The sequence below is a fragment of the Lactuca virosa genome, chromosome 2, assembly GCF_052849685.1.
Source record: "Lactuca virosa cultivar CGN04683 chromosome 2, Lactuca_virosa_CGN04683_v6, whole genome shotgun sequence".
NCBI lineage: Eukaryota > Viridiplantae > Streptophyta > Magnoliopsida > Asterales > Asteraceae > Lactuca > Lactuca virosa.
The window spans coordinates 105,672,887-105,744,975 of NC_136427.1; the positions used below are offsets into that span (position 1 = coordinate 105,672,887).

At 38.3% G+C, this 72,089-nt stretch overlaps 1 protein-coding gene across 1 annotated transcript in view; it reads right to left on the bottom strand.

Annotated features, from left to right (window-relative positions):
• Window positions 1-71,494: 71,494 nt before the first annotated feature.
• The window catches only part of PGR3 (proton gradient regulation 3), a 3,707-nt gene continuing 3,112 nt past the window's right edge, over window positions 71,495-72,089 (bottom strand). The window contains exon 1 of the mRNA XM_079078296.1: window positions 71,495-72,089. This exon is cut by the window's right edge and continues 3,112 nt beyond it. Coding sequence (XP_078934422.1) covers window positions 71,668-72,089 — 422 coding nt within the window. The 3' untranslated portion in view covers window positions 71,495-71,667.

Consider the following 72,089-nt stretch of genomic DNA (forward strand, 5'->3'; position numbering starts at 1 on the left):
CTGAAAATTTATAGATCATCTTATTTTCTTGTTTGCATTCTGGGAAAAATCGTATTTGAACAGAAAAGAAGTTTTAGATATTTATTTGGGAATAAATCCTTTATGAACATATTTGAAAGCTTTTAACAACAAACTTTGATCATCTAGCATCTAAGCTTGAAAATCATCACATGCATGTTGGTTTGAAGATCCATTCATGAGTTTGAAATGTTCATAACTCGTTTTTGAAAGAAAAATTAGGATGCATGTGGTGTTTTTCCACCAAAACGTGTAGAAAAGTGCATTTCTTTGATTTTCACTTAGGTTTAGGTCATGGGACTTCACCATCTACAACATGCATGTTGTTTTTGGGTTAAATCCTACCACCATCATCATCAAAACTGTTAGTAGGTACAAGTGTTCATGAGTTTACAATAGAATGGAGTAGAATAAGGAGAAAGTGCAAGAAAAATAGTAAAACTTAAAGGAAAAGCGAAGTGGAAATCGATTTTACCTTCAAGAACACCACAAGATGATGAAGATTTCGAGTTTGAGGAGTGTTCTTGGGTCCTATTTTCTGTAAATTTCGTGGTTTAGAGGGTGAGGAAGGAGAGAATGAAGTTAGTGATGGAGAGTGAGAGAGAGAGAGAGAGAGAGAGAGAGAGAGAGAGAGAGAGAGAATGTATGTGTGTGTGTGTGAAGTGTGGAGAAATGGAGTGTGAGGGTGAAGTAAACGTTTTGGGAAGACAAATATTGAAGGATGAGAGAGGGTGGCTGACTTTTGAGGGTATAATGCCCTCCCTTTCTTTTAATTTTATAAAAATTTCAATTCTTTTATAAAAATATCAAACTTTTTATAATATATACACCCTAACCAAGTTTTTGTTCATGAAACCTTGATTTTTGACTTATAAATTAAGGGTAATTGTTAATGACTTAAATTTTATTTTCCTTGATTATATTTCCATGAATTTAGTTATTTTAAATTTATATTGTAAGGTTCATAATTATTTTAATTGAATTTTAGAGGTCAAATTTTATAAATTTAGGTTTTTAAGGCATTTAGGGTGTTTGAGAGTTTGTAAATCTTTAGATATCAAAATTACTTGAATTTTGGGACTTCAAACTATTTTAGAGTTTCATAACTCTTATTCAAATTAGAAATAATGTTTATAATTTATTATTGGTTTATTCGCATTCTATGTATTTATTCCGAGATTCAAGCGAAATTGAGGAATCAAGTATACTAGTCCTAGTTTTCAACTTTGACTTAAGATACTATGAGACTCTGACCTAATTTCTACTTCTAGGTCAAGTGCATGATGTGTGTATATGATTCATGAAAAGGTGTTCAAGTCAAGGAATAACCTGAATTTGAATAGTTGTTAGAGTTAAAGTAACTATAGAAGTCACATATCAATGTGAAATCTAAGTACACTATCCTTCAATTCTACTTGTTTCCAAGTTTCTAGTAGATTATAACTTAGCTTCTAGTTACAAAGTCTAGTATGTGTCGTGCCTATACGTGCAACTAGGTTTATTCAAATCTAGAACCAACTCGAATTTTGATGGTTGTCACATCTAGCATCCTAATATAATAATCATGGGCTGGCATTGGTGCCTTCGACCTGCTAAAGACAGTGAGGAAACTCACCTCAAGCTGATGAATCGCTGGAATAAATATATGGCTGCTGGTCCGATAAATCCACACGCTATCAATATTAAAAATATCGAATTTATTAACTGGATCTCAACCCATAATCAAAAATCTAAGTTACTGACTTACTGGCCCAAATCTTAGGGTAAAAGACCCTTTTACCCTCCTCCTCACTTGGTCCAATACTAAGGCCCATCCCAATAACACAAAAGCCCACTAGCGACCTATCTTCCTAAATGGGCCTAAAACCCATCATGAGCCTAAAAGTTTAATTTCCCGAATGACACCTAAGGCCCCAAATGGGACCAAACACGGTAAGGCCTAAAGACAGAAACTAGTGGCCCAATAAGGCCCAAAACAGCTCCTCACGTCGTGACCAATCCTTTGTCACGTTGTGAGACGTATCCGATCCCAAATTCGTGTCTCGCTCCTAACTCATACGACTCAGCGTGGATGGAGACCCATCCTCGCGTCATGAGACCCTTATGTCTCATGTTGTGAGCATGGTCTGAAGCCAAAATCACTATTTCAACGGGCTTAATCCATTCAGCCCTTAACCCCCACCCCTTAAGAAGCTAAAGGGGACTCTAATGGTCCATAAAAATGCTTGCTTTATGGACATGCATGCACCATGCATGCCCTTCACCATTTACGGTTAAAAATTGCAATTATGGCCTCAAGTTCTCATGCAAACTCTATTACTCCACCAAAACCCATATCTGAAGGATATAAGACTCAAAAGGCCATTTAAATCCATAAAGTTGGTAAATTTATGGATTTGCTCCACTCTAACCAAGCCAAGTCATAAGAAAATGGACCAAAACCTTAGATCTAGCCATGAAATGAAATAAAGCTTGAGTCTTGATACTTACAATGGCCCAAACAAGATGAAAGATGATGGTGATGGTGAACCCAAACAACTTCCTTCCCAATATACTTCTTCTTCCTTTCTTTCTACAAGAAAAAAGCTCTAAAACTCAAGGTGATATGAAAACTAGGGTTTCTAGAGGCTTAGAGGGTGAGAGAGCCTGAGGATGGGGAAACCCTAGCCTCTCATACCCTTAAATACCTGAAAATTAGGTTTGGGGGTCATTAAGCCACACTCACATCGTGAGACCTATGTTTCACGTCGTGAGGCTCCAAAACACTGGTCAAAGGGTCAACGACCACTCACGACGTGACCCCTAAGATATCACGTCGTGAGGACCCTCATAAAGCAATATTTGAATAAATTTAATACCTTAGGGTTCCGGATGTTACACAATGCGGGATCCTAGAATCTGGCTGGGTGGCGCGCAGCCCTCGCTGAATTAAAGGGTGAATTTGTCAAGACCGGCGAGGATCCTGAGGGGCAACGTCAAGGCGAATGAGGAGAAGAAGGGCCCATGCGATGATGACCAGGCTACGGTCCAGGCGTGTTATATAGGAATATAGTGCATGATTTTGTATAAAACAATGTTTGGTTCTTATGGAACCGATTTACTACTTTCTCCGTTTAGGTATGGTTGTTTTAGATTTCCATACATGTGGTTGTTATGATTGTAGATCTTCTGAGGATCCTTACGCAATATGATTCTAAAGAGTAATAACTCTTAAGATCTAAATACCATGACTATTTTTAGGCTCTATGACCTTTAGACTTAGGAGAAGTCCCTTAGTATGATACAGGAATACCCTTGCTTTAAGAGTTCATTAGGGAGGATCCTTGTTTGGCCCTGACTCAGTGAACTTGAGAAGGATCCCTCCTTGGGAGTCAACTGTAAATAACTTCGACTTGGAAAATACTTGAGAAAACTCTTGTGTGATAATGTTGTAACCCTTGCATATTTTTTAGGGAACATCCCAACTTTAGAAAAAATTTTGGCGTCATAACTCTTAGAAAATATCAGGGGTAAATCCCAACCTGAGATAACACGTCAGTGTTACAATCTTTAGTAAATTACTGGGGAAATCCCAATTCAAGGTAACATGTTAATGTTACAAATCTCGATAAATTACTGGAGAAAATCCTAATTCGTATGATAACATGTGAATGTTGTAAATCTTAGGAAATCTTTTAGGGAAGATCCCAACTTGATATAACATGTCAATGTTAATTAGCTTATGTGTTTTCTGGGGAAGATCCCATCTTGAGATAACATGTCAATGTTATTAACCTTAGATTCAAATTTTAGGATCTTAACTTAGGTTCAGAAATAAGAGGGTTGCCAAGTCACTGCAGCGTGAAATGATCCCCTTATTCACATCCCATAGTTAGATATCGTGTGTCCAAGCGAGGTGTAGAAACCTTAACTCGTATGAAAAAAGTAATTAACTCTTTAAACCTTAGAGGGGATTAAGTACCCTTATTCATAGGAGAGATGATCAGTCTCTATTCGTACTTAGTAGGAGACTTACGTATTGCAATCGTTGAGAGTCGTAGGATATTGTAGCTATTGGGACCCTTAAGTGGGAGGATCCTAAAATGTTAAGATCCTTGGATCTTCGAGTGTCGGGATCCTCATGTGTCAGGATCCTTGGGTATCAGGATCCTTATGTGTCAAGATCCTTGTGTTCCTACGCATAGAAAACGTTAGCTTAGGGTGGGCGTTAGCTTGGCTAACGCCCCTACGATTCTTATGTTATTAATGGTATTCAGGAGAGTAAATAATAATAATAATGAAAGTAAAGGGTAAAAGGTAAAGACTATGTATACCTTGAGTTTGTTGGAAAATGACTAATCTCACTTACATGAAATAAGCTTTAAGATGTATCGCATTCCAGTATCTTGGCAAGACATTTCCATCGAGGGTAGCAAGCCAATATGCCCATTTCCTGCTTCAGCATCTATGAGATACGGTCCTTCCCATTTAGGTGCTAATTTACCTGCACTAGGATCCTTGGTATGTTGGAATGCTTTCCTCAAGACTAGGTGTCCTATCCGAAATCTTATGACTTTGATATTCTTGTTGTATGCTTTGGTGATCCTTTGTTGATGGGAAACGATGCGGATCTTGGCAAGATCCTTGAGTTCATCGACAGTATCAAGATCCTGGGTTAGGATCCTATCGTTGTTCTCTTGATCCTGAGATAGATATCATGCCATTGGGATCACCACTTCAGTAGGGATCATCGCCTCTGCTCTGAACACCAAAGAGTATGGAGTTTGGCCTGTGGCTACTTTGGAAGTGGTCTTATCTGCCCATAGGATGAATGGAAGCTCTTCTTCCCATCTCCCTTTCTTTTCATCTAGCATTTTCTTCAAGTTATTGACTATGATTTTTGTGACAACCCGAAAATTTTTTCCTTTGAAAGCTCAGTCAACTCAACTTAGTGTCAGACTCATTGGTAATGAGTTCTAGCCTGGTTAAAAGTCATTCTAAGGAGTTTTAAGCCTAGTACACTTAAGGAATGAGTGTTAGAATGTACCTGCTAGATACACTGTTCAACGAATCGAGCCTTAACCTCTTCATTTAGAGTTCACGGCCACAACACTTGAGTTTACGGCCTTAAACTCAAGGTGGGCCGTAAACTCCCTCCTTATAGGCTCATATCCTTCAACTTTCTTCATTCTTTCATTTCCAACTCAAGAACACTCCATTTCTCTCTCAACTATCATCCCAATTTTCATCCCAGATCTTCAAAAGTTGTAAGTGTTCTTCCTTGATTTGTTGATACATCTCTTAATCTAGTATCATCTAATGATTTCATCCATGGAAATCATCTTTTCTTAGATCTTCAAGAAACACCAAGAACACACACTAGTGTTCTTGGAACTTAATCACCATTTCAAGCCTCTAGATCGTAAGTACTCTTCCCTATACTTGATATCTAGTTAAGACTCATGCTTAGAACCTTGAAAACATCAAGAATGCAAGACCAAAAGGAGTTTACGGCCAAGCCATCTCCCATGGCCGTAAACTCCTATAAGTAGGCCATTTTAGCCATAAACTCTTCCTAAGGCTTGGATTTGAGGCTAGAACACTCCCTTGTGCTTTGTAAGACCTTGAATCATCACCAAACTCATCATTTAGAGAGTTTACGGCCCAAGAGTAAACACCCTTGGCCGTAAACTCCAATTATGGTCAAGTCTTGGACCTTAAACATATCTAGGCCTTTGCTAACCTTTGGGACATTTAAGCCTTTGAAACTCCTTACCTTTAAGACCCTAAATGTGACCATTTAGAGAGTTTACGGTCGGGAGTAAACTCCCTTGGCCGTAAACACCTCAACACTCTCCATTGAGTTGGTCCTTCTCATCCTTGTGTAGAGCAAAAGTCCCTCAAGCTTCCCTAGCCTTCAAACACCCTCTTATGCATGTTTGACCATGATTTTACGGCCGTAAACTCCCTTGGCCATAAACCCATGGCAGTAAACTCATGGTAGTGCCATTCCACTTTCCTTTGATGAATCACATGTGATTCCAACACTTGGTCAAAGTGTTTCCTAGTCCCGTGAGGTGTTTCCTTGCAATGGGTTGTTTCCAAACACTATATTTATGTCAGTATATGCCAATATATGTCATTTAGGACTTGTTGTATCTCGGGACTTCATTCGTGGAACTTCTCATCCTTACACGCGTATTCGTTGAATCACCCACATCAGGTGAGTTCATACCCCGTAATGAATCTTTTAACTATTTTAAATGCTTTTAAGGGGGGGAATACAAGTTGAACACAATGATAATTGTGTAAATGTTTGTTTTATATACATCTTTCAAAAGATTGCTTATGTCTTTTATAAGTGATCAAAACATTTCAAAAACTCTTTTAAAGTTATGTTACTTCATAGTTTAACAAAACTCCGTTTATAAAGTACAAGCATAACTTAGTAAACAAATGAGTCTTTTCAATATCAGTTCAAGTAAAACATTAGTAAACTATAATAGGTATAGTTTAGAGATTCAGTTCATACTAGATACAATACACGATAACAGAACGAACATACTATATGAGAAACAGAACATACTATATGAGAAACAGAACGAACATATTAAGTTACTATAGCATGGAACTACTACAGGATCTAATTATACCAATGAATCACTAACTCATTGTTCTAAACAAAAGGTGATACTTATATTGGGTATACATGATCATAAAACTTTAATGTGAATTACATGGCGTAGCAACTGGTTTGCTAAAAAGTCGCGTTTGGCTCCCTAATTCTCCAGACAGGGAGAGCGTATAGTAGGGGTACTAGCCTTCACATTATGACCAGTATAAAACAAACATGTTTTAAGGTCATCGGTACATCCATATGTCATTTTAAACGACAACTGTGTACTTACATTTCCCATTACTTTCATAAAGTGACAGTACCACTTGAAAGTCAAATGCAAACTATTTTCGAGTTAAGATAGTTATAAACTAGGGAAAACTTACATTTTACAAACGACAAACAAAACAGTCGAGTCTAGTACATTTAGTAGAAAGGGACCATAATGCTAACCTTATGATTCCTTAATGTATACATCAAAGGATATATATATATATATATATATATATATATATATATATATATATATATATATATATATATATATATATATATATATATATATTTATAATAGGATCCGACAGATGATAGAATGTGTGCTCGCCGCTTCACTTCCTGTTCCTTGTTTGGTTGTGGACTTGGAACTGATTCACCCAGTCTATTATCTATTCGATTTTAGATATATATATATATATATATATATATATATATATATATATATATATATATATATATATGTTCAGTATACATTAAGTCATCATAAGGGTACCAGGTATGGGTCAAGTCATACGACACAAAGTCAATGCACAGTTTTCTAGTACAAAACATACTTTCCAAATCAGAACTTTTGGTATACAAAACTAGAAACTTACCAGTTAAGGGTTTAATCCATTTTATTAAACCAGTATAAACTTAAAGGACCTTAGGTGATTAACTCTATAATACCTGAGTTTATACATCATGGTTATATATCATTAATACCCATTTGGTAGTTGGATGTGTGCTTTCCGCCTTACTTCATGTTCCTTGTTTGGTTGTGGGCTTAGGGGAGATTCACCCAATTAACTATCTATTCGATATTAGATCATATATAGCCAGTATAAACTAAGTGATTATAGAAGTAATCACTGTGGTCACCATTTTATTATAAGAAATAAGGGTTTTCTTAAAGAATCTTTTCGTTTAATATAAAGGAACCATTACAACTAAATCCATGAGTAACAAGTGAATACGCCAGGGTTATATACAACAATGATCTAACAAACAATGGGATGTGTGCTATCCGCCTTACTTCCTGTTCCTTGTTTGGTTGTGGGCTTAGGGCAGATGCGCACATTCGATTGTTTGTTTACTTTGAGTTTTATATAACTTGTATCCATTTAGTACTCATAGAAAGGATTGTAGAATCATTTTTACGTATCTTTCACCAACGTATGAAATATAGGATTTTCTAGAGGAGCAGGGAAAATTTTCTAAACAGAACTTACAACTTACTACATTTCAACTACATTTTTCAACAACTTTCTACAACTTACTTACATCACTAAAATCTTATGAACTCACCAGCTTAATTGCTGATCAACTCTTTCAAATAACTTGTATTCTCAGGAGACTATTAGACAGGTACTCGTGTTGGGAATTCAGAAGATGGAGCATAATAGCTTCAAGTCTTGTTTTGTTATTTGCTTAAGTATTCTATGTTTTATGAACACACACATTGTAAACACTTTCTGTCACACCCCAAAACCGGAACGGCGGAATCGTTCGGGGGTGGAGGACGTCATGTCCAGTATCACAACAATGCAAAGTAGTAAACAAGCAACAACATCATCCATTGCATTAATAATATAATTTCATACAAGTGTGTTCTGTCAAGTTATATAGACACCAAAAATATACATCAAAATAAAAGATGAGTCTTGAACGAGCTCTATCTTCTCAAATCCTGGCACGAGTACCTGTCTACTGGTGACCTAAGAATACAAGTTATTTTGAAAGAGTTTATCAGCTTTATAGCTGGTGAGATCATAAGTATATTAGTGTCTGTATTTGTATGAAAGTGTTTGTAAGTCTGTATTTGTATGAGTTTGTAAAAGTTTGTAATTGTTTGAATTCTCCTAGAAAACCCTATGTTTCCTACTAAAAGTAGCCTTCTACCAAGGCATCTAGTATCTATGTGTGTCTCTTGTAAGAGTGTGTATTTTCCCAAATCTGACTATCATTAACCAAAAATATAGTGTTTACATTATTGTTTATTGTGTAAATATCACAAAGTAAATGTAATGGGAAAATGAAATAGTACTATAGTGTTGTATTAAGTAACTACTGCTGTACTAACTACCTTAAATCAATTGTTATTTAAAGTACCATGTGATCGGCCTGTATCCTGTTACCGACTCTAGTAAAACGACAATGTAAGACGTCGTAAGAAATGACGTTTGGCACCCGTAGACTTGCAAGTCCCACTGTAGCGAGCAGCAAGGTGTAGGATAGTCAATCCAGTATAGATCTATACACAAACTCATACGCTCCCCACTTAAGGAGATTCTGGATACAAAAACGGTCATGACAGGTAGTGCCATGCCCCGTTTAGTGGCTCACATAAATGTAATAATGTTCTAGTATATGTATATGCTAGCTGTATTGTGTGTTCTCTCCCTGTCTAGCATGTATGTTTGTTTCTCATCATAGTATTCTATTGTTTGTTTCTCATCATAATATCTATTGTTTGTTTCTCATCATAGTATTTATTGTTTGTTTGTTATGACTCATGTATGAACTGACTCATTGTATGTTTCATTGTTCTAGTAATAGTATTAGTATCTCCCTAAACTATACCTATTATAGTTTACTAGTAATGTTGTTCGAATGAATGAACATGTGTGTATACCTTTGCTACCCAAAGTTATTGAACTGAATGAAAGAAGGAACCTTTGTATCTATATACATATACATAATATATAACTAGGATACAAACGACCTTCGGACAAATAACCGGAACACCCTAAGTCCACAACCAAACAAGGAACAGGAAATAAGGTAAGCTATCAGTCCTAAGTCCTTTCAACCCTACTTATATAACTATATCTATATAGATACACTTTTAACAGAATATAAGTTTAAAAGAGTTTAAGTAAAAGTATTTAACATGTAAAAGAGTTTGATAAAAGCATTTGATATGTAAAAGAGTTTGTAAAACAGTTTAAAGTAAAACAGTTTGGTAACATAGTTTGAAAAGTAAGAAATCCATTTGTTTGGTAGTTATTAATCACATGAGATTGATATAATAATTATAATAGTTCAACTTGTATTCCCCCCCCCCCCCCCCGCCATAAAAGCATTTAAAAGGTTGATTAAGGGGTATGAACTCACCTGTAGTGAGTGGTTTGGATGAACGGAATGTATACGATGCTAAGTGTCAAGTGAAGACTTGAACACACACAAGGATCCTAGTTAACATATAATAACACATATATGTATCCAATTAGTCATTAAACAACTAATTAACCAAGTTAAGACATCCTAAGACATGTAAAACACTTGATTTAAGTGCTATAGGTCCTAAGGATTGCATCTAAGGGTGGTAGGACCTTGCATTTGAGTTTAGGGTTCAAGGGTAAACTCCCTTGGAGTTTACGTTTTTGTGACCATAACTCATTGAGTTTACGGTCGTAAACCCATGAGTTTACGGCCGTAAACTCATGGTACTTTGACCATTTTGAGTTTTGAAGCTTTACAAGTCCTAAGAAGCATTCCTACTTCAAGTATAAGCCTTTGGAAGTGATTAAGGCACCATTTCACTCCTTTGTGGAGTTTACGGTCCTTGGACCATTTGTCTTTGGGTTTACGGTCGTAAACCCAAATGGTTTATGGTAATTTTGATGTTTCAAGCCCCTAGCACATCAAGGGTGGTATCTAGACTAGTTTCCAAGGCTTTGTAAGGGACTAGGGCACACTTTGGCCCCTTTGTTAGGGTTTACGGTCCAAGAACATCTTGGACCGTAAACACCTTTGATCCTGTGTTTCTTTGGTGTTTTCTTGATGATTAGAAGTGTAACAAGTCTTATAATACACTAGGGTAGGAGTACTTACTAGATAGAAGCTTGAAAAGGTGCCAAAAGTTCAAGAACACTAGTGTGTGTTCTTGGTGTTCTTGGTGAAACTTGAAGATGTACACTTTTGGAATGATTTCACGGATGGAATCATGTAAGATCACTAGATTAAGGTAGATATCCACTTATTAGGGTAAGAAACACTTACAAGTTGAAGATCAAGAAGGAAAATTTGGATGCTACTTGAGAGGATTTGAGTTCTAGCTTGAAAATGGTGGAAAAGTGATTAAAATGGCTAAGTGCCATATATATACCCTTGGGGTTTACGGCCGTAAACACCCTGTTTAGGCCGTAAACTCCAAACTCTTGGAGTTTTGGGACATTATTACTACACAATAAACCCTAGGGCATCCTCTCTCCTGTTATTTCCTGAAGTACTAACTTTTAAAAAACTCAAACTGACTCTACACAGCTCAAAAGTTAGCAGAAACTGTTCTGACTTCTATTGAATCGAATGGTTGTACATAATAGAAATTTCGGGTTGTCACATCATCCCCCCGTTAGAAGGGATTTCGTCCTGAAATTAGAGTTTAAGCAAATAAGTAGTTACAAATAACTAAGTAAAAAGACGAGGATATTTCAGTTTCATCTGATCCTCTCGCTCCCAAGTGAATTCAGGTCCTCGCTTGGCGTTCCAGCGAACCTTCACTATCGGGATACGACTTTGTTTCGTTTGCTTGACCTCCCGGTCCATGATCTCTACAGGTTCTTCCACGAAGTTGAGTCTCTCGTTGATCTCGATCTCGTCGAGTGGGATTACAAGAGTCTCGTCGGACAGACACTTTTTCAAGTTCGAGACGTGGAAAGTAGAATGTATGTTACTGAGTTCGCGTGGTAAGTTAAGCTTGTAAGCTACAGGGCTGATTCTAGCGAGAATCTCGAAAGGCCATATGTATCTTGGATTTAGCTTTCCACGCTTTCCAAAGCGTATCAAGCCTTTCCAGGGTGAGACCTTCAATAGAACACGGTCGCCCACCTGGAAGTCCAATGGTTTCCTTCGTTTATCAGCATAGCTTTTCTGTCGGTCTCTAGAGGCTTTCAATCGTTCACGAATCTGAACGATCTTCTCTGTCGTTTCCCGTATGATTTCGGACCTGTGAGAGTGCTGTCCGGAACTCGTCCTTTAGCTAACTGGGTATCACCCACCTCAGCCCAGCACAGAGGGGATCTGCACTTTCGGCCATAGAGGGCCTCGAATGGAGCAGCCTTTATGCTCATGTGATAACTGTTGTTGTAGGAAAATTCGACAAGGGTTAAATGAGTATCCCATGCTTTTCCAAAGTCGATCACACAGGCTCGCAACATATCTTCCAAGGTTTGGATAGTCCTCTCACTTTGCCCGTCTGTCTGTGGATGGTAGGTTGTACTCATGTCCAGCCTAGTTCCTAGGGAACTTTGTAGCGACTGCCAGAACCTCAAAGTGAATCTACTATCTCGGTCCGAGATAATGGATATGGGAACACCGTGCAGTCGTACAATCTCCCGTATGTAGGTTCTTGTAAGCTTCTCCATCTTGTCTGTTTCTTTGATAGGTAGAAGAGTGCGGACTTGGTCAATCTGTCGACGATGACCCATATGGTATCAAGTCCACCCGTTGTCTTGGGCAACTTGGTTATGAAGTCCATAGTGATCCGCTCCCACTTCCATTCAGGTATCTCCGGTTGCTGGAGTAATCCTGACGGTTTCTGGTATTCGACCTTGACCTTAGCGCAAGTAAGGCATTTACTCACGAAGGTAGCAATCTCTGCTTTCATGTTAGGCCACCAGTATAGCTTTTTAAGATCCAGATACATCTTATCTGAACCCGGGTGGACAGAATAACGAGTGTTGTGCGCCTCGTTCATGACCAAGTCTCTGAAACCACCGTGTTTCGGGGTCCAGATCTGATCCATGAGATAAAAAGCTCTGCCACCCTTAACTTCCAAGTTCTTATCCATCCCTCTCAGGGATTCACCCGCCACATTTTTAGGTTTCAAAGCGTCGAGCTGAGCTTCCTTAATTTGTGTAGATAAGTGCGAATGGATAGTCATAGTCAATGATTTGACTCTACGACCAGAATATTCTTTCCGACTTAGGGCGTCAGCTACTACATTGGCTTTACCCGGATGATAACGAATTTCGCATTCGTAAACACTGAGTAGCTCGACCCACCGTCGTTGTCTCATGTTGAGCTCCTTCTGGTCGAATATGTGTTGTAGGCTTTTTTTGGTCTGTAAAGATAGTGCTTTTTGTACCATACAGGTAGTGTCTCCAGATCTTCAGAGCAAATACAACCGCTCCTAGTTCAAGATCGTGTGTGGTGTAGTTGACCTCGTGTGTCTTCAGCTGTCTCGAGTCACAGACGATGACCTTACCTCGCTGCATCAGAACACATCTTGATTTGACGCATCGCAATAGACAACGAAGTCTTCTATCCCTTCGGGGAGGGATAGTATTGGCGCGGTGCACAAGGCTCGCTTGAGCGTTTGGAACGCTCTCTCTTGCTTCTCTTCCCAGTCAAAGGCCACGCCTTTCTGGGTCAGTGTTGTAAGAGGTTTCACAATGCGGGAGAAGTTCTGAATGAACCTGCGATAGTAGCCAGCGAGGCCTAGAAATTGGCGAATTTCTATAGGCGTCTTCGGTGCTGACCAGTTCTCAATGGCCTTGATTTTGGAAGGGTCCACGTGTATTCCCTCTTCGCTAACCACGTGCCCTAAGAATTCGACTCTTCGGATCCAAAATTCGCATTTTGAGAACTTCGCATAGAGCTTCTCCGAACGCAGTGTTTCTAAGACCTGTCGAAGATGTTGACTATGCTCCTCCTTACTACGAGAGTAGATACGTATGTCATCGATGAAGACGATGACGAACTGATCCAAGTAAGGACGACACACCCTATTCATTAAATCCATGAATATCGCGGGCGCGTTTGTTAATCCGAACGGCATCACTACGAATTCGTAGTGCCCATAACGAGTTCGGAAGGCTGTCTTCGGAACATCCTCCCCTAGCACTTGTAATTGGTGATATCCGGATCTTAAGTCGATTTTTAAAAAGAAATTCGCCCCTTGAAGTTGGTCAAATAAATCGTCAATACGAGGCAAAGGATAACGATTCTTGACGGTCAGTTTGTTGAGCTCCCTGTAGTCGATGCACATACGAAACGATCCGTCTTTCTTCTTGACGAACAAGACTGGAGCTCCCCAGGGTGAGAAGCTTGGTCTTATAAAGGCCTTGCTGAGCAGTTCGTTAAGTTGACAGGACAGTTCTTGCATCTCTGCAGGTGCCAGATGATAGGGTGATTTGGCTACGGGGGTAGCCCCTGGAACTAAGTCGATTCGGAACTCGACTTGACGTTGCGGAGGTAATCCTGGGAGTTCTTCTGGAAAGATGTCGGGATAATCGCATACTACTGGAATGTTCTGGATGTCTTTCATTTCTTGGCTCACATCGACCACATGAGCAAGGAATGCGCGACATTCCTTTCGCAAGAATTTATGAGCTTGAATGCTCGAGATGATACGAAGGTTCGTGCCGGGTTTGTCGCCATATACTACTAGAGTTTCTCCAGACGACAGATTAAGGCGTACAGCCTTTTCGTAACACATGATGTCGGCACGATGAAGACTCAACCAATCCATGCCGATAATGACGTCGAAACTTTTAATTGAGACTGGCATGAGGTCGATCGAAAAAGAATGGCTATCTAGAGTTAGGGTACACCCTATGAATATACTGCTAGTGCTCTCTGTCTTTCCGTTAGCCATTTCTACAGTGAACGGCTCTTTAAGTGTTCGTGATTTTTGCTTAAGTAAATGAGCAAATTTTTGGTTCACGAAACTCCTCTCCGCTCCACTATCAAATAGTATGCATGAATAAGAGTTATCGAGGAGAAACGTACCCGTGACCACTATGGGGTCGGCAATCGCTTCCTCGTGGCCTATGGCCAGAACTCTTCCCACTCCACCGGCATTCCCTGCCTTCGGGCAGTTCCTTTTGTAGTGGCCCACCTCGCCACAACCGTAGCAAGCTTGGCCCACACCAGCGCCGGGGACTTGGGTGATTGGCCTCGCCGGAGCTTTGAAGAAACGGGCAGTGTGCCCCTTCCTATTGCAGTTCAAACACTGCATTTCCGGCAGGCTCCTGCGTGGTGGAAGTTGCACTTGTTGCACTTGGGCAAACTTCCAGCGTACTGCTTTATCGGAGTAGCAGCAATGGCAGGTGTTATCGCAACATGTACTGCCACGATCTGCTGCTTTTTGGCAGCCTTTTTCTTCTTCTTGTCATCCCAGAACTTCCGCTTGGAATCAGCAGTTCTGGCGGGTTCTGAGATGGCCAGGGTTGTTGTTGCGGCCGGGGTACGAACCCCGTGGTCTATAAGCCGTTGTTCCAATCGCTTGGCACTATCAAATGTACTGGGGTTTGAAGCCAAAACATTTCCCTGGAATGGTGGCATCAGCCCCCATATATATCTTTCTATCTTCTTCCCCTCTGTATGAACCATGTTGGGACGGAGGGCCACCGGTTCACAGAACTTGGCGGTATAAGAGACTATGTCGGAGCCCTTCATGGTCAGGCTCCATAGTTCTTCCTCCAGTTTTTGGATTTCGCCCCTCGGGCAGTACTCCTCAATCATCAGCTGTAGCCACAGGAGTTCCTCCTCCAGTGGAACCCGAAGAATGATACTGAGCCATGGCTGTAGCCACAGCCGCAGCTATAGCAGCATTCAGAGCTGCCGTATCGATTTGAGGAGCAGGTGGTGTCGGTGCGGGAGGATCGCGTCTTATTGATTTACGAGGAGGCATCTTTCAACTATAAGTTTACAAAGATGAAGATATTGATAAGAATTTAATAGGAAAATTGATGAGAATGACTCATGGACTAACTCTCCATAGTCCAACAGCACAATTGAATAGCACGATTGAAGGATGATCTAGTACTAACAGATGATAGCATTTAGATATTAATTTCCATGAGATTAGATATGTGTCATTAATACTGGGATTACAGATGTAATGAGTTCGGGAAAGATGACCTAGAAGTAGGTCTTACATCAACCAAGATGGGAAAATTTTGACAGAACTATGACCTAATCAAGACCTAACAGGTCTAAGATTTACAAAGATAGGAATTTAGACTAGAGTTTTTACACAACCTAGGTTACATCCAACAGAGAAGTCGATGAGACTCTAACAGCGACGAGAACTACTAGAGTGAGTTCTTGACTCCGACAGAAGACGTTTTTGTTGGGTAATGAGCATTCTAACACTCCTAAGTGTACATGCAACCCTAAATACCTTGGATCTATGTTTTCTCTATTATACATACAATTATGAACATCCAAGGTATTATCCTAATCTAGCATACAAAATAATAAATATAACAAGATAGAATACATACCTCTTTGATGTAGAATGTCTTCATGAAGCTTGAGTGCCTAGTGCCCCAAGTGTGACACCTCAAATGGTTCACACAACACCAAATACACTTGGAATAACTTGAGAGAAACTTGAACACTCCTTGAAATCGTCTAGCCCTCACACTCACACATTAGTGCATGATTTCTTGAGCCATGGGATTCTTTTATATGGTGGCTATTAGGGTTACACCATGTAACTCATAACTTTACCCATTCCTTATGCTCCATGGATTTTAACCTCCATGGAGTATCCATGGGTCACCCCATGGACTTAGTCCAACATAAGGAATCTTGGATCACAAGCCCACATATATAAGAATGAATGATTTACACAATCAACCCATATATTTAATTAGTCTCCTTTTGATCACTTAATTAATTCCAAATTAATTCTTGATCAATACTAATTAAATAACCTTATTAATATATTAGAACTTATAATATATTAACCAACCTTAAGTGTTATTTCTCTCATTATAGTCTATCCAAATGCATGATGCCATGCAACCCAAATGGACCATGCCGGGTCGGGTCAAGTCTTACCAATTATAGTTATGGACTTAGACATTAATCCAACAGTCTCCCACTTGGATAAGTCTAAAACTATTATTGCGTATGACTTCAGGAACCGATCAGCAATCGTAGCTCTCAAAAGCTTCTGTCGAACTCTGACCTTGTCGATGAACTCTGACCTTTGTCAATGAATTGTCCATTAGATAAGGGATCATATATTCCTCCATTCTAGATATCATATGGACTGAGACATGGATTATCAATCATTCTCTCTGTCCATTTGTTGTTTCCCGATTTCCGATTCATGATGACTGACTGATTGAACAAATCAAATCAGTCCTGGCTTGGCCAAGCACTCACATGTATCATCTTTAAATCATCGAGGGGCCCACAGATATTGTTTTTATCCCGAAGGTAAAAGGAATGGATAAACTTCGACTCATATGGCTTGTTCTACTACTTGTTGAATCATACACAAAGGCACGTTTTATAACATCGAGTTACCAATGTGTTTTCGTGCAATCAATGTATAACCAACTCATAGTAACAACTCATATCTCTAGGTTTGAAGAATATAAGATATTATCGTCTCATGATCACTCGTGATAAAATCCATGAAGTGATTCAAATGAGCGCGGGTTGAATCCAATGCTCAGAACTTATGAGCACTCATGAGTGTCGTAGCACCACTTTTGTCCACCAACTTGGACCTCTACAAACCAACCCATGACAGTCTTGATTCATATCTACTTCCAACATATGACCGACTGTGGATGGTTTGAATAACTTAATCATTCAGGAAGAACGACTTAGTTATTCTGGAAGTCAAAACATGCAAAGTGAAATACAAGAATAAATGAATCAAATATGGTATCAAACCCTATGAATATAAATAAACATTTTTATTTATCACCATACTGATTTCTCATTATTTATTGTTTCGGTTTTATCAACTTTATACTTGAATTTAAAACAATAGTTGTCCCATGCTCCAAGCATGTACACTATGTTTTCTAAACACTAGTCATACCATACACCAAGTATGCATACTATGTTTGTCTATGATCTTTACTTTGTAAAATAGATCAATTGAACATCACTCCAATGATCCTCTTTTCACAGCCCCAAATCCTTACTGCAAATGCAAGAATTCCAAATTCATGCCATTTACTGAAATCTTGTTAGATTCTAAACTTATATGCATTGATCCTCTTAATGATTATGCACGAAGTCAGAAAGACTTGACAACAATCATTACAGAGCATTCCAAAGGAGATCAGCTCCTTGGAAACATCCTTCTTTCATTAAGTTTCCTAATCTTACACAGATTGAATAATTTCTAACTTTGAAACATTTCCATATTCCATTTTGACTATCACTTCTGAACAAGAGTTGCCTCCTTACAGATTATGTCAATATGGTCCTTCCAGAATTAACATTATACTTCCAACTGTCCTTGAGCAACCAATCTTTGGTAAACCTTAGATTGTCCTCGACAATTGCTTAATCAGTTTAGTCATATCCAATTCTAGACCTTTTCCCTTCATAATGCCCCAGGCATTTGGAAAATTTTAGAAAGGATGAATATAGCACATGTAATCGATCCTATATCCGAAGCATATGGGACACGATTCATGATGTCTCACATAAAGACTAAACCAGTCTTTTGCTATAATATTTCCATTTCAATTTGTCAAGTTCTCAAAATTCAGATTATGAAAAGGGATGCCGTAATCATAATCGAATTTTAGAACGCAAATAATGGACCCATATATAAAATTTCCTTATGTTGAGCCATTCCAACATGAAATTTATATATATATCCTTGATTAAATACGATTAAAATCTCAATCTAAGCTTTTAGAGTTAAAATGAAGTATAATTTCCTCTCCCTTAATTATAGCAAAACAACCTTTTCAACCCCTGCAACCTCACGAATTGAAACTTTTGTTTTCTATAATTAACATTGCTAACTTGCAACACTAACAATAATTATCATGCTCCCACTAACATGATGATTATTAGCATAACACTTATGCTCCCACTAGCTTTGAGATGTACTCAGAAATCAGGTGGACTTCTAGAAATCAATACTTTATTGACTTTCTTACCAAAGTTCAGATTTCTGATACGAGATGCTTTGATAAAACTTTATCAAAATCATACACATTTCCTTAGATAGCATGCATGTGTGTCTAAACAATTTCAGAACTATGAAAAGGGATGTCGTAATCATAGTCTCAATTTTTTAGACCTTTGCCACTTCTCACAAGTCCATGTTAGTGTGCCGGTAAACCACACACGCTCCACTAACGACTTTGAGAATGCAAATATCACAATTGCTATCTAGCTAAAATCTACTTAGTGAAAGTGTTTCCTCACCATCATTTTCATGAATCGGAGAGAAACCTTATGAAACTTAGATTTAATAGTGTATGTGTTCTTATCCATGTGAATTTGTCAAAACCATAATCACAAGACAAGGTTAGTGACAAATCCAAACTCATATTGATTAAACTTATGCAATCTTAAATTCTTGCCATTTGGCAGCTCAGGTGCCTGCCATTGCTTCCAAGTAGTTGTGCAACCAATTGAGAACTCTCAGAACTCCTATGCAAAGCCAACTTGAATAGGCACAAAAATTTCAACACGATAGGTTATAAACCTCAAGTCGTGTGCTAGTGAAGGACTTTAGGTTTTATTCTTGATTAAGTCTTGAAACTTTCAAGAGCTTTAAGACTCCCACTGTCCTCTTGACATATAAGACTCCCTTGTCAAATATTCAAGAGATAGTGCGGATTCTTTATCAAGACTAACACTTTACACAATTGGCCTAAGTTGGTATCTGTTTTATCCAAAACATCACAACTTACCAATTTCAAATGTACAAGAGTAGATAACCTTTTACTCTTACATTTGACTAGTGTTAACAAACCCTCTTTAAGATATGTCACTCAAGTTACAATCTTGGAGTATGACTCTAAGAATTGTTTTGGAACGAAGTATGACTCATCTTTTTGATTTAACCATTTCAACAATTCATGACTCCTGTTCTTAGTCATAAGAATGCACTAAGATGACTTTAGAGGACCAATTGTGATATGGTATCTTAATCATTAAGATGATCATAAACATGATACTAAATTACTCTCCCATCTTTTCAGATTTGAGAAACTTTTATCTTTCTGCCATACTTTGATTCTTCTTATTCGTTCTGTCTCACATTGAAACTTCTCCAATGCTACAGAGTTATACTTAAACTTATAAGTATAACCATATTTACTGAATCTTAAGTAAATCATGACGAATAGTCTTCTTGATCTTTTGTGGTGGACTTGACCAGTGCACAAGAATGTGTACTCGATCCCTTAGTCCTTTCCTTATTCACATAAGGAATTAGTCTTAATTTTCCAAGCTGAAAGTTCTCATTCATCATACTATACAACTTGCATGATTCCAAGTTTCGGTCCAATTGAACCTTGGGTGATGAGAATCTTTCCTTATTTGGTAATATTAGACACTACCACAACCCAAAGAATCAAATCCATTTTTCCAATATTGCTATCAATGGAATCTTATAAGCAACAACTTTTCACAAATGCCATTGTAAGGATACTTAAAATAAATAAAATCAAAACCTTTTTCTTTTATTTTAAAACTTTGCGGAAAAACTTATCCTTACAATCCATATGAAAACCTTGTTGTTATCTATTCCTAAGCAATATAAATATCATAGCTCTTAAGTAATAGCCCAAAATTCTGATCACCGAACCATGCGATTGAAATCCATCTTCGCGATCAGAATCAACATGTACTTAATAGAGTTAGACAATGGACTTTACCTGAAGTAGAGCCAAACTTATTGACTTTAACATCCTTAGGTAAATTTGGCAGCTTCGTAACCAATGCCCCTTCCTTTGGCAATAGTTACCTATGGACCCTTGATAATGGGACTATCTCAGACTTCGCCTCTCTCTTTACCATTGGGTCAACCGAGTTGACTATGGCCGCTCCCTTTCCATTGGGAAGAGAGAGCTTTACTGGATATCGAATGTCATCATTGTCAATGTCCATAGCGTTTTAGGAAGTTGATCTTAGCAAATAGATAAGATCATTAAGGGTCTTGTCTTAGTCTGTTTCATAGGATTCCCAAAAGAACTCACTATGTGACTTAGAAAGTAGTTGAGCCACCAACTTTCTCAAGACTTTGACACCCAACTCTCCCGGCTTGTCAATATGTGACTACATCTCCAAGATGTGATCACACCTAGACCTTGCCTTGCCAATAGGGCTTGAGTGACCTTAAACTTTTTAGGAACTTGTGGGTTAGGGAGAATAATTGGAGGAGGTGAAAGAAGTATGATATCCATGGGACATCATCTTCATTTAGGAAAGCTTGTTTCAAGAGATTTGGGAAGATCATAAATGTCTAGACCAGACATCTTTTTGGGAGATATTCAAGATAGTTGATTTAAAGTCCTTAATATGACACCCAATATGAAATATTAAGGCTAGGACCCAACAAACTATTTTATAACTTAGAAGAGGGATGCCGTAATCCAAGCTATAAAATATTTGAAGGTAGGTGAATGACGATTCACCAATTTCCACCATGAAAAACGAAATAATTTATTAGGTTTTAATTGGATTTGAAAGTCCTAGATCTTTGAGATTCATTGAACTGTTCAAAGGCATGTTTCAATCTCGAGTGTGCCCTTCAGGTTTTATGACTGGGATGCCGAGGATCACAAAACAAGGTGTGAATAACCATGCAAATATACTTGGTACCCTTAATATTTACCCCTTAATCAGTGTGCCGGTTAACCACACACGCTCCACCGATACTATGATAAATATTAAGTTACCCTTTGCCTACCTTGTTAAGTCCAGGTTAGTGTGCCGGTTAACCACACACGCTCCACTAACGACTTAAGCAAAGTGCAAAGTGTAATTTCATGGGTTAGCACCAAATTCACATTTTCCTAAGTAACTAAGATTGGGTATTAATAAGAGTTTAGTTACTTAGTATTTATCATTAATACTTTTAATGAAAGGAGAATTATAGTCCTTGTCCTACCCGTTCGGCTAACGACCCTCCACCAGTCAAGGAAGCGGTGGGTGAGAGTGGACACCCATTAAACTGCCATTTTATAGGCAGTAACCTTATGCCCCCCTTATAGACCGGCTTCGTGAATGAGGCCTACTAACGGTAAGACTGACTTTACTCTTATACATATATATAAATATTATTAACTTATAATATTATAAAGTATAAGGGTTGAATTTTAACTTTTAAAATTCTAAGGGCTAACTTGGAATTAAAGTATTCATAAGTGAAAACTTTTCAAATTCCAAAACTTATAAAGTATAAGGGTTGAATTTTAACTTTTAAAATTCTAAGGGCTAACTTGGAATTAAAGTATTCATAAGTGAAAACTTTTCAAATTCCAAAACTTGAGGGCAAGTTTTGAAACTATTCAAAACTAATTAATTCCATAACTTATGATTTTAAAGTAGTTTTAATTTAAAAAAAAAAAAAAAAAAAAAAAAAAAAAAAAAAAAACTCTTCAAGTTCCATAACTTGAGGACAAGTTATGGAAGACTTTAAACTAATTAATAAAAAAAATAACTTTTTTTTATTGTAACTTATGGAACTAACTAAGGTTACACTTTTTTTTTAATTTAATGAAGATACTCTTGAACCTCCATAACTTGAGGACAAGTTATGGAGTCATAAAACCATTTAATTAGAACTAGACTCTTCATTTTGTAACCTTTGCCAACTTTTATGAGTTTTATGATTCTTAAATGTGACTTTTCATATAACTTGAGGACAAGTTACAAAAACACACTTTGGAATCAACTCTTAGATTAAAATGGATTGAAAACAACTATTTCACACAACTTTTCTATTAATCTAAGAACCTCATAAGAACAAGATAATTCAAATCATCAATCTTCAAGAAATTAGCATGAACATACAAACTAATACAAATCTTGAAATTATGATAATTATCTTAGAAATTGGATTAGCATGAACATTACCACATCAAAAACAAGTTTATAAGTCCAAAAACATCTTAGGGTAATGTTCCTAGTCCAATTCCAGCCAAAACAATCGAATATATGCATCCAACTCGATTTTTCAGCTACTTTTGCAAGTATAACAAGAAAACAAGCCTAGGCTCTGATACCACTGTTGGGTTATGAGCATTCTAACACTCCTAAGTGTACATGCAACCCTAAATACCTTGGATCTATGTTTTCTCTATTATACATACAATTATGAACATCCAAGGTATTATCCTAATCTAGCATACAAAATAATAAATATAACAAGATAGAATACATACCTCTTTGATGTAGAATGTCTTCATGAAGCTTGAGTGCCTAGTGCCCCAAGTGTGACACCTCAAATGGTTCACACAACACCAAATACACTTGGAATAACTTGAGAGAAACTTGAACACTCCTTGAAATCGTCTAGCCCTCACACTCACACATTAGTGCATGATTTCTTGAGTCATGGGATTCTTTTATATGGTGGCTATTAGGGTTACACCATGTAACTCGTAACTTTACCCATTCCTTATGCTCCATGGATTTTAACCTCTATGGAGTATCCATGGGTCATCCCATGGACTTAGTCCAACATAAGGAATCTTGGATCACAAGCCCACATATATAAGAATGAATGATTTACACAATCAACCCATATATTTAATTAGTCTCCTTTTGATCACTTAATTAATTCCAAATTAATTCTTGATCAATACTAATTAAATAACCTTATTAATATATTAGAACTTATAATATATTAACCAACCTTAAGTGTTATTTCTCTCATTATAGTCTATCCAAATGCATGATGCCATGCAACCCAAATGGACCATGCCGGGTCGGGTCAAGTCTTACCAATTATAGTTATGGACTTAGACATTAATCCAACAGTTTTATGTCCCTCACGCGCCTATCAGATCTTGCTTGCTGAGCTCGAAGTTCCCTGACTTCAGCTTGGGTTTCAGCAAGTTCCCTCTGCAGAACTGCATTGCGGACCTGAGTCCTTTCATGAGCAGACTCTAGTTGGCGAATGCAGACTGTGTTAACGCCAGAGTTGGCGTCAATCTCCACTACTCGGTCAATAGTCGCTCGACCTTGCTCGGTGTTCCGAGCAATCCTACGAACCATGATGGGTAGGACCCTGTCAGCTGAACCTCCCTCAGTGAGGTTGTAGAAGCTTCTATCTCCATTGTAGGGAATGGGTTGACCCTGTTCCTGACTCCATCTATTCAAGTTTGTGGCCCACAGAGGTGTGGGTCCTTGAAATGTTGGACGATGGTTTGGGTTTGGGTCTTGAGCAGCTGGGGGTTGGTTGTTGACTTCCGGCTCCGAATCAGAACCATCAGAAAAGCCTTCAGCTTCGTGATCATCCAATGGGATTGGGTGATCAGGTTCTGGCTCTTCTCCCAGCCATCCTGCATTGTCGTGGTTGGGATAGTACGGGTCTCCGGGGATATGGAATCCGGCCATGATATCTACGCGAGAAAAGGGATAAAGAAATAACTAAATAGACGTACTAATTAGATAATTATAAGATGATCTTTATCAGTTACTTCAAAATTTGCGTAGTGCATACCAGTCATATGTAACCAAGACAGGATAGACCTTCGAATAAGTGACCCTAACTCTAAGCCCACAACCAAACAAGGAACAGGAAGTAAAGCAAAGATCACAGATTCTAAGTCTATGATATCCTAGATACATATAACCTTAGCGTATCCACTCAGCAACTATTGATATACTAATAAAGGCCTTTAGTTCTCAGATAAGTAATTAAAGTAACACAAAATACTCCTATAGTATTTTAAGTTTATGTTATGTTCTACTGTTCTCATTGTAGTAGTGTTGGTAAGTTTTTAGACTTGTTGCAACCTCACAACCACACTTAGGCACATGCTAATCACTCCTCGGATAATGTAGTTGATCAGGCTACATCATCCCAGCTTTGACTATATGTCTCTAAGTCTACTTGTGCTGTCCAACAATCGTAATACTTTTGTTATGTCCTAGTGACACTGATTTTAGTATGAATGCAAGTATGTATACTTGGTTAAATATTTTATTATTTAAAAGTATAAACTCTTTATCAGAGTATTTTAATCCCGTTGTCTTTATAGTTCGTATATCTTTTATGGGTTGATACACTCGATTCACTATAAACAATGCTCTGATACCAATCTGTCACACCCCAAAACCGGAACGGCGAAATCGTTCGGGGGTGGAGGACGTCATGTCCAGTATCACAACAATGCAAAGTAGTAAACAAGCAACAACATCATCCATTGCATTAATAATATAATTTCATACAAGTGTGTTCTGTCAAGTTATATAGACACCAAAAATTTACATCAAAATAAAAGATGAGTCTTGAACGAGCTCTATCTTCTCAAATCCTGGCACGAGTACCTGTCTACTGGTGACCTGAGAATACAAGTTATTTTGGAAGAGTTTATCAGCTTTATAGCTGGTGAGATCATAAGTATAATAGTGTCTGTATTTGTATGAAAGTGTTTGTAAGTCTGTATTTGTATAAGTTTGTAAAAGTTTGTAATTGTTTGAACTCTCCTAGAAAACCCTATGTTTCCTACTAAAAGTAGCCTTCTACCAAGGCATCTAGTATCTGTGTGTGTCTCTTGTAAGAGTGTGTATTTTCCCAAATCTGACTATCATTAACCAAAAATATAGTTTTTACATTATTGTTTATTGTGTGAATATCACAAAGTAAATGTAATGGGAAAATGAAATACTACTATAGTGTTGTATTAAGTAACTACTGTTGTACTAACTACCTTAAATCAATTGTTATTTAAAGTACCATGTGATTGGCCTGTATCCTGCTACCGACTCTAGTAAAACGACGATGTAAGACGTCGTAAGAAATGACGTCTGGCACCCGTAGACTTGCAAGTCCCACTGTAGCGAGCAGCAAGGTGTAGGATAGTCAATCCAGTATAGATCTATACACAAACTCATACGCTCCCCACTTAAGGAGATTCTGGATACAAAAACGGTCATGACAGGTAGTGTCATGCCCCGTTTAGTGGCTCACATAAATGTAATAATGTTCTAGTATATGTATATGCTAGTTGTATTGTGTGTTCTCTCCCTGTCTAGCATGTATGTTTGTTTCTCATCATAGTATTCTATTGTTTGTTTCTCATCATAGTATCTATTGTTTGTTTCTCATCATAGTGTCTATTGTTTGTTTCTCATCATAGTATCTATTGTTTGTTTGTTATGACTCATGTATGAACTGACTCATTGTATGTTTCATTGTTCTAGTAATAGTATTAGTATCTCCCTAAACTATACCTATTATAGTTTACTAGTAATGTTGTTCGAATGAATGAACATGTGTGTATACCTTTGCTACCCAAAGGTATTGAACTGAATGAAAGAAGGAACCTTTGTATCTATATACATATACATAATATATAACTAGGATTCAAACGACCTTCGGACAAATAACCAGAACACCCTAAGTCCACAACCAAACAAGGAACAGGAAATAAGGTAAGCTATCAGTCCTAAGTCCTTTCAACCCTACTTATATAACTATATCTATATAGATACACTTTTAACAGAATATAAGTTTAAAAGAGTTTAAGTAAAAGTATTTAACATGTAAAAGAGTTTGATAAAAGCATTTGATATGTAAAAGAGTTTGTAAAACAGTTTGAAGTAAAACAGTTTGAAGTAAAACAGTTTGGTAACATAGTTTGAAAAGTAAGAAATCCATTTGTTTGGTAGTTATTAATCACATGTGATTGATATAATAACTATAATAGTTCAACTTGTATCCCCCCCCCCCATAAAAGCATTTAAAAGGTTGATTAAGGGGTATGAACTCACCTGTAGTGAGTGGTTTGGATGAACGGAATGTATAGGATGCTAAGTGTCAAGTGAAGACTTGAACACACACAAGGATCCTAGTTAACATATAATAACACATATATGTATCCAATTAGTCATTAAACAACTAATTAACCAATTTAACACATCCTAAGACATGTAAAACACTTGATTTAAGTGCTATAAGTCCTAAGGATTACATCTAAGGGTGGTAGGACCTTGCATTTGAGTTTAGGGTTCAAGGGTAAACTCCCTTGGAGTTTACGGTTTTGTGACCATAACTCATTGAGTTTACGGTCGTAAACCCATGAGTTTACGGCCGTAAACTCATGGTACTTTGACCATTTTGAGTTTTGAAGCTTTACAAGTCCTAAGAAGCATTCCTACTTCAAGTATAAGCCTTTGGAAGTGATTAGGGCACCATTTCACTCCTTTGTGGAGTTTACGGTCCTTGGACCATTTGTCTTTGGGTTTACGGTCGTAAACCCAAATGGTTTATCGTCATTTTTGTTGGATTAATGTCTAAGTCCATAACTATATTTGGTATGTACTTGACCCGACCCGGCATGGTCCATTTGGGTTGCACTTCACCGACACAATTTATATGGATAGTCTTTTGAGAATAGTATATTTATGATTTATATTAATATATTATAAGTTCTAATATATTAATATATAATCGTATTATTTAATTAGTATTGATCAAGAATTAATTTATAATTAATTAAGTGATCAAAAGGAACTAATTAAATATGGACTCTTAGATATATATATATATATATATATATATATATATATATATATATATATATATATATATATATATATATGTGTGTGTGTGTGTGTAGTGGGCCAAGTTCATTTAGGTTGGGCTAAGTCTTCATGGATAGTCCATGGAGCTTTAACCCATGGATCCTAGGAAATGAAAGGTCATGGGTATTAGGGTTTAACCCTAATCCTCCACACTATATAAAGGGTCTTATGGTTCATGAAATGAGGCTAGTGGCTAGTGTGGATACACTAAAGAGGGCAATAACCGATTTCATAGTGTGAGCCAAGTATCCATATTCTCTAAAGGTTTTCCAAGGTGTTTTGGTGATTTGTGATTCCACTTGAGGCGTCCACACTATTGGGGCAAAACTCTTAAAGCTTGAAGACATCAAGCTACATCAAAAGGTATGTCATCTAACTAGAACTTTGTAGTATAGGTGCTTCATAATATGCTAGTTAGGATGAAACCTTGGAATAGTTAATATTTGCATGTATAATAGAGAAAACATAGATCCAAGGTTTATAGGGTTGCATGTACACCATAGGAGTGTTAGAATGCTCAAAACCTAACAGTGGTATCAGAGACATGGGTTGTTTTCTGTTATATTGATGCAAATGTTTTATTTACAAAGTTGAAAAAAAAGGAAATGACGTTTGTCAAATTTTAAGATAATTACTTGTTTTTGTGAAAAACTAATTATTTGTAAAATTTGAATCATTTGCTATACGAGTTGAATTAGGTCAAATTTAGTAAAAGATAAAATGATATGATTATTTTATTAGTTTTAAAAGTTTGATCTAAAGAGTTTTTTGAAACCTCCATTAGTTATGGATATGAAAAGGTTTAAAAAAAATTGATTCAAAATTTTTTATGGAGTTACAAAACTTGGTCTTAATGTTTTAAAGAATTTCATAACTTGTTCTTAAGTTATGGAACATGAAAAGTTTCATCATAAAACAAAACATTAAACTCCATAAGTTATGGAATCCAAAAGTTATTTTTTTTTTTTGTGTTTCCTTGATTTATGAGTTAGTTTAGATTAATGGAAAAAAAATTGTGTTTTAGTTGTTTTCAATCCTAATTAATCTAGAGGTAGTTCATAAAATGTGTTTTTGTAACTTGTCCTCAAATTACATAAAAGGTCACATTTATGAATCTTAAAACTCATAAAAACACATTTTGTAACTTTTTCATTAAATAGTATTATGACTCCATAACTTGTCCTTAAATTATGGATGTTTAAGAGTCACTTCTTTAAAAGTGTTATTAAAGAATAAGAGATTACATAAAAAATGAAGAGTCTTCATTTTAATGAACCATTAAACTCATAAATTATGAAATGAAAATTTTTTAATAGTTTCAAAAACTTGCCCTCAAGTTTTGGAATTTGTAAAGTTTTCCCATGAATACTTTAATTCCAAGTTAAGCCCTTAGAATTTTAAAAGTTAAAATTCAACCCTTATACTTTATAATATTATAAGTTAATAATATTTATATATATATATATATATATATATGTATAAGAGCAAGTCGTCTTACCATTAGTAGGCCTCATTCACGAAGTCGGTCTATAAGGGGGGTGTAAGGTTACAGCCTATAAAATGGCAGTTTAATGGGTGTCCACTCTCACCCACCACTTCCTTGACCGGTGGAGGGTCGTTAGCCGAACGGGTAGGACAAGGACTATAATTCTCCCTTCATTAAAAGTATTAATGACAAATACTAAGTAACTAAACATTTATAAATTCTCAATCTTAGTTACTTAGGAAAATGTGAATTTGGTGCTAACCCATGAAATTACGCTTTGCACTTTCTTAAGTCAGTTAATGGAGCGTGTGTGGTTAACCGGCACACTAGCTTGATTTAACAAGGTAGGCAAAGGGTAACTTAATGTTTATCATAGCATCGGTGGAGCGTGTGTGGTTAACCGGCACATCGATTGAGGGGTAAATACTAAGGGTACCAAGTATATTTGCATGGTTATTCACACCTTGTTTTGTGATCCTCGGCATCCCAGTCACAAAACCTGAAGGGCACACTCGAGATTCAAACATGCCATTGAAAGTTCAATGTATCTCAAAATATCTAGGAGTTTCAAATCCAATTAAAACTTAATTATATTTCGTTTTTCATGGTGGAAATTGGTAAATCGTCATTTACCTACCTTCAACTATTTTATAACTTGGATTACGGCATCCCTCTTCCAGTTATAAATAGGTTGTTGGGTCCTAGCCTTAATATTTCATTTTGGGTGTTATATTAAGGACTTTAAGTCAACTAAACTTGAATATCTTCCAAAAGATGTCTAGTTCAGACATCTATGATCTTCCCAAATCTCTTGGAACTTCACTTCCTCCACCTCCTCCAATTATTCTCCCTAACCCACAAGTTCAAGGTCACTCAAGCCCTATTGGCAAGGCAAGGTCTAGGTGTGATCACATCTTGGAGATGAAGTCACATATTGACAAGCCGGGAGAGTTGGGTGTCAAAGTCTTGAGAAAGTTGGTGGTTCAATCACTTTCTAAGTCACATAGTGAGTTCCTTTGGGACTCCTATGAAACAGACTATGACAAGACCCTTAATGATCTTATCTATTTGCTTGGTATTGCTGAATCAGCAATGATTTGGAAGGCTAGTAAAGCAAATTTGATTAGAAGATCGACTTCCCAAAACTTTATGGACATTGACAATGATGACACTGGAAATCCAGAAAAAGCATTCTCTTCCCAACGGAAAGGGATCGGCCATAGTCAAGTCGGTTGACCAAATGGTAAAGAGAAAAGCTAAGTCTGTGATAGTCCCATGTACCATTACCAAAGGGTCCTTTTGTTAAAATTGCCAAAGGAAGGGGCACTGTTTGCGAAGCTACCAAATTTACCTAAGGATGTTAAAGTCAATAAGTTTGACTCTACTTTAGGTAAAGTCCATTGTCTAACTCTGTTAAGCTCCTATTTGGAGATTCTTATTACATAATGTGACTGAGTCACATGGTGATGTTATAAGAATCAAAGAAAAGAGAGAAAGCTTAAAGGAAGTATATGTTGCTTCTGATCGCGAAGATGGACTTCGATCGCATCAGAATTTTGAAGCTGTTACTTAGGAGTTATGACACATTGCTTAGGAATATATAACAACAAGGTTTTCATATGGATTGTAAGGATAAGTTTTTCCGTAAAGTTTTTAAAATAAAAGGAAATTTTTGATTTTATTTATTTGAAGTATCCTTACAATGACATTTGTGGAAAATTGTTGCTTATATGATTCCACTGACAGCAATATTGGAAAATGGATTTGATTCTTTCATTTGTGGTAGTGTCTAAATTTACCAAATCAGGAAAGTTCCTCATCGCCTAAGTTTCAATTGGACCGAAACTTGGAATCAAGCAAGTTGAATAGTATGATGAATGAGAACTTTCAAGAATTGGAAAATCAAGACTAATTACTTGTTCACATGGATGTGTGAATCAAGTGAAGGACTAAAGGGATCGAGTACACATTCTTGTGCACTGGTCATGTGCACCACAAAGCTCGTTAAGACTATTTGATTTACTAAAGTTTAGTAAATATGGTTATACTTACAAGTTTAAGTATAATTCTGAAACATTGGAAAAGTCTCAATGTATGGCAGAACGAATGGGAAGAATCAAATTAGGCAGAAAGATAAAAGTTTCTCAAATCTGAAAAGATGGGAGAGTACTTTAGTATCATGTTTGTGATCATCTTAATGATTTAGAAATCATATCACAATTAGTCCTCTAAAGGTCATCTTAGTGCATTCTTATGACTAAGAAGAGGAGTCATGAATTGTTGAAATGGTTAGATCAGGAAGATGAGTCATACTTCGTTCCAAAACAATTCTTAGAGTCATACTCCAAGATTGTAACTTGAGTGACATATCTTAAAGAAAGGTTTAAAACACTTGTCAAATGTAAGAGTAAAAGTGTCCTACTCTTGTACATTTGAAATTGGTAAGTTGTGATGTTTTGGATAAAACAAAGACCAACTAAGGCCAATTGTGTGAAGTGTTTGTCTTGATAAAGAATCTGCACTATCTCTTGAATATTTGGCAAGATAGTCTTATATGTCAAGAGGATAGTGGGAGTCTTAAAGATCCTAAAAAGAATTTCAAGAACTAATCAAGAATAAAAACCTGAGGTTCTTCACTAGCACACGACTTGAGGTTTATAACCTATCGTGTTGACATATTCTGTGCCCATTCCAGTTAAAGTTGGCTTTGCATAGGAGTTCTGAAAGTTCTCAATTGGTTGCATAACAACTTGGAAGCAATGGCAGGCCCTGTACTGCCAGGTGGCAAGAAGTTAAGATTGCATAAGTTCAGTCCATATGAGTTTGGATTTGTCATTATCCTTGTCTTGTGACTATGGTTTTGACGATTCACATGGATAAGAACACATACACCATAAAATCTAAGGGTCATAAGGTTTCTCTCCGATTCATGAAAATGATGGTGAGGAAACACTTCCACCAAGTAGATTTGAAGCAAATGGCAAAAGGTCTAAACAATTGAGACTATGATTACGGCATCCTTTTTCATAGTTCTGAAATTGTTTAGACACACATGCATTCTATCTAAGGAAAGGTGTATGATTTTGATAAAGTCTTATCAAGGCAATCTCGTCTCAGAAATCTGAACTTTGGTAAGAAAGTCAATAAAGTATTGATTTCTAGAAGTCCAGCTGATTTCTGAGTACATGTCAAAGCTAGTGGGAGCATAAGTATTATGCTAATAATCATCATGTTAGTGGGAGCATGATAATTATTGTTAGTGTTGCAAGTTAGCAATCTTAATTATAGAAAACAAAAGTTTCAATTCGTGAGGCTGCAGGGATTGAAAAAGTTGTTTTGCTATAATTAAGGGAGAGGATATACTTCATTTCAGTTCTAAAGGCTTAGATTGAGACCTTAATCATCTTTAGTCAAGAATATATATATGAATTTCATGTTGGATTGGTTCAACTTAAGGAAATTCTATATATTGCGTTCTCAAAATTCGATTATGATTACGGCATCCCTCTTCATAGTCAAATTTTGAAAACATGGCAAATAAAAATATTGTAGCAAAAGACTGGTCTAGAATCATGTCTTTATGTGAGACATCATGAATCGTGTACCATTTGCTTTGTGTACAGGATCTATTGCATGTGCTATAATATTTGTCATTTCTAAATTTTTCCAAATGCCCAGAGGCATTAAGAAGGGAAAAGGTCTAGAATTGGATATGACTAAAATGATTAAGCAATTGTCGAGGACAATCTGAGGTTTACCAAAGATTGGTTGCTCAGGGACAGTTGGAAGTATAGTGCTAATTTTGGAAGGACCATATTGACATATTCTGAAAAGAGGCATCTCTTATTCAGAAGTGATAGTCAAAATGAGAATATGGAGTTGTCCCCATAGGTGGAAGTTATATGTGTAAGATTAGAAAACTTAATGCAAGAAGCATGTACAAAGCAATGTACTTTGAATATGAGACTTAGTTTCCATGGAGTTGATCTCCATTGGAATACCTTATAATGACTGTTGACAAGTCTTTGTGACTTTGTACATATTCATTACAGGAGGGTCAGTGCATATAAGTTTAAAATCTAAACAGATTCCGATAAATGATAGGAATTTGAAATTCTCACATTTTTTGATAAGGATTTGGGAGTGTGAAATTAGAATCATTGAAATTATATTCAATTGGTTTATTTCACAAAGTAAGGATCATAGACAAACATAGAGTGCATACTTGGTGTATGGCAAAGCTATTGTTTAAGAAAAACATAGTGTACATGCTTGGAGCATGGGACAACTAGTGTTTTTAATTCAAGTATAAAGTTGATAAAACCGAAACAATGAATAATGAGTAATCAGTATGGTGATAAATAAAAGTGTTTATTTATATTCATAGGGTTTGATACCATATTTTATTCATTTATTCTTGTGTTTCACTTTGCATGTTTTGACTTCCAGAATAACTAAGTCGCTCTTCTTGAATGATTAAGTTATTCAAACTATCCACAGTCGGTCATATGTTGGAAGTAGATATGAATCAAGACTGTCATGGGTTGGCTTGTAGAGGTCTAAGATGTTGGACAAAGTGGTGCTACAACACTCATGAGTGCTCATAAGTTCTGAGTATTGGATTCAACCCACGCTCATTTGAATCACTTCATGGATTTTATCACGAGTGATCATGAGACAATAATATCCTATATTCTTCAAACCTAGAGATATGAGTTGTTACTATGAGTTGGTTATACATTGATTGCACGAAAACGCATTGGTAACTCGATGTTATAAAACGTGCCTTTGGGTATGATTCAACAAGTAGTAGAACAAGCCATATGAGTCGAAGTTTATCCATTCCTTTTACCTTCGGGATAAAAAAGATATTTGTGGGCCCCTCGATGATTTAGTGATGACACATGTGAGTGCTTGGCCAAGCCAGGACTGATTTGATTTGTTCAATCAGTCAGTCATCATAAATCGGAAATCGGGAAACAACAAATGGACAGAGAGAATGATTGATAATCCATGTCTCAGTCCATATGATATCTAGAATGGAGGAATATATGATCCCTTATCTAATGGACAAGTCATTGACAAAGGTCAGAGTTCATTGACAAGATCAGAGTTCGACAGCGGCTTTAAGAGCTACGATTGCCAGTTGGTTTTTGAAGTCATACTCAATAATAGTTTTAGACTTATCCAAGTGGGAGACTGTTGGATTAATGTCTAAGTCCATAACTATATTTGGTATGTACTTGACCCGACCCGGCATGGTCCATTTGGGTTGCACTTTACCGACACAATTTATATGGATAGTCTTTTGAGAATAATATAATTATGATTTATATTAATATATTATAAGTTCTAATATATTAATATATAATCATATTATTTAATTAGTATTGATCAAGAATTAATTTATAATTAATTAAGTGATCAAAAGGAACTAATTAAATATGGACTCTTAGATATATATATATGTGTAGTGGGCCAAGTTCATTTAGGTTGGGCTAAGTCTTCATGGATAGTCCATGGAGCTTTAACCCATGGATCCTAGGAAATGAAAGTTCATGGGTATTAGGGTTTAACCCTAATCCTCCACACTATATAAAGGGTCTTATGGTTCATGAAATGAGGCTAGTGGCTAGTGTGGATACACTAAAGAGGGCAATAACCGATTTCATAGTGTGAGCCAAGTATCCATATTCTCTAAAGGTTTTCCAAGATGTTTTGGTGATTTGTGATTCCACTTGAGGCTTCCACACTATTGGGGCTAAGCTCTTAAAGCTGGAAGACATCAAGCTACATCAAAAGGTATGTCATCTAACTAGAACTTTGTAGTATAGGTGCTTCATAATATGCTAGTTAGGATGAAACCTTGGAATAGTTAATATTTGCATGTATAATAGAGAAAAAATAGATCCAAGGTTTATAGGGTTGCATGTACACCATAGAAGTGTTAGAATGCTCAAAACCTAACAATTTTGATGTTTCAAGCCCCTAGCACATCAAGGATGGTATCTAGACTAGTTTCCAAGGCTTTGTAAGGGACTAGGGCACACTTTGGCCCCTTTGTTAGGGTTTACGGTCCAAGATGTTTGATCTTGTGTTTCTTTGGTGTTTTCTTGATGATTAGAAGTGTAACAAGTCTTATAATACACTAGGGTAGGAGTACTTACTAGATAGAAGCTTGAAAAGGTGCTAAAAGTCCAAGAACACTAGTGTGTGTTCTTGGTGTTCTTGGTGAAACTTGAAGATCTACACTTTTGGAATGATTTCACGGATGGAATCATGTAAGATCACTAGATTAAGGTAGATATCCACTTATTAGGGTAAGAAACACTTACAAGTTGAAGATCAAGAAGGAAAATTTGGATGCTACTTGAGAGGATTTGAGTTCTAGCTTGAAAATGGTGGAAAAGTGATTAAAATGGCTAAGTGCCATATATATACCCTTGGGGTTTACGGCCGTAAACACCCTGTTTAGGCCGTAAACTCCAAACTCTTGGAGTTTTGGGACATTATTGCTACACAATAAACCCTAGGGCATCCTCTCTCCTGTTATTTCCTGAAGTACTAACTTTAAAAAAAAACTCAAACTGACTCTACACAGCTCAAAAGTTAGCGGAAACTGTTCTGACTTCTATTGAATCGAATGGTTGTACAGAATAGAAATTTCGGGTTGTCACACTTTCTTTCTAATGAAATGGTTGTTCATTATTTGCTTACTATGATACATGTCTTGTGATACTAAACATGACGTCCTCCACCCCCGAACGTTTCCGCCGTTCCGGTTTTGGGGTGTGACAGATTGGTATCAGAGCATCGTTTATATTGAATTAAGTATATCAACCGATAAAAGATATACAACTATAAATACAACGGGGCTTAAGTGCTCTGGATAATGATATATTTTGAGAGTATAACGATAAGTTATAAAAATATACCTACTTGCTTATACATGTAGACCAAGTATCACAAGAAGAACAGAACTAAAGTATTTAAAGGTTGAACACTGTCGTCAAACCTGAACAGTTATGTAATCATAGCTAGGATCAATATAGCCTGATCAACTATATTCATTCGAGATGTGACCGACATGTGTTTGGGAGTGATGTAGTGTTGCAATAGTCTTAAAACTTACCTAAACACCAGTCAAGAGAATTCTAGGTCAAGTACATTACATTAAAGTACTATAGGAGTATTTTAGGCCATGTAAACAACTTATGTGATAACTTAAAAGACCCTTACGGATAGGTCTATAATCTTGCAATGTATACTCCCAAGGTTATATATAATTGAGATTTTATAGACTTAGAATTTGTGATCTACGCTTCACTACCTGTTCTTTGTTTGGTTGTGGTTTTGGAGTAGGATCACTTATTCGAAGGTCTATCTCATCTTAAATTATATACAACTTGTATACATTGTACAATTATAGGAGGACTCTGTAAGGATCACCCCATAATGTTTCACTTAATCTCATAGATTCTTTAGTCACATCCATTCTCGCACGACAAACCCAGATAGATGTAGCCACTTCCTCATAGTAGACAACAGAAGAGTCCAGGAGGAACAAGAGCAAGTTCATGAGAAATTTTCAAAGAAAGATCAGCAGGAGTAACCAGAACGTCTTATGAGTCACACTAATAAATAATAATCTTGGTTAACTTAATGAGTTAGTGGAAACACTGCTCACATTATGTGTTAGGATTATTTTCTTACATGCAGCTGGTAACAGTTATTCAGGTAACAGATATTCATTCGAGGATAGCCATTTCTAATTCATAAAGTTTATGTGGTATAGACGTTTTATGAATTGTTTCCAGAACCCTATGGAAGTCAGGATCAGATACACTCAGAACTAGGATAACCTTGTCTTTCAGCTTTCGGCTTATCTCCACTGCTATAGACTCATTCCCATCTCATCTTTGTATTCTTTTAGCAAAGATGCCTCCTCGCAGACCAAACAGGCGCACTACTTCGATAACTCCAACACCTCCTCCACAAATCGATACGGCAGCTCTAAATGATGCAGTAGTTACGGCTGTGACAACAGCCATGGCTCAATATCATCCTACCAGTTCCAGCGGAGGTGGAACACCTGTTCATTCTACTCAAGGTGAGGTCCCTATGCGCTCGAGAGAGTGCTCCTATAAGGACTTCACCAACTGCAAACCCCTTTCCTTTAATGGAAATGGTGGAGTCATCGCTCTGATGCGATGGTTCGAGAAAACAGATTCGGTCTTCGAAATCTGTTCGTGCCCAGAAGGGAGCAAAGTGAAGTTTGCTGCCTGCACCTTCTCCAACAGAGCCCTAACATGGTGGAACAGCCATGTTAAGTCACTGACCCTATCAGTGGCTAACTCAATAGGTTGGGAAAACCTAAAATAGTTAATGTTGGAAGAGTACTACCCAAGGGGCGAAGTACAAAAACTGGAAAAAGAATTATGGGAGCTCAAGATGGTCGGCTCAGACATAGTGGCCTACACTGACAGGTTTAGCGACCTGGCAGCACTATGCCCCGGGATGGTTACCCCAGAGAGCACAAAGATAGAACGATACATTTGGGGTCTGACTGCCCCGACCCAAGGAGATGTGTTGTCTTCTAACCCAGCCACATTCGATAGTGCCAAACACCTGGCCCAGCGACTCATTGACCATGGATTCCGCCATGGTGTAGAAGTCCTCGTTCACGAGCCATCAAAGGGAAATGACTATAAACAGAAGTCGGGGAATAAGAGGAAAAAGAAGCGAACAACACAAGAACCCCCGCAAGAGCAACAAGCGAGTACTATGTACGCCGCTACAACGACTGCTGCTCCAGCACCTGCCAGTCGATATGCTGGAACCCTCCCGAAGTGTAGAAAGTGCAACTATCACCACATCGGAGTATGCCGGGAAATGCAGTGTCTGAACTGCCACAGAAAGGGACACACAGTCCGTTTCTGCAGGGCACCGGCTCAACCGATCTCCCAAGTCCTCGGAGCTGAAGAAAGCCAAGCCTGTTATGGCTGTGGTGAGTCTGGACACAATCAGAGGGACTGCCCGATAGCAAAGAACTCAGGAGCTGATGGACGAATTCTGATGATCACCACCGGAGAATCAACCCCAGAGTCGTCAGCGAGTAGTGGTACGTTTTTCGAAATGGTAATTACTTTAAAAATTAATTAATTAATATTTATATAAGATTAAAACTTGGGGAAAACACTTAAAAAGTAATTATAATAACTCACATATTGAAATAGATCACAGTATTCAAGAGAACTAAAAGATCCGTTTAGAGAAGCTATGATGGTTTAGCATATACATCAGGGTTGTACATAACTAAGATGTTGCAGACTTAGAGTGAGTAATTCCGCCTTAATTCCTGTTCCTTGTTTGGTTGTGGATTTGAGGCAGAGTTACTCAGTCGACTGTCTTATTCATCTTAAATATTCATAACTTGTATATGACAGGCGATCGTAGTGGTACCGAGGAGGATCACGATATAAAGTATCATCACCAATTATTAAAGCACTTTCATTTGTATGTATGCGCACATAGCGGTACGATACGTAGGAGTGTTAACATCAAAGGGAAAACAGAAAGCACTGGAACATTTACAAAGAGTACATTGTCGAACACACTAGGAGTACATTATCGAACACGCTAGGGATACATCATCGTATAACATACATTTCTTTCCAATCGGCCAAACTTTGTTCAGTAAAGAGTCTGTAGCTATCATTCGTCATGAATTGGCATGGTCCTCACCATACTAAGTTCATATGATTCTATCGCCTCGATCGTCAAGTTCTCGAAACTTTCGTCATTCGTATCGACAGTCCGACCTAAACCTTAGTTTTATCTTTCGTATTCTAATCCCCGAAGTATTCGTGCGAAGAGTACTTTGTCCTCCGAAGCCTTATCGTCAGATGTCCGCAGACCGTCACGAAATACCACTCGTCCAACAGACCAAGTTCGAGCACAGAGGCTATGGACGAATACAGCCCACCTATCACTATTCAGTGTATACGCGAGGGTGGTATATGATTATGATTACGCGGATTTAGTATGTGTGTTTCCACCCAATCTCCTGTTCCTTGTTTGGTTGTGGACCTGGGGCAGAGTCGCATATCTGACCGTCTTACTAATCCTAACTATATACAACTTGTATACACAAGGTAATGATAGATGGACCAAGTACGAATCCTATCATGAACACCAGGGCAAAGTTGTCAGGTCTACGAGTGGGTATTTTGCAAATCACAGGAGCGCAACCCCAGTAGTGCTGTAAGAAAGCTAATTTCGGGACGAAATTCCATCTAACAGGGGGATGATGTGACAACCCAAAAAAATTTTGCTTTGAAAGCTCAGTCAACTCAACTTAGTGTCAGACTCATTGGTAATGAGCTCTAGCCTGGTTAAAGGTCATTCTAGGGAGTTTTAAGTCTACTACACTTAAGGAATGAGTGTTAGAATGTACCTCCTAGAGACACTGTTCAACGAATCGAGCCTTAACCTCTTCATTTAGAGTTCACGGCCACAACACTTGAGTTTACGGCCGTAAACTCAAGGTGGGCCGTAAACTCCCTCCTTATAGGCTCATATCCTTCAACTTTCTTCATTCTTTCATTTCCAACTCAAGAACACTCCATTTCTCTCTCAACTATCATCCCGATTTTCATCCTAGATCTTCAAAAGTTGTAAGTGTTCTTCCTTGATTTGTTGATACATCTCTTAATCTAGTATATCTAATGATTTCATCCATGGAAATCATTTTTTCTTACATCTTCAAGAAACACCAAGAACACACACTAGTGTTCTTGGACCTTAATCACCATTTCAAGCCTCTAGATCGTAATTACTCTTCCCTATACTTGATATCTAGTTAAGACTCATGCTTAGAACCTTGAAAACATCAAGAATGCAAGACCAAAAGGAGTTTACCGCCAAGCCATCTCCCATGGCCGTAAACCCCTATAAGTAGGCCATTTTTGCCATAAACTCTTCCTAAGGCTTGGATTTGAGGCTAGAACACTCCCTTGTGCTTTGTAAGACCTTGAATCATCACCAAACTCATCATTTAGAGAGTTTACAGCTGAAGAGTAAACACCCTTGGCTGTAAACTCCAATTATGGTCAAGTCTTGGACCTTAAACATATCTAGGCCTTTGCTAACCTTTGGGACATTTAAGCCTTTGAAACTCCTTACCTTTAAGACCCTAAATGTGACCATTTAGAGAGTTTACGGCCGGGAGTAAACTCCCTTGGCCGTAAACACCTCAACATTCTCCATTGAGTTGGTCCTTCTCATCCTTGTGTAGAGCAAAAGTCCCTCAAGCTTCCCTAGCCTTCAAACACCCTCTTATGCATGTTTGACCATGAGTTTACGGCCGTAAACTCCCTTGGCCGTAAACCCATGGCAGTAAACTCATGGTAGTGCCATTCCACTTTCCTTTGATGAATCACATGTGATTCCAACACTTGGTCAAAGTGTTTCCTAGTCCGGTGAGGTGTTTCCTTGCATTGGGTTGTTTCCAAACACTATATTTATGTCAGTATATGCCGATATATGTCATTTAGGACTTGTTGTATCTCGGGACTTCATTCGTGGAACTTCTCATCCTTACACGCGTATTCGTTGAATCACCCACATCAGGTGAGTTCATACCCCGTAATGAATCTTTTAACTATTTTAAATGCTTTTAAGGGGGGGAATACAAGTTTAACACAATGATAATTGTGTAAATGTTTGTTTTATATACATCTTTCAAAAGATTGCTTATGTCTTTTATAAGTGATCAAAATATTTCAAAAACTATTTTAAAGTTATGTTACTTCATAGTTTAACAAAACTCCGTTTATAAAGTACAAGCATAACTTAGTAAACAAATGAGTCTTTTCAATATCAGTTCAAGTAAAACATTAGTAAACTATAATAGGTATAGTTTAGAGATTCAGTTCATACTAGATACAATACACGATAACAGAACGAACATACTATATGAGAAACAGAACATACTATATGAGAAACAGAACGAACATATTAAGTTGCTATAGCATGGAACTACTACAGGATCTAATTATACCAATGAATCACTAACTCATTGTTCTAAACAAAAGGTGATACGTATATTGGGTATACATGATCATAAAACTTTAATGTGAATTACACGGCGTAGCAACTGGTTTGCTAAAAAGTCGCGTTTGGCTCCCTAATTCTCCAGACATGGAGAGCGTATAGTAGGGGTACTAGCCTTCACATTATGACCAGTATAAAACAAACATGTTTTAAGGTCATCAGTACATCCATATGTCATTTTAAACGACAACTGTGTACTTACATTTCCCATTACTTTCATAAAGTGACAGTACCACTTGAAAGTCAAATGCAAACTATTTTCGAGTTAAGATAGTTATAAACTAGGGAAAACTTACATTTTACAAACGACAAACAAAACAGTCGAGTCTAGTACATTTAGTAGAAAGGGACCATAATGCTAACCTTATGATTCCTTAATGTATACATCAAAGGATATATATATATATATATATATATATATATATATATATATATATATATATATATATATATATATATATATATGTATATATATATATATATATAATAGGATCCGACAGATAATAGAATGTGTGCTCGCCGCTTCACTTCCTGTTCCTTGTTTGGTTGTGGGCTTGGAACGGATTCACCCAGTCTATTATCTATTCGATTTTCGATATATATATGTCAGTATACATTAAGTCATCATAAGGGTACCAGGTATGGGTCAAGTCATAGGACACAAAGTCAATGCACAGTTTTCTAGTACAAAACATACTTTCCAAATCAGAACTTTTGGTATACAAAACTAGAAACTTACCAGTTAAGGGTTTAATCCATTTTATTAAACCGGTATAAACTTAAAGAACCTTAGGTGATTAACTCTATAATACCTGAGTTTATATATCATTAATACCCAATAGGTAGTTGGATGTGTGCTTTCCGGCTTACTTCCTGTTCCTTGTTTGGTTGTGGGCTTAGGGCAGATTCACCCAATTAACTATCTATTCGATATTAGATCATATATAGCCAGTATAAACTAAGTGATTATAGAAGTAATCACTGTGGTCACCATTTTATTATAAGAAATAAGGGTTTTCTTAAAGAATCTTTTCATTTAATATAAATGAACCATTACAATTAACTCCACGAGTAACAAGTGAATACGCCATGGTTATATATACAACAATGATCTAACAAACAATGGGATGTGTGCTATCCGCCTTACTTCCTGTTCCTTGTTTGGTTGTGGGCTTAGGGCAGATGCGCACAGTCGATTGTTTGTTTACTTTGAGTTTTATATAACTTGTATCCATTTAGTACTCATAGAAAGGATTGTAGAATCATTTTTACGTATCTTTCACCAGTGTAGGAAATATAGGATTTTCTAGAGGAGCAGGCGAACTTTTCTAAACATAACTTACAACTTACTACATTTCAACTACATTTTTCAACAACTTTCTACAACTTACTTACATCACTAAAATCTTATGAACTCACCAGCTTAATTGCTGATCAACTCTTTCAAATAACTTGTATTCTCAGGAGACTATTAGACAGGTACTCGCGTTGGGAATTCAGAAGATGGAGCATAATAGCTTTAAGTCTTGTTTTGTTATTTGCTTAAGTATTCTATGTTTTATGAACACACACATTGTAAACACTTTCTTTCTAATGAAATGGTTGTTCATTACTTGCTTACTATGATACATGTCTTGTGATACTAAACATGACGTCCTCCACCCCCGAACGTTTCCGCCGTTCTGGTTTTGGGGTGTGACAATTTTATTGCTAGATTCTGCTTGACCGTTGGCTTGAGGGTGAACAGGGGTGGAATTATCATTTTGATTCCCCAACTTGTGTAAAAGTCCCTAGTCCTCTTGCTTATGAATAGGAATCCATTGTCACATATAATTTTGGCAGGGATCCCGAACCTGGTCAGGATATTACGTTTGATAAACGATACCACCTCCTTATCTCTTACTTGAAAAAAATCCTCAGCCTCGATCCACTTCGACAAATAGTATGTCATTAATAGCATGAAGTCTTTTTCTCCTGTAGCCTTAGGTAATTTTCCTACTATATCCGTCCCCTACTTCACAAATGACCAAGGGGAGACGATATGATGTAAAGGTTCTGCTGGTCGGTGTAGGATGTTTCTATGTCTTTGACAACTATCACATCTTTGAGCATACAAGAAGGAATCTTTCTTCATGTTTGGCCGGTAGTATCCCGTCCCCAACACCTTGGAGCACAAGGATCTGCCCCCAATGTGGTTACCACAATCTCCTTCATGTATGTCTTTTAGGACTTCCGCAACCTCGTGATCTTCTAGGAATGTAAGGTATGGACCTGCCATGGATTTCCTGTATATCTTACCTCGGATCATCACAAAACGTGAGACCCTCATTTTGAATGATTTTTCACTTTTTTTCTTCCTTCGGGATGGTACCATTTTGGAGATATTCCACAACGGGTTGTGTTAGGGCCAGGATCCTTACAATATTCAGGATCCTCAAATATCCAGGATCCTCAGCTACCTCAGGATCCCGATTAATTACCGTTATTATTTTTACTAATATTTATAACGGTTATATTTTGTTCATGACTAACATGTGTGCAGAAGTAGTCAAGGGAAGACCAATTCTCCACGAACAATCATCTCAACAATGCTAAAGATCTGAAATACTTGGTCAAATAACGTTCATGAAGCTGGTCATAGAGGATCCCGAAAATATCGGACATCTTGTTGGCTAGTTTAGACTATAAATTGACATTGTATTTTGCACACGACACACTGTTCTTTAGTATAAGCTTTCTCTACGAAATTGTTCACTTATTCTTACTAAGATTTCAATGTAATCATCATTTTATATCAATAAAATCATCAAGGCAGGTTATCATTATCACCTTCCAAGGTTTTATGTCGGAGATCCTAGCAAGGATCAAGGGCTTTCCTTGTCAACCATTGTGTCACTTTCTTTTATCATTCACCATTACACTAATCTGAACATCACATCCTCTTATTCAAATTGGTTGATTGATACTTGTGTAATTTTTTACCAAAACAATTTGGCGCCCACCATGGGGCCGTTGTGTTCAAAATCCTTGAAAAAATCATGTCTACACAACCGATCCTCTCTTCGTCCTCTGCTCCTTCCATTCCAACCAAAATCCTACCACATCCTCCGAGTAGGACCCCTAATCAGATGAAAACGCATGACACTTCCAAGAAAAGCACCCCCTCGATCGCTAATCCAGGAAGTTTGGGATCCTCAAGGCTCCAAGATCTGACTGCCCCAGTCACTACTGTAGAACTTTTCACTATGATGAGGAAAATGACGCAGGTGACCCAACAGCAGGAGGAGAATAGAGCACTGCTTAAAGAAGTGGAGAGGATGAAGGCGGAATTTCAGAAATCCCAGGAAACAACGCCCACAATTGTGCAACCAAGGATCCTGGACTTCGATAATGCAGGATCCTCAGAAAATTGCCAGAAGAACACGGTTCCTACCACTGTGGCGTCACCCTGGGGGACAACTATGGACAACCGAGCATCTATGATCAATGATCTCAATGAGCCTTTCAACACTCCTAGAAACCATGATTCTAGTAACTTCTTAAACATCAATACTATTAATACTAACTATACTAACGTTGATGCAGGAATAAACCCAAACATGGCCAGGGAACTTCAGCGGTTGAGACAAATAATCTTAAGCATACCCGGGGTGGTCCAACCCATACTAGAAGCGTCCCCAACAAGTCACAGGATCTCAAGATTTGCTCCCGCAACAGCTGATACCGAAGTTCCTAAGCGCTTCCAAACTCCTAGCATGAAGCTATACGATGGAACTATGGATCCTAAGAAGCACAACATAGCGCAATACCGAGAAAGGATAGAGATCATTCCCGTTTTAGGGCACTTGAAGGAAGCATGCCTATGCAAAGGCTTTGGATCAACCCTTACAGGATCAACTCTCAAATGGATGCTAAACGTTCCCCCATACTCTATCACTTCTTTTGCAGACTTAGTCAATATTTTCAATAACCAGTTTTCTTGCAGCAGAACCTTCGAAAAGATCACTAGTGATCTCTATCGAGTGGTCCAGGATCCTAAGGAAAGTCTTAGGGATTTTGTTAACAGGTTTGGTAGGGAAGCTTTGAGCATCCCTAACATCGACATGGCTACCGCTGTAGAGGCCTTCAAGATGGGACTAAGGAAGGACTCATCCTTCTACGAAGACCTTGTGATGACCCCATGCAAAAGATTAGACGAAGTCAAGTGCCGAGCGTTTAAGGTTCATAAGGTTTGAAGAGGACAAAGAAATATAGAAGAGAAGCAACCCCTCAAGTCAATATGAGAACCCCAACAGGAAGGCTGAATCCTCGAGCCAAAGATCCTACAAGTCGAAGCCCTATTCCAAACCGGATCATCATAGGGTTAATGACATTGAAGATGAAGGAGAAGAAGAGGAGCTTCCTAAGATCACTGGCTATTGTTTTTCTGTGGATGTTTCAGGCATAATTCATGTTATCCAGGATCTTGGAGACAAAGCAAGATGGCCAAAGAGAGACAACAAGTCCACCACTTGGAAAGACAAGTCCAAATGGTGTGCTTACCACGAAGACTTTGGCCACATAACGGAGGACTGCATAGCCCTAAGAAAATAAATCAGCTACCCCCTTAGTAAGGGACACCTCAAAGACATCCTCGGGAGAAAAAGAGAAAAATCCAAGGAGACCAGCCAAGATGGTCACAGGATCCCATAGAAACCAAGATCTCCACCCTCTGGCGCTAAGATAATTAACATTATCTCAGGCGGATCTAACATCTGTGGTACTTCTTATTATTAGGCTAAAATACATGCCAATGTCTTTAAAACATAAAAGGAAGATAGACCACAGAAGAATACCATGATTAGCAGTGAAAAAGAAATCACATTTGACGAGACGGACAGGGAAGGAATTCAGGATCCTCACCATGACGGACTCGTAATAACACTATACATTGCCAACCATTTCGTCAGAAGGATCCTTGTTGACGGGGGATCCTCGGTTAATATCGTACTCCTAGACGCACTAAAAAGGATGAACATCTTGGAATCAGAAATAATCAAGAAATCTGTAGTCCTCATAGGATTTAGCGGGGAAACGAAACACACGATTGGGGAAATAAAGCTACCAATATACATAGAAGGGGTAAACTCTATACAAAATTTATATGTTATTCACGCCTTATCTTCTTATAATGTGATACTAGGTAAACCATGGATCCACGAGATGAAAGCGGTTCCATCAACATACCATTTGTGTGTAAAATTGCCTACTCCATGGGGAACAGTGAAGATCATGGGAGATCAGCAAGAATCGAAAGAATGTTATAAGACCTCTATGAAATCCACAACCAAACCTCAATAAGCATAGCAATTAAGACAGGGGGTACGACATGTTCTAGAAACAAAGGAACGGGACATGAAAGAAGTACCCTTGGGCATCAAGGATCCTGAAGCTAAAGTCCTCATAGGATCCTCAATGCCTGAACAAATCGAGCAAGATCTGTTGAACTTCCTAAGAACCAGAAGCAGGACATTTGCATGGAAACACGAAGATATGAACTGTAAGACAAGAGTATTATTACTCATAAACTTAATATTGATCCTTCTTTCAGACCAATACACCAAAAAAGAAGGATGTTTGCACCTGAAAGGAATCAGATCATCCAAGAAGAAGTAGAGAAGCTCCTCAAAACAGGGATGATCAAGGAATTAAAGTTCCCATGATGGCTAGCTAACGTGGTTGTCGTACAAAAGAAAAACGGCAAATGACGAGTGTGTGTAGACTATACGGATCTTAATAAGGCTTGTCCTAAGGATCCTTTCCCTCTACCGCACATTGACTCTTTGATAGATGCAACAGCTGGCCACGAACTCTTAACCTTCATGGACGCTTCAGCAGGATTTCAACAAATCCAGATGGAGCCATCCGATCACGAAGATACAGCATTCATAACACCAATAGGTATATATTGTTACACTGCAATGCCTTTTGGTCTTAAAAATGCAGGAGCAACATATCAAAGACTAGTGAATTGGATGTTTAAATACAAGCTGGGGGACACCATGGAAGTCTACATTGATGACATGGTAGTAAAATCAATGAAAGCTGAAGACCACCTCATAGATCTCAAGGAAGCATTTGACATCTTGGACGAATATAATATGAAGTTGAATCCTCTCAAATGCCATTTCGGGATGAAGTCGGGAAAGTTCCTTAGATATATGGTAACCAAGAGAGGAATAGAAGCAAGCCTAGAGCAGATTAATGCAATCATCGATCTAAAATCCCCATCTACAACAAAAGACATCAAAAGGCTAACCGGAAGAGTAGCAGCACTCAACAGGTTCATTTCAAGATCCTCAAAAAGATGTAAACCCTTCTACGACATCTTGAAGAAAAACAAAAGGTTCGAATGGACTGAAGATCATGAAAAAGCCTTTCAGGAGCTCAAAAAATAATTGAGTTCTGCACCGTTACTGGTAAAGCCCATAGACGGGGAACCACTCCTCCTCTACCTCTCAGTATCCTCAAGCGCAGTAAGCGCAGTCTTGGCCAAGGATCTTAACGGAGACCAACATCCTATCTACTATGTAAGTAAAAGTCTCCTAGATCCTAAAATCAGGTACTCTCACCTCGAAAAATTAATTCTTGCCTTTGTAGCCGCTTCTACTAAACTAAGACATTATTTAGAAACACACACTATACATTTAAAAACTAATTATCCTATTAAGAATGTCATGAGAAAACCAGAAATGTCAGGAAGGATGGCAAATGGTCGGTGAAGTTAAGCACATTTGACATCATATATGAACTAAGATCCGCCATAAAATCACAAGCGTTAGCAGACTTTGTGGCTGACTTTAGTGACGATCTACAAAACGAAGTAGACATGGAAGCCAAGAAACTCCTAGAAAATAAACATTGTTCACAGATGGAGCTTCAAATCAAAAAGGAAAAGGGCTAAGGATCATACTAAAGTTGCCACAGGGGGACATCATACCCCAGGTAGTTAGTTGTGAATTTAACACTACCAACAACGAAGCGAAATATGAAGCACACATCATGGGACTACAATTGGCTAAGGATCTTCAAATCAGGGATCTTCAGGTATTTGTTGATTATTTATTACTAACCAATCACTACAATGGATCTTATGCAGTGAAAAGTGAAAGATTATCATTATATCTAGAGATCCTCAAAAAATTAGCTTCTGATTTCGAAAACTTCAGCCTAACCCAAGTTCCCAGAGAAGAAAACACAGAAGCATATGCATTAGCCAATTTAGGATCCTCCCTTAGCATCCCACCAGAAACGAATATTCCTATAACCCATATAATAACCCCAGCCATAGAAACCCTCTTTGACAATCAGAAGATCCTAAACATCCAACATGCATCACAGCTATTGAAGATTCTGACCCTAGGATCCTTCCTCAAAGGGACCCCGATGGACAGGATCATCGAAGAAATCCGCGATCATGGACCCAACCCATTATGGAGTATCTCCAAAATGGCACGATCCCGACAGAAGAAAAAAGCGAAAGAGCATTCAGGACAAGAGTCTCAAGATTCTTGTTAATCCAAGGTAAACTTTACAAAAAATCTATGGCAGGTCCATACCTCAGATGCTTGAAAGATCCTGAAGCTGCAGAAGTCTTAAAGGATATACATGAAGGAGATTGTAGCAATCACACTGGGGGCCAACCATGAAGAGAGATTCTTTTCTACATGCTCAAAAGTGTGATGCATGCCAAAGACATGGCAACATCCTACATCATCCGGCAGAACCTCTACATCCAATTATCTCCCCATGGCCATTCATGAAATGGGGAACGGATATAGTGGGAAAATTACCGGTGGCCCAAGGAGGAAAAGTCTTCATGCTGGTGATGATTGATTACTTCTCCAAATAGAGCGAAGCTGAAGCCTCCGTTCAGGTAAGAGACAAAGAGGTAGTATCATTTATTAAACGTAATATCTTTTCTAGGTTCGGGATCCTGACTGAAATCATATGCAACAATGGATCCCAATTCATAAGAAAAAGGGCAACAGACTTTTGCACAAGTTGGGGAATCAAAATGATAACAGCAACTCTCGTTCATCCCTAAGCTAATGGTCAAGCAGAGTCTAGCAATAAAATCATAGTAAACAACTTAAAGAAAAGATTGGACAAAAAGAAGGGAAGATGGGCAGAAGAACTTCCTTTTGTCCTATGGGCAGATAGGACTACTTCCAAAGTAGCCACAGGTCAGACCCCATACTCTTTGGTATTTGGGATGGAAGTAGTGATCCCTACGGAAGTAGTGATCCCGACGGCAAGATACTTGCTATAAGACCAAGAAAATAACGACAGGATCCTTGAACAGGATCTTAACACTATTGACGAGCTTAAGGATCTTGCCAAAATACGCATTGCTGCTCATCAACAAAGGATCACCAATGCTTACAATAAAAACATAAGAATGAGAAGATTTCATATAAGAGAGTTGGTATTAAGGAAAACATTCCAAAACACCAAGGATCCTAATGCAGGCAAATTGGCTCCCAAATGGGAAGGATTGTATCTTATAGAGGTTGAAGCAGGGAAAAGAGCATATTGGCTAGCAACACTTGAAGGAGATGTTCTACCAAGATCCTGGAATGCTATGCACCTCAAAGCATACTACATGTAAGTAGGTTCGACTGGTCCACAACAAAACCAATGTACACATGTTCTTTGCTTTAAAATTTTCGTTGGTACTTGTTTTCTCCTCGAATACATTACTAACTTAAGCATCGGAGGGGCGTTAGCTAGACTAACGCCCACCCCTAGCTAATATTTGCTATGCAGAACAACGTACAGTTAAGGATCCTCAAGATTGAAGATCCTAAAACATCAGGATCCTCAAAGTTGAACACCCTGAAACACAAGGATCTGGACATATGAAGATATCAATGCCTTAATACTTGGTAAACTCCATTATATTTAACAATGTAATCTTTAAACTATCATATACACAAGCTAGAGACTGATCATCTCTCCTACGCTTAAGGGTACTCAATCCCCTTTAAGGTTTAAAGAGCTAATTACCTCTTTCACACGAACTAAGGTTTATACACCTCGCTTAGCAACCCTCTTATCTTTGAACACAAGCTGAGATCCTTAAGGTTTATAACATTTTCATGTTATCCATAAATCGGGATCCTACCCCAGTAATTACTTAAGGTTTATAACATTTTCATGTTATCAAAGATTGGGATCTTGCCCCAGAAATTACATAAGATCTATAACATCTTCATGTTATCACACATTGGGAATTTTCCCCAGAGAATACAATCGAATTGTAACATTTTCATGTTATTATGAGTAAGGATCTCCCCCATGAATTATATCACAAGTTGGGACCCTCCCCAGAATATAACATTAACATGTTATCTATTGAATCTATGGTGTTACACAAGAATTTTGTCAAAATCCATAACCTAAACGGGTTATCCTAAGGAGAAATTTTCCACATGCAACCTGAGATCCTTGTCTTTAAGGATCACTGACAGTAAAGATCCTTGGCCTTAAGGATCCTCGTCGACCTTCGTTAGTAAGGAACCTCATTCTCAGCAGTGAACCAAAGTTCTGTCCTAAGTTGGTTTTTATCCTCAGTAAATTCTAAAATTCAAAAACTTATGAAGCTCGAAGACAATTAGGTTCCATCTTTCCTTGTTCTTAACTTTAAAATTTGAAGTAAAATCAAGGATCCTAAACTTTCCAGGATCCTAAATCAATCACTGATTTATGAACTTTCATCTTTTAAATTGATATCTTTAAAGAAGTTTTAAAGATTACGAGTTAATCGTCAAACTTCTAAAGAAACTTTTAAATTAATTAAAAAGTCTTTCGTCTTAAAAATTGTCCACTTGTTTTAGGATCCTAACTATGCAAAGACCTTAGTATTGTATTATCCAGGAAACGTAGAAAGACAAAATAAATACCAACCATTATATTCGAAACAAAAAGGCCTACATCCTTACAAGAATCATGTGTTGACATCGAAAGATTATGCTACCCTAATCACCTAAAAGGCCTAGACCTTAGCCTAGTCATCATCGACCTTCTTCTCCCCCTCCCCCCCCCCCCCCCCGATCAGCCACATCATAGGATCCTGGCTGGCGGTAGCAGGCTTGCCAGTTAATTTAGCCAGTGGCTCCGCCAACCAACCACGTCCTAGGAATCTGCATTTTTAAGATCCTCAGCCAGACGGATCTTGGCCTCCCAAACGGCCACCGCAGCGCTGACCTTCGCGTCAGAGATCACCTCCTCCATCTCGTGTACTTGCTCGTCCTCTCTCTCTCAGCCTTCTCCTTGCTAAGTAGCTCCACCCTCCTCAGAAGATCGTCATTGGTCGTCTTCCACATCTTCTCCTGTCCCTGAAGGGCCTGTTCAGCCCTCTCCGCCCGGATCCTTAGATCAGCGGAAACATGATCAGAGACTTGTGACCAATATATAGTAAGTCAAGTAAAAACAAAATGAAAAATGAAGCGAGAGTGAAGTCAACACTTACAACCTAAGAGAAAGAGACCAACTTCTGGAGCGCTTCCTCAGCTCCAAGGCATTCCAAAGATAAACCTGTAGATTCAACAGATTTCCTTTTCCGGGATCCCGGAGTCTTCACTGCCAAATCCATGGTTAATCTTTTAGGAGGAAGAAAGGACGAACTCTTCTCCTTCTTCACCACCAGCTGATCCCCTGACATGGTCGTATCAAGATCAGCAAGAGTAAAGCGAGCACTGGAGCGAGTGACTTTGGATCCTGTACATAGCAAAAGATTATTAAGGATCCTCACCACAAAAAGGAAAAAAATTAAGGATCCTTACCCGTCGACATAAGGTCAGTAGCGGAGGAGCTTTCCTGCATGATGGCTTGATCAAATCGGAAGGATCTCTCGGCTTCAGACAAGGCCAAGAACTTCTCAATCTTCTCTTCAGAATCCTCAGCGATGGGAACAAGTTCCTCGAATTTGAAGGCTGCAAAGAAACAAACAAAATAAGAATAAGATTCCAGGGTCACAAGGAAAAGCATTGAAATCCTACCCTTCTTAACCCAATCTGTGGGTAAGAGATCCCCATTGGGAACAGATTCACGTCTCACAAAAAGATATCTCCCTTTTCCAAGCTCTATCATTGTGCTTGGTTTTCAAGACTAGAGAATATCTGAGGGTTTTGACCATGAAGAGGAAACAAGAATTCCCAAAGGTTATGAGACCGTATACGTAGACCAATTCAGAAAAAGGCCTATGTCAAGACCTTTTGATTGATTTATATGGTCGATCCTATTGAGACAAAATCTAATGATCGAAAGATTCAAACAAGTAATAAAAAGAAGAACATAATAATGGATCAAAAATATGTCGAATGATTAATAGTCACGCCTCAGAAGAACTCGATGAAGAATTGCTACTGTAGAGGCGTGTAGGGTTACAAGACTATTTTCCAATAATACAAAACACGGTGCATGCATGCACCTTAAATAGCTAAACCCTAATAATTAATTAACGGGTGGATAGGCTCAAACCCGAATACAAAATAGATTAAACATTTAAGCCCAATGGTGCAACACTTATACCCAACAATCACCCCCTTTACATCAATTGAGGCGGGAGGCTCTTCAATGTTGTGTCTTCTTTGTAGTCTTGAAGAGCTTGGGAATAACTGCGAGAAGATTCACGTGAAAGGCAATGTACCAACGAATCATATCTGAGAAATTCTTCTTCGCAGCTTCGTCATTCAATTTACATTGACCTATGATCTCCAAAATGAATTCCAAGAAAACTGTTGAGAATAGATGCTTATCAGGCAATGCGAAGAGGCACTTTTGCAAGCTACCTCCTGAACCACGATGAAATATCACAGTCCGGTTTTCCTTTTCTATCTTCCCCATCTGCATCTTATTGATGTCTTTTGTTTTTCCAGTAAGGGGAGCAGTGGGTTTTCTCTTTAGAACCGAGGCGATTTCAATATCAAAGTTCGCCACTACATAGATGTACGAAACAAGCATTCGCTTTATGTTCCCCAAAATAGGTTCGTACTTCTTTTCATCTCTCGGAAGGAAATGCAGTAAAACGATCCAATCATATGGATTTAGGCATGGCAAATCAACCAAGGAAAACTCGTGAACATCACTTTCAGATCCTCTTGCTGTTTTGAATTTAATGTTCATGAAGCTCCCTGTTTCAATTGGTCGTATGAACTTCACATCAGTAATCTTCTGTGCACTCCAGGTGAGGTATTGAGGCTTTCCATGAGTCAAATAAAACTACATCAAGAATCTGTAAACATTCGTATCTGATGCTGGAGCATTCACAGTTGCGTCAAAACTGCGAGAGAAACGCTTTCAGAGTGATAGGCATGTCGAACTGAGAATCCTGTGAATTCTCCAGTTCAAAGGAACTAACAGGCTCCAGCCAATGCATACTCGGATTATCGGCAGCCTCATTGATGATTCACTCCAAGGTCCATGGTGGAAACAAAGTCTTTCGACTTTCCAACGTTACCTGAGCTTCACGTTATGCTCGCTCTTTTTCCTCAGCCTCTCTCGCAATGCGAGCGTTTTCAACTAGGAGCTGATCACGAGCCTTTCTCTTCAATTTATCAGCTTCGTTTTCTTCTTCGTCATCAATGTCTACCAATTTCTCTTTGCCTTTGGAACCCGAAGCTGCATTAACCTTCGGTTCACTGGAGACTTTCGGCTTTTGCTCATCATGACCAGATGTATTCGGAGGATGCTGAGATGGTTCTTTTGATGAGTCTCCCCCTTGTTTTGGAAGGACGGGAGTCTCCGAAACACCATCAATTCGGTTAAGCATGGCGAGAGCAAGACGAAACTTTTCAGCCAAATGTCTTCAAATAGAGATCGGAAGTATTAGGTCATGAGAGTCAAGAATATTGGAGAGCAAGGCATTCACATCACCCACATAGCTTTTAACAACAGCTCTCTCAAACTGAAGCTCCTTAACCTCTTTGTTTGCTTGGGCGAGCTTGGCAGCGTGGACTTTGACAGTTGTTGTATGACCAGCAAGGTTGTCTATAATTGAGTTTTCAACTGCCAGATCTTCAATAAGCTTGTCGATCTTTGTAGAGATGGAGGTTCGTAACTCAGTGAGATCGGCTTGCAGATCCGTGCGAACTTGCGCAAGAGCTTTTTTTTCTTTTCGCAACAAGGAGTGAAGTCATATGATTACCACATTCACCTTAGTGGTGTTGGACTCAGAAGATGTCTTTAAAGTTCTCATAAAGACCTGAGCTTCAGAGATGAGTTTTTCAACTTTCTTCGTAACCTCTGTACACATAGCAGTTGAATCAGAAACTACTTTATTCACTTTATCAAGATTCGCATGATGTTCAGTCGTCATGGCCTTTAAAAAGGCTTCAACTGCAGCCTTAGAGTAAACATCACTTGGAGAGGCTTGTGAAGAACTGAGCAACGAATCCAGCTTCTCGTTGATGGCCTTGAACGGTCTTTAAGTAACAGGGGCATCATCATCACTATCCTCTTGAACTCTAAAGGGACTGACCTGAAAAGATTGAAAACCAAACCCATCTCCTTCGAAAAATGTATCTACATCGTCTTGTCGTAGAGGAGAAATAGGAGGTGATGTATGACCAGTAGAGAAACCTGAAGCCCCTACCCCCGCATCAGATGTGTTGATAGTGACAGGAGGTTCATTGGTCATGGGCGTGGAAGTGGTGGTAGAATCGGTGAAAATTGGTGGGCGTTGTGAAACACCCAATGAGACAGATGGGCATGGAGCAATAGAGATTGGTGTGGAAACAGTGTTCGATATAGTGTCTAAGTCCATAATTATATTTGGTATGTATTTGACCCGACCTAGCATGGTCCATTTGGGTTGCATGGCATTGCAATGCTTGGATAGACCAAAAGGAGAGAAAGGACACTTAAGGTTATTAATATATTATAAGTTTTAATATATTAATAATATTATTTAATTAGCATTGATCAAAGAATTAACTTGATATTAATTAAGTGATCAAAAAGAGACTAATTAAATATATGGGGTTGATTGTGTAAAACATTTATTCTTGTATAGTGGGCTAATGATCCATGGTTTGTATGGATTGGGTTAAAACCCATAAGATGCTCCATGTATGGTCCATGGAGGTTACATACCCATGGATCATGGAATATGGAAAACCATGACAATTAGGGTTTACATGGTGTAACGCTACTTGTGCCACAACTATATAAGGGCCCCTAGTTGGCCCAATGAAGTGGGCTCAATAAAACCCTAGTTGGCCCAATGAAGCCCTAATAGGCCTAATGAAGCCCAAATTGACCTAAAAGCCCAACCATTTGATTAATGGTCTGGTAATTGGGTTGGAAACGCTAATTAGGGTTTGGAAAACCTTAATGCCTTGAAACCCTAATTTTGGGATTGATCGGGACCGCGCGAGAATTATTTAATAAACCTAAAATAATAATTAATAATCATTGGCAAATTAACCTAAGACGATATTGGACTTAATGGATTAAGTCCTTAGTGGGTTAAGTAAGAAACACTTAACCCTAATCGTCATTTCATGTGGAACCCTAATTTCACTTGGGCCTTGACTTGGGCCTTTCTATTGGGATTTAATGATTGGATTATTGGTAGGCCATCCAAGAATAATCAAATGGACTAAATAATTGTATGGGTTTTAGGATAAGGCCCATGTGAGAGTCTTCGGCCCAATTTGGAAAATTAGGCCATAGATGGGCTATAATTGGGCCTTTATGATTATGTGATATTGAACCATGGGAATACCAAGAGTTTGGACTAAAATAATTTGATGGGCCATGAGGAAATACCAAGTAGAGGTCTGGGCCCAATTTGGAAAATTGGGCCATATGTTGGGCTTTGACTCATAGTTGACTTTTAGGCCTTTGAATTGGGCCTTGGGCTGGGCTAAAGCCAAGCTAAGGGTAAAGTAGTATTTACCCCAAGTATGTACTTATGGTTATGAGTTGGAACCCAATTATTAATTGGGTGATGTTTGATATTGACAGTTCGAGAATCAGTCATCCAGCAGCTGGGATTATGTCTACGGGACTTCAGCTGTGCCAGGTGAGTTATCCTCACTATATCAACGGGGACTAAGGCACCAAGCCCGGCCCTTTGGATTGTTATCCTGGTTATAGTATTCTTGTATGTTGTTATGATCTGTTAAATCGGTATCCTGGTAGATAGGATTTTGTTATGCTATTATGACATGTTAGATCGGTATCCTGGTTATAGAATGTTGCTATGATTGATGATTTGTTAGTTCGGTATCCTGGTAGATAGGATGTTATGCTATTATGATCTGTTAGATCGGTATCCTGGTATATAGGATGATGCTATGTTAGTGACCAGGTTAGGTCGGTATCCCGGTTATAGGATGTTGATATGATTGATGATCTGTTAGATCGGTATGACTGTTATATATATGCTAGCGTATGATAATATGTGCACATGTTTGTTTGATTTGGGGGTTGGGTTGAGGCGGTCCTGCTTTGTGCTGAAGGCCAACATACCCAGGGCGGTCCGGATAAACTGAAGGCCCTGCAAAAGGATTCAGTCAGACCGATGGCCCGACGAGCGGTCAGGATAAGTTGTAGGCCTTGCGAGGCGATCCAGACGTGCCGAAGGCTTGGAGAGTGGTATAGATAGGTTGAAGGCTTGCGAGGCGGTCCAGTCAGGCTGAAGGCTCATTATGCATGTTGTTTGTTCTGTATTCGTTGTATGATATTGTTATATTTGTATGGCGTTGGTATTTTGGGGGAACTCACTAAGCTTCGGTCTTATAGTTGTTGATTTTGTTTTAGGTACTTCTGATGATCGCGGGAAGGCGAAGGCGTGATCGTGCACCTCCTCATATTTTCATGATTAATTCTGGGGATACTCTGATGCTTAAACTACTTTGAAATCAAATTGTAATAACTAATGGTTTTTAAATGTTTTAAAAAGTTTTAAATTGGCTTGAATTTTTATGGATGTTACAAGTTGGTATCATAGCCTTGGTTTGAGTGAATTGGAGGAACACTCGTGTGAATCCAGCCTCAAATCAAGGAAAGATTTTCAAAATGATTTTTAAATGGTTTTCAAAATAAGTAAAAGAGGATGCGAAGTGTACGATCAGCCGGAGCCAGTAAGTAGACCCCAAAATACCATACGGTTATTTGATATTGTGATATGTTAGAACAACATGTTATTCCTAGGCTAGAGATCTTCATGAATTGCATGATAGAATTGCCTGATTACATGATGCCTGCTAGCCTAGGTTTTCCTTTATATGAGATTGACATCTTTACTGTAGTTGTTTAGTGTATGCATCATGGTTATACATAATTAAGATCTTATAGCCTAAGAATGTTTGATTGGGCCTTATGTTCTATTCTTATATGATTGGGGGATTAAGGTAGGATTGGATATTCGAAAGTCTATAGGGTCCAGCGTTATGTATGACTAGCATACACTAGTGCTACAGGGTTGGTGGAAGTTTCATGGATGGGTGGGTTGTGTGGGACCGGTAGGTCAGTTGTGAGACAGTTAGCCTTCCTCTAGGAGTGAGGTTGAGCGATCACCAGGTGTATGCATTTTACGGCGTTGTGATGATACTTGAGACAAATATGGGTAGGTGTGGAAGGTAGTATGGGCTCGTACTACTGAAAGCACAGGACCCATACGCGTAGCAAGGAAGTCACAACCCCTGGGGTTTAGTTGGGAGTTGGTCCCATGTTATGGTATGGTTTATTTGAGACGTTTTGAGACCAGATCCCGATCAGGATAGAGAGCTGGCAGCCAGTATAGGCCATTTTATCAGAGGATCGTGTCAGGGAGATCATCCGGGAGGAGGTGATCGAGATCGTTCGGGGACAAATTCAGGTGATGATTGGGTCTTTCAAGACCGCCATGGTTGAGTATTTTGTCGAGCGCCATGCAATCATTGCTGGGACGGCTGCCGCAGCAGCGTCAACAGCTGTAACGACGACAGGGAGAGGAGCTGGTCGAGCTTTCCAGCACTGGGACTTGTTACGGGTACATATTCTGATAAGCAGAAGGCTGCAGTTGCTTGGGATCAGGGAGATGTTATGTACTCGTTACATCCCGCGGGTTGAGCGGGAAAGGCTAGCACATGAGTATAGATTTGAGGCTTCGGAGGTTTTGCTCAAGGCCGGAATGCGAGTCGCGGGGACTCCGGAAAGGAGTGATGATTATGTTCAGCTGGGTTTTTGCAGCTAGAAGTAGAATGATTAATTAATAGGATTGGAATGTCGTCTTCTAGGGCAAGGATTGTGCCCTTACAGTTTACAAGCTCGAAGGAGTGAGCAGACTTGGGACCCTAGGATCAGGTTGTATTCCAGCTCAGGGTCAGCTAGTCGCAGGGATTGGCGAGAGTATTTCAGCGCTGGTGAGCGCGGGTGGATCGATGTGGCATAAGTATCTTGGGAGATCTGATTCGCCTTGGATCTCTTGCATCGGACGGTAAGGATTAATTGTACGATCAATTGCACTTTTAGGATTGGAGACTATGTCTTGAGAGTAGTTTGTAGCCCAGTATAGGGCAGAGGTTGCTTCAACTACTACAGTTCAGCTGTATACGTTTGAGCTGGTGAGTGAGTCAGGGTGCGAGACCCTGGATGGTATGATTTCTAGAGCCAAGAGCGGGAGATTTTTTGGAGCACTTTGGGGAAGAAGGGTATTATGTGGAAGGTCTGCAGACAGGGTCCCACATGATGGTTATTCAGCATTGTCAGGATTCAGTGGTTTTAGTAACCGTTATTGATTTGCGGATGAAAGCGCCAAAGGAAGTAGCTCGTTGCTGAGGTATTAGTTGGAGTATCTGTCTTTTGGACTTCAAGGTTTGAGTGTGGGATCATTCAAGCATTAGGGATTTTCGGTTTCACTGGGATTCAGGAAGTGTTCAGCTAGTTCTTAGAAGTGTGTGATCACTTGCGATTGGCTGGAAATGAAGTACTAGTTGGAAAGGTCTGGTTGTCATCAGATCGATTGTTGGGAAGTAAGAAGGATGAGAAATTCTCAAATTTCCATGTATTGTGAAGACTTAGTTGAATCTAAGTGGGGGAGAATTGACCCAGAATGCAAAAGCAAGATCGGTTTTGAAAATAGGATAAGTTTTGCGTCGTTTTCAGGAAGGAAGACAACCCTAGTGGCTGTTTGGTTTGAGGGTTGTGTGAGTTGGGAGTTCGGTAAAACTCCCCAGCATGGGAATCACATCTTCTCGGTGCTTGATAGCAGAATTTGGGAAATCAGGTTGGGATTTTAGCCATGAATTAAGTTCAGTTGTGTGTTAGGTCGAGTGCGTGTTCGACCAGTATGGAAAGTGTTGTAAGACTGTGGGGGGTAGTCGTAGCATTCACTAGCAGCAGATAGTATGAGAAGTGTTATAATTCTGCGGGTGTAGTCGTAGCATTCACAAGGTTAGCAAATAGTGCTAGAGTGATGTAAGTTTGTGGGTGTAGCCGCTGCATTCGCTAGGTTGGTAGATAGTATGAGCGCGTTGCTAGGACGCGGAAGGGACAGTAGTACCCACCAGTTCGGGTGTAGCAGTGAGAATATGGAAATCAACGGATTGGTTTATGGATCTCCCTAGAGGGATTAGATATGGTTAAGCCAGTGATAAGATTATAGGAACGTCACTACAGTTATGAGATCAGGGAAGCAATGGACTGCTTAAGGACGCGTGAGATAAGGCTACCATTGGTCGGGTAGCAATCACTTTTAGCCTTGGATTTGGTGTCGTCATGATTCGACGCATGGACCCGATCGGTTGGGTCGGGAGGTTGTTAAAGCCACAGTGGCATGATAACTAGTGGCAACTAGTTCCAGAGAAGTATTTCGTTCGTAAGTCATGTGAGGTGACTATGTGGGAGTCCTTTGGCTCCACAGCCGGGTCGGAACCCAGTATTTCAGATGATTAGTGAACGAATTGCGACTAGGGAGGTCTCGGTAGATTTTGGAAAAAACAGCCATGTGGCAGCATACTGCTTCAGGCAGATCAGTGCTCAGACAGTTTCCGTGTTTAGCGCGGTATTGACGAATTGGGCCTTCAGGTGTATGAGAAGTATCTAGATGTTGGAACCTCCCAGATATCAGGAGTTGAATAGTTAGATAAGAGACAAGCGGACTGGGCTCAACAATAATGATTTGGTATGAGAGGTCTGTCAGGGAGCCAGACCATCCCGAGACTTCAGGTTTCGGATTAAGTAAATGTGATCATATTGCAAGGGAATCGTTTATTTTCAGGTTTTAGAACCCAGCGAGGGTTGGTTACGGTTGCCTTGGATAGGCTAGGGTTATGCTCGGGATTGTAGTTCAAGTTGTTTGGCGTGTAAGGAATGAGAAGAAACAATTTCGAGGACGAAATCAAATTTAAGTGGGGGAGAGTTGTAACATCCCGTTTAGAATAAGATAATTAAATAATAAACCCGGGACCCCGAGAAGTAATTCTAATTATTATTTAATATTATAATAATCTGAAACCAAATAACAATTAGCTGGGAGTTGGTTTCGGGAAGCCAAATGACAAGATTTGAATCTACAGGGATTAAAGTGTAATTTTGGGACTTAATTTGTAAAGATTTTCATAAGTCAAGTGGTGTTTGGTATTATTTGGACCTGATTTGTAAGGGTTTTCAGAAGGAGGGGTTGAAATGGTAAATTTTGGATCGAAATTGAAAGAAAAGGGTGAAGGAGGGACCAAATGTGTTATTACGGAATGAAGTTTGAAGGGATCGGGTATATAACCCGTCACCTTCTCTAACCTAAACCCTAACCCTAAAAAAGAATGCAACCGCCACCTTATGTCTCCCACCGGCCACCCTCCTTCCTCTACCTCCGGCGCCGCCAGTCGCTGAAACACCACCCTTGTACCCTACTGTAGGCGACGACGAAGACTCCCCGACGAAGTTCTGAGCGCTGATGCCACCTCTCCATCGTTCCCTTCTTCTTCTCTTTTCTGTCACTGTTCACAGCCACACCCGGCTATTGCCGGTACCGTTCTGATCACCGCTCGCTTTGGAGCTCGTCCCACAGCAACTAGTCGCCGTTAGTCGCCACCTTTCTCCGTCCTATGCTCACAACGCCTCAGCCACAACCTTCGCCGCCATCGGCTGAAGACGCACCTGCATCCGCTGCTGCTAGTCGTCGCTGGTTCTATTGTGGCTGAAGAAGAAGATCGGCAGTGGGACGTCGGGAGTGAAGAGGGGCAAGTCATTGTCGCCGTTAACCGATGTTGTTTCCACTCCGTTTGCCGCCCGTCACCTTGATGGTGGCTGAGATGGGTTCGTGTTCTGCAAGAGCTCAAGTATTCGTGTGGGTGGTCGTTTATTGGCCGGAAACCAAGGAAAAGAACCACCATGGCCGCCATCCATGGTGGTCGCCGCCTGCTGCCTTTTCCATCACCACCAGCCACCGTGGAAGGTGGTTGTGTGCGTGATTTTCTATGTGCTTAGGTATCTGTGTGAGTGTACTGATGTTGTATTTCATTAAGAGTGTGTGTGTGGTTTGTGTAAACTGGAAGCAAAAGTGAGCCACCACCACCCTAATTGTCATTTCATGTGGAACCCTAATTTCACTTGGGCCTTGAGTTGGGCCTTTCTATTGGGCTTTAATGATTGGATTATTGGTGGGCCATCCAAGAATAATCAAATGGACTAAATAATTGTATGGGTTTTAGGATAAGGCCCATGTGAGAGTCTTCGGCCCAATTTGGAAAATTAGGCCATAGATGGGCTATAATTGGGCATTTATGATTATGTGATATTGGGCCATGGGAATACCAAGAGTTTGGACTAAAATAATTGGATGGGCCTTGAGGAAAGACCATGTAGAGGTCTGGGCCTAATTTGGAAAATTGGGCCATATGTTGGGCTTTGACTCATAGTTGACTTTTGGGCCTTTGAATTGGGCCTTAGGCTGGGCTAAAGCCAAGCTAAGGGTAAAATAGTATTTACCCCAAGTATGTACTTATGGTTATGAGTTGGAACCCAATTATTAATTGGGTGATGTTTGATATTGACAGTTCGAGAATCTGTCATCCAGCAGCTGGGATTGTGTCTATTGGACTTCAGCAGTACCAGGTGAGTTATCCTCACTATATCAACAGGGTCTAAGTCACCAAGGCTGGCTCTTTGGATTGTTATCCTGGTTATAGTATTCTTGTATACTGTTATGATCTGTTAGATCGGTATCCTGGTAGATAGGATGTTGTTATGCTATTATGACCTGTTAGATCGGTATCCTGGTTATAGGATGTTCTTATGATTGATGATCTGTTAGATCGGTATCCTAGTAGATAGGATGTTGTGCTATTATGATCTGTTAGATCGGTATCCTAGTATATAGGATGATGCTATGTTAGTGACCTGGTTAGGTCGGTATCCCGGTTATAGGATGTTGTTATGATTGATGATCTGTTAGATCGGTATGACTGTTATATATATGCTAGCGTATGATAATATGTGCACATGTTTGTTTGATTTGGGGGTTGGGTTGAGGCGGTCCTGCTTTGTGCTGAAGGCCAACATACCCAGGGAGGTCCGGATAAACTGAAGGCCCTGCAAAAGGATTCAGTCAGGTTGAAGGCCCGACGAGCGGTCCGGATAGGTTGTAGGCCTTGCGAGGCGATCCAGACGTGCCGAAGGATCGGAGAATGGTATAGATAGGCTGAAGGCCTGCGAGGCGGTCCAGTCAGGCTGAAGGCTCATTATGCATGCTGTTTGTTCTGTATTCGTTATATGATATGGTTATATTTGTATGGCGTTGGTATTTTGGGGGAACTCACTAAGCTTCGGTCTTATAGTTGTTGATTTTGTTTTAGGTACTTTTGATGATCGCGGGAAGGCGAATGCGTGATCGTGCACCTCCTCATATTTTCATGATTGATTCTGGGGATACTCTGATGCTTAAACTACTTTGAAATCAAATTGTAATAACTAATGGTTTTTAAATGTTTTAAAAAGTTTTAAATTGGCTTGAATATGGGTGTTACATATAATGCAGGACTTAAGGTGTACACTAGGTAGGTACGGTGAAGTAAATGTCTCACAAGAGCATCAACGGATTTACGTGCACTATGACTCCTTTTTCTTGTAAAACGTAATAATTATACTTTTGAGTAATTATATGTATCCTCTGAAAATGTTTGTATGGTTGTGTAACTGTAAAAATATATTGTTTATAGTTTAACTTGTTTGGTTTGAAAAGATCCATATAATCTTTTATATAAATATAAATGTGTATGCTGGTATGAAAATATAAAATCAAAACATAATATTTTTGGATTAAACCCAAAATTAGTAAATGACTATAATGTAATCCTTTTTGCTAGCAAAGCTACCTTTCAGTAAAAGTTCCCAAAAGTCATGTAGTTTTACAAATCATAACTTTTCTTATGATTTTATAACTTAGATTATGTTTGCTTTAACAATATGTATATCACAAATATTTCTACCAAAAACTAGTATAAACCTTAACTTATGTAAATAATATTTTATCTTTAACATAAAGATGAAAAACGTGAAATTATTTTTGGGATAAACAAAGTTTTACTTGTATCCCCCCCCCCCACCCCTAAAACATGAAAAAGCTTGAAAATGTGGGGGTATGAACTCACCTTGTTGATTCTGTGAGTTGTAGGAAGGAGAAGAAGGGAATTTTCGAGCCTAGCTTAAGTCTTGGAGAGATTCTCGAAAGGTTGATGTTTCTAGGAAGCCACACACAAAAGTGTTGTGTAAACATGGAGTTTTAGCTTGAAGTGGTGCAAAAATACTTGAAGTTTACAAGAATACTTACCAAGTTCTTATGAGTTTTTGAAGAAGAACCCTTGAAGATGGCACACACGAAATGAGAGAGATGGGAGGAATTCTTGAGGGTTAAGTGAGTAGAATTGATTTTTATGAGGATGGGGGGGGAGGTTTGGTTGTTTTCCTTGTTATTTGGTGGGTAATTAACCTAGAAGTATAATGGTCGTTAGTTCCATTACATGGATACATGATGGTTAATTACCTTGAGGTTTGTGGGATAATAATGAGGTGTCACTTTTTTTTGTATTTCCTTTTCCCCTTCTTTTTTTTGTTTGACTTGACTCCCAACCAAAAATCCTAGGAGGTTTTCGGCCTTAAAGCTTCTCAAGAGGGTTTTCGGTTTTAGGGTGGCCGAAAACACCCTATGTTCTTAATTGGGTTTTCGGTTTGGAGTGTGTATGAGCTTTTGGACTTAATTGGGCCCAATAAGAGAGTTTTCGGTCCAACAAGGCCCAAAAGAAATAGGTTTTCGGCCTATAGTGTTTGGGCCGAGAATTCTTGGGTCAAGGCCCAAAATTTATTGGGCTTAGCTACTAGATCAAGTTTTGGGCTTGCATGAGGTTATTAATACTTGATTCTCAGTGTATGCACATATGTATTCCTACAACATTGTTGTTTTGGACTTAATAGTTGGTGAAATAAGGTTACATAGAGGGATTGTTTGAACAAGAGTCACAATATCAACCCTAATTTACTAGTTGTGACATTATGTCCTATCAAACCCGTTTGGCTAACGACCCTCCACCATACAAGAGAGCGGTGGGTAAGAGTGAATACCCAATGGCGGTCATTTTATAGGCTGCTTCCTTAAACTCTCCTTGTAGCATGGTTTCGTGAATGAGGCGTACTAGAGATTTGAGAGATTTGTCTTATACATATAATATATTAAAACTTTTAATTATACTTATAGTATAAGGTGTATTTTCTAACTTTTCTAAAATACTAGGTTTAATTTTAAATTTTCGAAATTAATAATATAATTTAAAATAAACCGATTATGATTTTAGTCTTTATATTTTAATTAATTAAATAATTAAATGTAATTAAAACATAAGGATAATTCATAAATTCGAGATATATGATATCTAATTACAAAGATAATTATTCAGTTTTACACAATTAAAAAAAATTATCTGAAGTAATTATCCTAATCAATTTTTGAATTAATCAAAAACAAATTTTGTTGATCAGAGAGTTCACCACGTCGTGGCAGACAATTGTCACGTCGTGGAAGAACGAAGAAAAATGTGGATCTGAAGATCTCCACGTCGTGGCAGAAGAAGACCATGACGTGGTGTTGCAACAGAATGACGATTCTGTCTTTCCTCCAAGTCGGGCTTGGTTCAAGTTCAAGCAATGTACATTCAATTGTTAGACAACCATACGCTCTGATACCACTGATGGGTTTTACATGCAATAACGCGGATAAATCCTTATACACTTAAAGGGTACGTGCAACCTATTAGATCTATTCATAAAACTATTGAAGTAACATTCTATTGAACAACAAGAACCCTATAATCCTAGCTAATTTCGAAATTCATTGAAGATCACATACCTTTTTATTGTTGTAGTAAACAATCAAACAATCCTTCTTGAAAAAAAAAACTCTTAGAAGCTAGCACCAGAAATCTCGTGCCTCTGATGGTTCACACTCATACCCTAGAAACTAGGAAACTTGAAGAGAGGAGAGGGGATAGATAAAACTTTGGTTGGCTTCTTATCTTATGGGTTGGCCGAAATTTAGAGGGTGGAGAACCCTATTTATAGCTGACCAAGAAACCCAAGATAGCCCTTACTTGATTAAAATAATAATATCTTAAATCAGGTAATTATCTGGTTTCTTAATTATCTCCAATGGATATTCTAGAACCCTAGAAACATCCCAAAACTATCCACCCTCATGTGGAAGGTTCTAGAACCCCTTTTGTTCAACTATTGTACAATTACAGCTTAGGTCCTTACACTATTAATTAATCCAATAAATCCCAAAATTAATTCTAATTAATTTCTGATTAATTCTTAATTAAATAATGTTATTTCTAATTTATATATTATTCTCATAATATATTAATAAATCACTTATTGATATCATATAATAAATCAATAAATCAGTTTCTCTCTCTAAAAGTTATCTTATTCAATTACCATGTTTGAAGGCAACCCCAAAAGGACTTTGTTAATAATTCAAGTATATACCAATTTAGTTATTCGCTTAGACACCTAATCCAACAATTACATTCTTAGATATACCTATCATATCTTCATTTTTCCAAGCGAAAATTGATTTTTTATCTTTTAGGAACTAGGTAAGATCTTGCTCAATATCTTGGTTAAGATCTACACCCACTAGCACTTTGATGTCAGGATCCTCAAGATTTAGTTAGATTTCTTTGACTTCACTTTCCTTGGCTTCCAGAATATCTCATTCCTTTTTCTTTAATTTCTATGCTTGCCTAGGAGTAGTTAAGTTTTTCATTGAAGTGGTATAGCAAGATTTAGCTTCTTGTTGGTCACTATTGATCTTGACTATTCCCCATGGTGTTGGCATCTTTACACATTGATGGTAAGTTGAGGGGATGAATTTCATGTCATGGATCTGGGGCATGCCTTAGATAATAGTACATCAAGATAAAGAATCAATAACACAAAAACATTGGATAGAGTTAACTCCCTATATGTATATTGGTAATTTGACCTTTCCAATAGTGCTCTTGGTTTCGCCATTGAATCCTACTAGGACTGAGGATCTTCGGGTTATCTCAGATTTTGGGATGTTCATCTTATTATTGAGTGTTTCTAATAGGATTAATTAACTGAGTTGCCACCATCTATTAAGAATCTTCGAATGAAATGGTTAGCCACATATAGTGTTATGACTAGTCCATCATGGTGTGGATCTTGAACATTCTCCCAGTTATCTTCGTCGAAGGAGATCTCATTCTTGCTTGTCAAGAATGCATTCTTTATTGGTTTGTCTTCCTTTTCTATCTTGGAACTTCTTGCATATCTTTTGGCTACAGAATAAGATGTTCCATAGATGTCAGATCCACCAGAGATAAAGTTAATTACCTTGCCGTTCGAGAGGGGAGATGCTATTTTCTACAGAAGAATTTCAGGATCTTGGGATCCTTGGGTAGTCTTGTCCTTTTCTCTTCATAAGAGTTCTTTCAAATGTCCCTTACTCAATAGATAGCTAATCTCTTTTTTGAGAGTCAATCAGTCTTCGGTAAGATGCTCGAAGTCTTCATGGTAGGCACACCACTTGGACTTGTCTTTCTATCTTCTCACTTTTCTTGGGTCATCTTGCATTGTCCCCAAGATTCTGCATTGCATTGAGAAGACTTGAAACATTAACAAAAAACCAGTAATCATATATCTCAAGATAAATTTCATCTTCCTCTTCATCCTCTAGGGCATTGACCATATAGTTCTTAGATCTTGAGTAAGGTTTAGTTCTATAGGATTTTTGGGTGGAAGATTTATTCTTCTTGTTAGGATGATCATATGAGTTGTTCGTCTTCTTATGGATCTTTTTATCGTCTTCTAGCATGATGAATCTCAATGCTATTTCTGACTTCGTCCAGTTTCTTGCATGGGGTGATGACAAGATCCTCGTATAATGGAGAATCTTTCTTTAATCCCATTTTGAAAGCTTCCACGACTGTTGCCACATCTAGATGTGGGATATCTAGGGCTTTTTTGCCAAACATGTTAACATATTCCCTCAAGGGTTCATAAGAGCCCTGAGTTACTCTATACATATCACTTGTTAGCTTTTCAAAAGTTCTACTGCAAGAAAACTGATTATTAAATAAGTTAACTAAATGTGAAAAAGAAGTAATTGAGTAAGTATGAACATTTAGGAGCCACTTTAGTGCGGATCCTATAAGGGTTGAACCAAAACCCTTACATAGGCAAGCTTCCTTAAGATGTTGTAGAATTTGTACTATCTCTATGCGTTCTCTGTAGTAGGCGATATGCTCCTCAGAATCTGTGGTCCCATCATACATCTTCATGTTTGGTGCTTGAAACCTCTATGGAACTTCAATGTTGCATATCGGGGGTGCAAATCTTGAAATCCTATGGTTGACAGATGACACCTCTAGTATTTTTTGAATGATACCTGGTACATTTGAGATCATATCTCTTAGTTGCCTAAGTTCCTTTTCCATGATTGAACTTATCCCGGGATCTTGGTTATTATACGGGTTGCTGAATATCCCTACAAAATCTTGGGAGACATGACCTCCCATATTAGGAGTTGATCCATCTGTGAAGATGGGAGCCTTCCTTGATATGAAGTCTCAGGCTTTTCGTTTTGAGGATGCACCAGTCTCGAAGTTCAGAATCCTAGGTTTTAAGATCGAAGATGGAGTTGGCATAGTTTCCACAGCTCTTCTCAAACTCAAGCCTAATGTCTCCATCATTTCGAACAACATCTTATTGGTTTCGCATTGCTCTATGATGTGTCAGTCCATCTTGGTTAGCATTGATATGATCTCATTGTTTGAGATCATAACGGTTATTCCTTGATTTTCACTCCCCGAGTATTATATTGGCGAGGATGTTGGAACAATCCTTCTTGGGATCTTAACATTCCTTCTTTGTGAGTTGATTGCAGAAAGTGGGGTAGGCTCTGATCAGCTGAGATGGATGGAACAGTGCTAGAAGTGGATTTTGGTAAAGAAGACATTTTTTTGTTTAAAGATGTGTAAGTGATGGGAAATCTAAAAAACAATTTTGAGTAACTTTAAGGAGAAAATATAATAACACCACTTAACCCACGATGGGCGTCAAATTGTTTTGGTCAAAAATTAACAAACAAATTTTGTAACCAAATAGTAAGTGTAGTATGATGTTAGAAACAAAATGTTAAAAACTAAAGGGCGTAAGATTTTGAAATATGTCGGAGATCTTGGCAGTGCCCAAGATCCAGGGTGGAAAATAATGGTACTCGAAGATCTATTAAATTATAGTGTAGTATTTTTGAGATGCAAATGAATGTTTTGGAACAAAGATAGTGTTAAACTAATAAATAAATAAATATGCGTAATGAAGCTTTAAGATAGTAAAAAGGGTACCAAGATACCACAAAGTATCTTGATAATTTGATATATCAAATTAACAATCAAGCAAACAACAAAATAAGTATATAACATTCAAACAACATTAAATAAATAAAAATAAGTGCAAGAACACAGAGAATGACGAGGAAATCCTTTAATCCTTTTCGATCTCCGGCATAAAACTTGGGGAGGTGATGAAATCACCTGGCTTAGAACTTGTATTAAATCGAAATAAAATTACAGGTGCTAGATGATCTTAGAAATAATGTGAATGTGCTCAAGTGTTGAAAGAATTAGAGAAGAAGAAGTAGTGGAAGTGTTCGTGTGTGCATCGATCAACTAGTCTTTTTATATATAACTAGAATAACTATAATTCTGACATTCTTGGGATTCTCCTTGATCTTTGCTTGACCTGGATTTCTCGAGAGTCTTCAACATTCATAAGTCATTGACCACATGCAGTTGACTTGGTCTATTCCTTTTTACGTTCCTGCATAAGATATCACAAGAAATACAATGGCAAGCTAAGATACTAATTAAATCAATGATCTTGGGCTTGCCCAGGATGTTAGTACAAGTTCAAGATATAAAAGTAGTTAGTCGAAATTTCTACCCACATCAACTAAGGCCGCAGATTGACTCCTCCTCTAAGGTTTTGTCATTTTAAAATATTTTAGAATGATATTACTAATAATATCTTTTTGAACTAAAAAGGTTTTGTAATATAAATATATGTACATAACATTTGGGAAATGAATGAGTGTAAAATAGGGGTGAGCATTTGGACCGGTGGACCGGACCGGACCAGTGAACCGGACCGGACCTTTTTTTGGACCCCCGGGCCGGTTCTCAGTTCTAGGAATCCATCCCGGTCCAGTCCGTTTTTTCCCGGTCCGGTCCGGTTTTTACTGGGTTTAGAACCGGTTGGACCCGATTTAAAAAAAAAAAATTTAATCTGTGAAAATTTTTAAACAACCATAACTCATTCGTTTTAAATCGGATTGACACGCGGTTTTTTCCAATGTTTAACTTACAGTTTGTAGATGAATTTAGACTATAGTTTTGTTGATTTTGGTATAGTATTCAATGAGTTACAGACTTTCAAAGTTGAGCTATCAAAACTGAAAATTTTCAGCTTTTCAGCAACATTTTTAAAATTTTGTAATCTATGAAAATTTTTAAACAACCATAACTCATTCATTTTAAGTCGGATTGACACGCGATTTTTTCCAACGTTTAATTTACAGTTTGTAGATGAATTTAGACTATAATTTTGTTGATTTTGGTATTATATTCAATGAGTTATAGTCTTTCAAAGTTGAGCTATCAAAGCTGAAAATTTTCAGCTTTTCAGCAAGTTTTTTAAAATTTTGTTATCTGTGAAATTTTTTAAACAACCATAACTCATTCGTTTTAAGTTGGATTGACCTGAGGTTTTTTCGAACATTTAGTTTACAGTTTGTAGATAAATTTAGACTATAATTTTGTTGATTTTGGTATTATATTCAGTGAGTTACAATCCTTCAAAGTTGAGTTATCAAAGCTGAAATATTTCAAGTTTTTAACTATCATTTTATACTATAATTCTGAATTTTATGTATCTTTGATAGATAAATCATATGAAAGGGATCTTGGTGAACTTGATTTATATGTTATTTGATTTAATTTTGAAAATTAACCGGTCCACAATATTCTCCATAACCGGTCCGGTCCAAGCGCCGGTCCGGTCCGGTTCGGTCCAAATGCTCACCCCTAGTGTAAAACACTCTTCTTTTCTTGCAAATGTCTAGATCCCCTAAGGGGTACATGCTTTTGTCATTCTTGCTTATTTTATTAAGCATACCATGCTTTAGAAAATTGTCTTGTTATACATGTCCACGAGGCATTAAGGATTAATACTAAACTATAAAATTCTAGAAATACTTGAAATTTTGAGAAGAGGTATTGGTCACGAATAAATGTTGAAGAACGGTTGGGGAATTGGTCTTGAAGAGCTATCGCCTCGGTACTCCCAATAAGTTTTGTTTTCTCTTTCTGATTCCAATCCTAGTTTAGTTTACGTTTGCAACATACTAGTAATTTGTATGCACATAAACCATTTGATGAAATGCTTCAGGGAACTCTTATTTTGAATTTCAAAAATGAAATTTATTATATTAAAAAGAGTATATAGTTTAACGTAAAGCAGGAGGCTTATATACGTAATGCAGCATTTATGAAATGATTTTCGAAGTTTTGTAGATTACATGAGTTTTAGTTGTTCCTTGTTGCATTAGGTTTATATATGATTTGAGGCATGGAAGCAATGCATAATGCATTATGCATGATGCCATCGTTTCAACCAATTAAAACAACAATTTGTAATTGTCAACAAGAGTGCAATCAACGAGGCTTTCTTGTATCATATCCCCAACGAACTAGAGCACAAAAATACTTGGCAACCCACTTGAGAAAGGTGTTGAAGATTAATCTTTAGAAAATATCGTGGTAAAAGAAGTCCACTTATTTTTTGTGGTTTTGCAACGATTGTATAAAAAGTTGTATAATGACTATATATAAAATAAATTATATCAATTTTCTGTTTCCATGGGTATTTTTGTCATTAACTATTTTCATTCCACTCATTTGCCTTTCCCCACTCACCAAACAACATGAATTAATGACTCATTTCATTCCAGCTATGTGGCGTAATGATTCATTCAATTACCTTGTTCATTCCATTCCTTCCAACCAAACAGATACATGTAACAATATATATCGAATTGTGAGCCTAAAACTTACAATTATATGATATTCACATATGAAACTGTGTATCTTTGCTGAATTCAAGACTGATTAGGAAGCTGAGCAAATGTCCCTGTGTTGGGGCTACAACCCCCAACCATCATCTTCTCATAAATCGCGTATGCACGGCCGGGATTTCCCGAGACACTATACCCTCGAATCAAAGCATTATAAGTAAACACATTCGGCTCCAAACCCATAACCTGAAGCTCCTTATACATCCTTCCCACTTCCTCTATCCTTCCAACAATTCCAAGGTTAAGAATCAACACATTATAAGTATACAAGTTCGGAGACACCCGGCGGGCCCGCATCTCATCAAAAAGAGCCAACCCATCATCAATTCTGCGGGCCATTCCAAGCCCATTGATCATCAAATTGTATGAAATCACATCCGGGTCAAGACCCGTTTCCTTCATTCGGTTGAAATACCCAAACGCCTCCTCGACCCGCCCAACCAGAC